This window comes from Poromitra crassiceps, assembly GCF_964638095.1.
Source record: "Poromitra crassiceps genome assembly, contig: HAP1_SCAFFOLD_550, whole genome shotgun sequence".
Classification (NCBI taxonomy): domain Eukaryota; kingdom Metazoa; phylum Chordata; class Actinopteri; order Beryciformes; family Melamphaidae; genus Poromitra; species Poromitra crassiceps.
In genome coordinates this window covers 3766-75854 of record NW_028151858.1, presented here as the reverse complement: position 1 = coordinate 75854, position 72089 = coordinate 3766, and the positions used below count along the sequence as shown (strand labels likewise).

The following is a 72089-nucleotide window of genomic DNA, read 5'->3' as shown; positions in this document are numbered from 1 at the left end:
CAAGGAGATTGATTTTATTTCACCAGAGCCGAAGGCAGCAACACAAAAGACTGATGGAATGGAAATAACAGAAGAGAGGGTAAGCCCCACTAAACTGCTATCCAGTATAGACCTCATTCGATAACCCCGGACGGCGCCATATTGATGACAAACCGCAGCTGTAACGTAGTCTGGCCGAGCGTATAGCAACAGTTATGGCTTCGTCAAAGAGAAGTGATGAAAAAATAAGTTTGGTCGAAGGTGCGGACCCCTATAAAAAACTGACTTAGAGTAAATATATACTCGCCAGGTAAATATATATTGCCAGGTATAACGTACCGGACATTGTGAATACAGACAGCATTGGCATAGGCTACACATCTCAGGAGCTGAAGGCTTTCAAATCCCTTGAGTCCTAGCGTTATAACTATTTCATCTGTGGCAATTGGTCTGACATTTTTACTTTTGTGCCACCAACAACATCATCATCATCATCATCAAACATTGTCATGACAGCAAAGGTAAATAACCTAAACGTTAGTTTGATCTGACGCTTGCTTGCATGAGCCCAATGTTTGCTACTAACGTTAGCCTCTAGTCTCTTTCCCTTCACGTTTGTGGACAGTAGCTAGTAGCTAACACCTGGGCTTTTATTGCTGCTATTACTACAACTACAGCCGTGTATTATTACACAGCACACTATTCCCTGTCGTGAAATAGCTCCTGACGCAGTAAAAACGGCATTAAATAGGCTAGTGACATAAGCTATGACAGCTGTCAAGCGCTGGAACCTCAACAAAGGCACATGTCCGTCATGCTCCCTGCCATTTTCGTTTTAAAGTATCCGTAGTGAAAAGCACCTTTGTGCAATGGCAAACCCCGCCCCTTAGCGCCACCATCAAATCAACAAGCTCATAAAATATATTTGGGTCGCACGTAAATTGACAGGGTCGGTTGGAAACCGGAACCGAACTTTTTTTTTTTAGGCCTGCACATCTGCCTACCATTTTTTTGTGTTTTATTGTTTTCTATATTCTCAAATACATACTGCAGCATGCGCTAGGACGCGTCATCAGTGATGTTATCTGGGGTCGTAAGGTGTTTCAGGTCTCTCAACATCATACACCCTCGCCCAGTAGACCCAGTCGAGGCCAATTAAGACCCCGACTCGCGTCCCAGAAGCCGCTCACGGATCAGCCTTCCTACTCTGTCTGCAACGTTGCCCGCGGGAGGGCTAAGCGAGAACGCCCAATCCGCTGCAATAGAGCTAGTGCTACGCCGCAGTATTGGCCCTTCGGTGCATGGAGGATCTAGGCTCTGTGGGTTACTCCCGGCCGTGCTCCTCCTTCGTCTCACCAGACCCTCCCGTGGCAAAGGCATCCAGAGGCAGAGAGGATGCCTTCAAGAAGGCCTGTGCGCTGCACGTCATTTGCCTGCGTCGAGCACCTTGCTCTAGCCTGAAGGACCCCAGGCCGCGCCGATCTTTGCGCAGATTTTCAGGAGGCTAATCCGTAGCGTTTGTGGATTTCTCCCTCACGAGAGAGCCAAGATGGGGTGCTAATCCCATCCCGTACCGATTGCCGTCTCTCCGACCGTCAACTGTCTCTCCAGCTCGTCACCAAACTATAATTGGTTGTCACCTAGTCTTTCCTAAGTGTCACTGGCCAGAGGCACGCCAGGATTCTATATTCTCAAATACATACTGCAGCATGCGCTAGGACGCGTCATCAGTGATGTACATACACATATGATGACTTACCTTATATATATATAGGCTGTGCAAAGACTGCTTCTAAACAGTTGTTTCACGCAAGCAGTATCATTTTAACAGCGCCGGTGTTCCGGCTAAATTACTGGCTTGACTAGACGGACAAAAATATCTTCAGATCTGCAATCGGAGGTCGGATACGGGTAGGAGAGCTTTTTGATCAACCTTGTCCACCTATTGAGGATTCTAACGCTGTGTGGCGCCGCTTTACTGTACGAGAATATCTCGGAGTACAGTATAAAGTGGCGTCACGTTATGGGGCTACCCTCAACCCAGAACAGGATAGGCCCCGGGTCTGCCTCCTGCTGTATAGCTTTAAATACCTCTAATAAGAAAGAAAAATCAGTGTTTACACAAGTTCCAAGTTTATTTGTATTTGTATATATAATTTTTAACTACAGTGTCCACATTTTTCTACTTTGTATTTTCATTCATCTATACCCTTATATATTTCGTTCAACAACCATCAAGCACAATTTTCTCTTTGCACCTTTAAAGTTTATACTCTTATGTACAGCTGTTTACACACTTTAGAGATCTTCTATTGTATGCCCATGCTTAAGTTAACTATGCTTACATATATTATCTGATTGCAATGTTAGATAGCTGTTTACACAGCTCCTTAGTATTTAATTGTAGGCATACCCTTAAGCTAACTTATGTTATATTTGAGTGCAATGTTACACTTCTTTATTCTCCTATAGCCTATCTTTAAGTGTACGCACATTTTTTGCTTTTGTTTTCATTTTACACTTGCTTTGGCAATGTATACCTATGTTTCTCATGCAAATAAAGCCCCTTTGAATTGAATTAGAGAGAGAGAGAGAGAGAGAGAGAGAGAGAGAGAGAGAGAGAGAGAGAGAGAGAGAGAGCTGCCATCAGCTGAGGGACAGCCAGTGGACAGGAGAGCCATCCACATCTGGCTGAAACACAGAACACCTAACACACTGTATTATTTGCACTAGCATCCAGTTTATTGGTTTGCGTGTTTACATTTAAAATTGTAAGTTTTTAAGTTTTTAAGTTTTAAATTTGTCATTCCAAATACGTTTTTTGGTCAACACTAATACTTTATTTTATTTTATCTTATTCTATTATATTTTATTCTTTTTTGCTTTGATTGGTTTTTCGCTCTCTTCTGAAGATTTCAAAATAACAACGGTTATTTACAGATTCTGTGAATTTTTGTTAATACAATAATATGCTCTCTTTGCACTATCACCATTTAACTGCCCATCTATTACTGTTCTGTTATTATTCTGAATAGATTCCGGTCAACAATAGTCTTCTATTATATTCTATCTTATCACATTCCATTTACGGTAATTTTCTTTTCTCTTCCTCTTTGAATATCTTAAGATTTTGTGATTTATGATACTGAGTAACAAAACGCCTTGTTTTCTGTTTTTGATTATTTGTAATTGCTAAGTGTTGTTAATGTATGCTTTGGAAATGTAAGATGCACCTTATCATGCCAATAAAGCAATAATAAATTGAATTGAAGAGAGAGAGAGAGAACATGACTGATAACAAAAAACTCACATATCTGCTGGGTGAAATACAACGATGTGCAAACACAGCGGCAAGGTTTGTGAGCTGTTGTGACAAGAAAAGGACAAATGAGACACAACCACCCCAAAGCTCAGGGTCAGCCCTCTGCACACCCTGTACATAGACAGGCTGTACATAACTCTTAACATATTGTACATAGACAGGCTGTACATACCTCTGCACATACTGCACATAGTCATGCTGTACATATCTACATACTGTACAGTAATCTTTAACTCATCTGTCTATAACCTACTTTTAAACTTTTGTTACCTATAGGCTAACATTAATAGTTGTGCTACACTTTTGTTTACAATTGTGTTATTATTATTATATTGTTAAGTTTCATATTATTATTGTGCATTTTTGTTTCACACCTGCTTTGGCTATGTGTCCCATGCCAATAAAGCATTTTTGAATTGAATTGAGAGAGAGAGAGAGAGAGAGAGAGAGAGAGAGAGAGAGAGAGAGAGAGAGAGAGAGAGAGAGAGAGAGAGAGAGAGAGAGAGTTGTGCACACGTTACCAGATTCGTCTATTGCCTCTCTCACACTAGGCTAGTGAATAAACAAAGGAGATCATCATATCGTTCTCAGTGATTCTAGCAGATCATTCCACTAGTCTATATATCTAATTCTGATTCAGCCTTACTTGCGTTTCCAAAGTTGTCCTTGCTTGTGCGCATGTAGGTTAGTTGTAGACTGGATCGGAGCACAAATAAACCTTGATCAGAGGTCTAGTCCTCCTGTCTATTGTCCGGGAAGCGATATTTGTTTCCAATGATGGCAAAGGCATGATGACCCGCCCCTCTCTGCCTCTGATTAGCGGACACTAGCTGACTGCACTCGGCCAAGCGGATGTGATTGGATGAACGTTTGACGCTAGGCCAATCAAAGGCAGAGAGGGGCGGGTCATGCCTTCGCCATCATGGGGAAAAATTATCGTGTATCTTCTTCTTCTTCTGCTTCTTCTTCCGTTTGGTTTTACGGCGATTGGCATCCAAGATGTTGCATTACCGCCCCCTTCTGGACTAATCCATCCAATGTTTCCCTACTCGATTTCAGTCTTCTTAATTATTAGTCCAGTTTCTCTCAAAAACGGACCAGTATAGTTTCTTTCCATCCACTGCTCCCACACATCCCATTATATCCTTCACACTGGCCTCTATTCAAGGGCAGCTTTGATTCTGGCATTGGTAGGGACATACAGGGCCGCCACACCCTATAAGCAGAGTACGCAGACTGCGTAGGGCATCATGTGCTCTTAACATTCATTGCCAACACTTTTTTCCAATCAGTAGGTAGCTTCTGCCAAGGGTTTTTTTGAGGATTCTGGCTCATCTTTCAAGAGCCGAGGATTATTTTCTGCTAGGATTTTGTGAACACAAAATATCTCAAAAGAACGAATAGAATGTGTGCTTTCTCTGTCTAAAATAGTTAGTTTGTAGAGTTAGTAGTTATGTAGGCATTAGCAGTTGAATACAGTATGGTTTCAGAGATTTTCAGAGAGTTTTGAGATAAATTGATTTTTAGAACCACCTCATGTGCCTGTGATTATGGGTGCCCTTGGGCAAGTGTGTATACTGTATTGTGTTTGTGTGTGTGTGTGTGTGTGTGTGTGTGTGTGTGTGTGTGTGTGTGTGTGTGTGTGTGTGCGTGCGTGCGTGATTCGATAGAACAGGCAGAACAGTCACTTAACCATTTATTTTTGGCATCAGTGAGACATCAGACATCTAAACAATATAGTTCTGAACATATAATCATTCCTCCATAACAGCACCCCACCCCCCTCTCCTTCAAACTCCTCCCTCCGTAGGTGTGTCTCTGGTGGCTTTGCAGTGTTTGTCACAGGCGAGTTTCTGCTGCCTGTCTGTCTGTGCTGCCTGGCTGCTGGCGGCCGCTCGTCGGGCGAGTCTGGATTAGACTGTAAAATCGGGCTCGTTCGTTTCTGGATTTTCGGTTGTGAGCTTTGATGAAGCTGCGTGCGATTCTGGGCTTTCTGCTGGTGTTTCAAAGTGTGTTGCACCCAGAATCTATTTTTGGAATCGCCGTTGTGCGCCAGCGCGAAAGCGTTTTCGCCAAACCATTTTCATGAGAATGGCTTCCTCACGCTTTTTCCTGGTGTTTTTTGCTCGGCTTCCTCTAGTCTGGAGAGCACTGTCGCCACTTAGTGGGTCGTTAAATAGGTTATACACATTCAATAGCTCCCATATATTTATAGGAGATGTAAAAGGGTTTGATCCACGTCCCACCGTCAAAAAAAATTTAAATAATTTTTTTTGACGAGATAACTCGTCCACAGCAGTCAACCGTTGGATTTTTTTTGACGAGATAACTCGTCGACGGCAGTGAACGTGTTAAGGGCCTGCAAAACATTGAATTGAACTGAATTATGATCCCAGTAAATATAGTAAATATACTATATGAATAAGTATTCGGTTTTAAGATTGCAGTTGTGTATTTTGCGGGGGGGGGGGGGGGCACCACAAAACAATTACGCTTAGGGCACCCAAATGGCCAGCAGCGGCCCTGGGGACATATCCCGGGGAGGCTTGGCAGGGCCGGCGCGTGTGCCGTGGAAAAATGTGGGACATTTGAAGCCAGATTGAGATAAATAAATCATTTTAAATTAACAGTTGTGATGTCAATATTCACTCTAAACACCAATATCTTTCTCATCTTTTTGCAATTCCAGCATGGTCCACACAGGGGGTTAGAATTTGTAGAAGCAATAAAATCATTGTCAAGTCTTCTTGGAGCGTGATCTGATGTTAATAAGTGTCAGTAGTGTCACATTAATATGAACTAGGCTATTCTGAGGCAGATTAACATGTACTGTACAGTACATAGGCTTGACTCCAGCCTATAAACTACCTCCAACCGCTAGAGGTAGTTTATATTAAGGAGTATATATAACTGATAACAGTGGGGGGTCGCCCTCTGGCCTGATCCACTATGCGGTGAAGATGCCCACACAGAGATCAGATGTGTGTCTGCTGGATACGGCTGAACTTGACTGTTATGTGGAGGCTTAAGCTACAGTACCTGAAATGTGTGAGTGTCTGAAATGTGTGCTGAGCTAATGAAAACATGAATCTTACATGCAGCGTTAAAAATGTATAGTAAACGTTAGCCTTGAATGAATTATGTCGGTTGTTCCTCCTCCTGTGCTTGAATGTCTGTTTAAAACATAATGGTAAATACATATTAAAACTTGATATTCAGTCTGTTTATTTGACTATCATCAAATAAAATACAGCCATTTATCCTTGTGGACAATTCAGAATATTAACAATTCCTAGACAAAGATTTCCTTTTTCTTTCTTTCTTTCTTTCTAATGACCTCTCTTTGTTATCCTTTGACTAGTGTTTAGTTGGGAATTAACAGGGCGAGTGTGCAGGTTGGTATGTAAATGATTACTAGTGAAAACACACACACGTGCATGTATGCACACGCACACCCTCCACAGACGGTTGTTGTCACCCAGGAGGTGAGGAGGAAGGAGAGTGATTGCTGCAGCCTTTTCTCCTGACAGGGGGGTTAGCGGGAGTCACCTGGCAACCATCACCTCCGGTCTTTCACCCCCGGTGGGATTGGGTGGGTGAGGTGTCTGAATGACAGCCAAGCTCTCTGTCATGTCTATGTCTGTAATCAACCAATCAGCTGGAGGCTAAAACAGAGCCGGTCAACCACAGGAGAGCACTAATTGTTCTGTCTCTATTCACTAAAAACTCTCTTCTTTCTAATTGAGACTTGCCAACGCTACATGCATACAAGCTGTATGTAGAAAGAGAAACACAATGAAGATATCCAGCTGAAGAACTATATGACATGGTTTCCTGTAGTAGTGAGGTGGCATTGCATATAGGATAGAATAAAGGTGATGTACAGATGCACTGACTTGATCTTTTCTTAACTGGAGGTTGGGAAACAGAAAAACCTTGTTTATTTTATTGATACATTGATTTAATTAATACAATAAGCAATAAAGTTTAATAGTGAAACTTGATTTTCAATTAAATGTTGGATGAAGACATTATTCAAATATGCTGCCACAGATCATTCATGTAGGCTATAGGCAATGCTTGTTGTGACTTAAGTTACTTTAGTTAATGCCAGGCTAGAAGTAATACACTGAAGAGATTGGGTTTAAATTCATTGTGCCTTTAATATGAACTCGCCTTTGTTGATGTCACTGTTCTTGTTTAATTCATGTTAGTAACCTTTTTTTGTGACAACATTTTTAGAGTTTTTTTTAACATAAACATTTACAAATGAAATGATACATACAAATACTAAAGAGAGACAAAACAAGAACAAAAAAAGGACAGGACCAAGACAAGACACCCTACCCTCCCCCCTTGCCATATCAACAAAAACATTTCTCATCTACAGCCACAGGGTATCATTATTCACACATATATTATAACTCATATCATCGTAACATATCTCCATCATGAAACAGTCTTAAGCCACATCAGAAAAAGTAGAGAAAGTAAACCACATCCATAGTTGCCAACCCCACAGATCTCATGTTAGTAAACCTTAGGGACAATATATCTTCCATATATGTCAATGCAAAATATGACGCTCTGTATGGTGGGTCAGAAAAGATAATGGTGATATTATCTGCATGTTATTCTGCTGTAGTAATCACAAATCACACAGTTTCACAAGCTCTCCATTTACTTTGTGATGACATTCTTACATTGTTGTTTACATTCTAGCAAAGCAATGTCAGAAACAAACATAATTATGCATAATCAGACTGTCACTGAACTTGAATTCATTGATTACATGTTTGGTTGGACAGAGAGAAGTGTGTTCCACCTGCAGACAGTGGAGGGCGCTCTTCAGGTTAGATGCAGCGGTGTCTCTTCAGACTAGATGACCAAGTGAACATTTTCTTACAGCAGTCACACCAGTAGCCCGTTCCAGTGTGAATGCGTTTGTGTCTTGTTAGGTCACCTATCTGACTGAAACTGCTCCCACATTGGTCACAGTGGTAGGGCTTCTCTCCAGTGTGAATGTGTTTGTGTCTTTTTAGGCTACCTAACTCACTGAAACTGCTTCCACATTGGTCACAGTGGTAGGGCTTATCTCCAGTGTGAATGTGTTTGTGTCTTTTTAGGGTACCTAAATCACTGAACCTGCTTCCACATTGGTCACAGTGGTAGGGCTTATCTCCAGTGTGAATGCGTTTGTGTCTTTTTAGGCTACCTAACTCACTGAAACTGCTTCCACATTGGTCACAGTGGTAGGGCTTATCTCCAGTGTGAATGTGTTTGTGTCTTTTTAGGGTACCTAACTCACTGAAACTGCTTCCACATTGGTCACAGTGGTAGGGCTTCTCTCCAGTGTGAATGCGTTTGTGTGTTTTTAGGTTACCTAACTCACTGAAACTGCTTCCACATTGGTCACAGTGGTACGGCTTCTCTCCAGTGTGAATGCGTTTGTGTGTTTTTAGGTTACCTAACCGACTGAAACGGCTTCCACATTGGTCACAGTGGTAGAGCTTATCTTCAGTGTGAATGCGTTTGTGTCTTTTTAGGTTACCTAACCGACTGAAACTGCTTCCACATTGGTCACAGTGGTAGGGCTTCTCTCCAGTGTGAATGCGTTTGGGTCTCTGTTTCTATAAAGACACAAAGAAAGAATTAGGGGCAGGGGCACTCTGTGTGTGTGTGTGTGTGTGTGTGTGTGTGTGTGTGTGTGTGTGTGTGTGTGTGTGTGTGTGTGTGTGTGTGTGTGTGTGTGTGTGTGTGTGTGTGTGTTTGCGTGCGTGCGTGCGTGCTGCAACATCAGTGGTACAACAGTGATATTTTTCTCACCTGTTCTGAAGAATTCATTTGGACAATGCTCCTCCCCACCTATCCACCGACACCAGATGTCTGTCCTCCCACCAAGCAGCTCTGTAGATACAACAGGCGTTGAATTAAATCAGTCATATACAATTTAATTACAAATTGGAGTCTCAAACTCTTTGGGAAATTGTTCAAAAAGGGAAATACTGCCCTCTCACAGACCTCTCCATATCCATTGACAATACCACTGTGCTTCCCTCCCAAACAGCTAAGAACCTTGGGGTGATCTTTGACAACCAGCTGTCTTGCTCGGCCTACATTGCTGCGACAGCACGCTCCTGTAGGGCCTTGTACAACATCCACAAAATCCATCCTATCTCACCAGGGAAGCGACACAACTCCTGGTCCAGTCACTAATCATCTCCTGCCTGGACTACGGCAATGTGCTCCTGGCCGACCTACCTGCCTCTGACATCCGACCGCTTCAGCTCATTCAGAACGCTGCAGCCCATCTGGTATTCAACCAACCAAAATTCTCTCATGTCACTCCCCTCTTCCGGGACCTTCACTGGCTTCCCATCTTGGCACGCATCAAATTCAAGACACTGGTTCTGGCCTACAGGACAGTACACCAGACAGCCCCTCTGTACCTACAATCTATGGTCAGGCTCCAAACCTCTCACCGTTCCCTCCGCTCCTCCACCAGTGCAGGACGCCTCACCCCTCCTTCACTACGGGGGCTCAAAAGTCACTCATCCCTTTTGCGACTCTTCTCGTCCCTGGCACCTCAATGTTGGAACAAGCTCCCACCTTCGGTCAGGATGGCCGAATCACTGCCGATCTTTCGTCAAAGACTAAAAACACACCTTTTAGTTTTCAGGCTCCATCTGGGCCCTTCTTGAACTAACATGTTTCTCTCTCTCTCAAAAAAATAAAAAATACCACTATAGGACGAATCAGCGTGACGTCACTGCCACCCAAAAATCTGTAACCCTGCAGCAGTTAACTATGTGAGTTGTGCCAAACAAACGTTAATATCTCAAAAGGTATACACCACATCGCTTAAATTTTGACATTCTGAGTGAGAGCAGAATTAGCTGCTCAAGAGTTTGATGTATAATATATGCATGTCGTTGTGTGAACCGTCACAGTTTTTAAATTGTAAACAGGGTCAGCCGGCTAGAGTCAGACGCTCAAACTCAGGCTCCATAGGGTTCCATTGCCGTTGCCACCCAGTGACGCGGTTTGTTTACCAAAATGCTGCTTCCTTCAGAAGTTGTCATAGATTGTGTTTCATAGTTGATTTCTCTATTTGTATACCAATGATTGTCGTAGTCGCTATGCCGACAGATTTATTATCAAGTATGCTGACGATTCTATTATCGTCAGCCTGCTCGACGATGATGAAGTTGGCCATGGCCAAGTCATTGATGACTTTGTATCCTGGTGTGAAGATGCCTTTCTGCAACGCAATGTTTCAAAAACGAAAGAGATTTGCATTGATTTCAGATGCTCCCCCCGTTCCCCAGGGTAGTATTGTTAATGGTCAGACAGTTGACCTGGTCACTGAATACAAATATCTGGGTACTATAATTGATAGCAGGTTGAAGTTCGATCTGAACACAGAGTCGCTGTGCAAAAAGGATCAGCAGCGCCTTTTTTGTCTCCGGAAACTTGCTAAATTCCAGGTAGACAAGACCTTGATGAAACTGTTCTACAGCGCTTTTATTGAAATCTGGTATCACCTTCTCTATTGCCTGCTGGTACGGCAACCTCGACACCAGGAATAAGAACTCCCTATGGAGAATTGTGAAAACGGCTTAAAAAATAGTCGGAATCCATTTTAGGAGCCTAGACCACATTTTCAACCTGCAGGTGCTGAAAAAAGCAAGGGCTATCTGCTCAGACAATGCCCATCCGCTGAGCTCTGAATATGAGCTGCTTCCATCTGGCCTTCGTCTTCGTGCTCCCTTGGCTAAGAAAAATAGATATAGGGAAATTCCTTTGTTCCTGCTTCAATTCGAGCTTTAAATGCTACTTAAAGGGATAGTTCGGTTTGTTTGAAGTGGGGTCCTATCAGCTAGTGAGATACACTAACTTAATTAGGTACAGTGTTCAGGAGTGAGTGCGCATTGTGGAACGAGACCGCGCACTCAGCGCAGCAGCCAAACCAGCCTTTTCTCTGTAAGTACGGGGGGTCAACAACTAAAACGTAATTTAGCCACCTAAAACACCTAAAACAACGCCCACCTAAACAAATCGACATCCGTGTACATGCACGCTCTATTTTGACAATTTTCAGCGCTTTACTTTTCCGCGAAACAGCAGTTTCATTCGGCACTGCTTTTTCTCCCAACCGTACAACTACTGTATTCCTCCGCTAAAAGCCAGCACAGAGCACAGAGCCGCGGTTTACAAAACAGGAAGGCTTAGAAGAGAGATAAAACACTGACTTACTTTAGAGACAACAAGTCACCTGGCCTCTCTGGTCTGGGACGTTTTCCACAATTTATCCTGGGAATGGTGAAAAAGGTCTGCAGCCAGGGCACCCAGGCATTTAGACAGGAGGCGCATCTCTCTGCCTGTTCACTTCACTCTCTGCAAAAGTTCCTCTTCTGTATTCTCTCTGGTTCATAATTGTATCCTCTTGTCACCAAGGTGAATGGCATATCATCCTCGCTATCAAAATCACTCATATTTTCGTCCGTGTATTCTATTTGTTGTGTCTTCAAACCGGGAGAAATAAAATAGCCTACCCCCAAATAACTGCGGAGTAATCCAGTGCTGCGGCTGTGTGCAGGCTTTTAGCGGAGGAATACGGTAGTTGTACGGTTGGGAGAAAAAGCAGTGCAGAATGAAACTGCTGTTTTGCGGAAAAGTAAAGCACTGAAAATTGTCAAAATAGAGCGTGCATGTACACGGATATCGATTCGTTTAGGTGGGCGTTGTTTTAGGTGGCTAAATTACGTTTGAGTTGTTGACCCCCAGGACTTAGAGAGAAAAAGCTGGTGATGCTGCTGCTCTGGGTGCCGGATCTCGTTCGACGCTGCGCCCCGCTTCAAGAACACTGTACCTAATTAAGTTAGTGTATCTGACTAGCTGATAGGACCCCACTTCAAACAAACCGAACTATCCCTTTAAGAGAATATAATGTAACATCTATGCTGCCTTTGTTGGTTGTTGAATACATTTTATATGGGCATTGATTATATAGGCGGGTTTTGATGTTTTTACTTATTTTACGTTCTCTTATACAATAGTAATATTGTAGCATTTTTCTTTCTGTAATATGTAGCGCTGTGTGGCTAAGTGTCCTTCTTGGACTGCCTTGCTTGCACTTATCGGCCATGGCCTCTAATGCACTTTAAACTACACTGGCACTTTGAACTGCTACTTTGTACTACCTCGTGGTATATTTGTGTCTCCATTTTTGTTTTTATGGTCTATTTGTGTCTGCACTTTGATTTCATGTTTTTATCTTTGTGTGATTGCCCAAAGTGCCCTTCTGGGACATATGAATAAACTTGAACTTGAACTTGAATTGTTGACAAAAATGTGTTACTGTAAGTCGCTTTGGATAAAAGCATCTGCCAAATGACGTAATGTAATGTTTCGATGTTTAGTTTAGTGTGTGTGTGTTTGTAAGAGAGAGAGAGAGAGAACAAAGGGTTTTCTTGAGTTCGATGGACACAAGAGAATTTTGGATCGCGTCTAATAACGGAGATCGAGAGAGAGAGAGAGAGAGGGTGTGCTAGGGTTGCCAACCATCCCTTAAAATATGGAATCGTCCAGTATTTGTAAACAAAAAGACGTGTTTCATATTGAACTGATACGGCACACGATTTGTCCCGTATTCGAGAGACACTGTGTAGGGTTGTCACAATACCAAAATTTTGACTTCGATACTGATACCAAGTTTAGTATCACGATACTCGATACTGATACGATACTCGATACAGATACGATACTCGATACCTAATGGATAAGAAACCGAATGTCCACAAGGTTGATCACATTCACAAATTCAAGGTTTAGTAACACCCTTAACAGTCACTGTGGGATTGAAGGACACCTTTTGAAATGTGCCTCTCTGGTGTTAGAAGACCACCATATGAACTGAATGTTTCTGTATTAGAAGAATAACTAACTAACTGAATGTTTTCGTGTTAGAAGAATAACGGCATATTAACTGAATGTCTCTCTGTGTTAGAACAACGCCATAATGTAAGGCCAGTGGTTCCCAAATGGTGTGCCTAGGCACACTGGTGTGCCTTGGGATAAGTCCAGGTGTGCCTTGGGATTTTGCATTATTGCAATTGCAAATATAGCATAAAAGTTTAAACTATACAAAAAGTGGGTGTGTTGCTGCTTTGATGTAGTAATTTTGCAAAGTTTCAAATTAATTCCTAGAGTAATATATTTTGTCAAATTTTATTTGACATTAGTAATAGTAAATAAAAAACATTTAGAGTGATAAGAGTAAAAGAGGCTATTTTGCACCGATAGACTTAGGCTATATAGGTGTGCCTTGAGATTTTGTTGTGCCATTGGTGTGCCTTGGGCACAAAAAGTTTGGAAACCCCTGATGTAGGCTATCTCTATGCATCTCTTAATACAATATTTCTCTTTACAAATTATATAGCCATGTATATTGCACTCTTCACAACATCCTGTGATATCAGTCAATGTTTGAGACAGGTCCTTTGCCTGTCTCATTGAAAATAGAAACACAATAGAAAAATATGAACTGCAGCACGGACACAGCACACTGTAGGCTATGTAAGATGGCTCAGACTGAAAAGTTATTAGTGTGTCTGTCCAGTAACACACGATAACATAGTGGGTAACCCAGGTTATTTCTTTTGTTGCGACACATTACAGATGTCACTCGAAGGCCACATGCGCGTGGTTTACCGACGGCTCCTGAACGCGTCATGTGCAGGACTGGAGAGGATGCAGCTGCGAGTGTTTGTCTGCTCTCAACTCCGTGAATCTCGCTTTAATCTTCATAACAGCGGCTCATTACCCGCTGTACACAACGTGCACTAGTTCTGCACAAGCCCTCGCGGGTCTCTCCTCCTTTTACCGACTCTCTCACTAATCTCACCGCTGTTTACATGCTTTTCAGATCGGCTAACACACTAACGCTAGTTATACTTAGCTTAGCTGTTAGCTACTTTAGCTTAGCTCTCTCCCTCTCGGTAAGATTCATGTTCGTTACGCGCGGCATAACAACATTTGTGTATATTTGCTGGAGGGGAAGAAGTGTCCCGCTAGTGTTGATGTCCAATGTGATGGCAGAGACACTGGGAAATGTGTGTTTATTTGTTGCGTCGCGTGTAACGTTAATTAGACGAGGAATCCTGCAACGATATTCACAGCAACGACCAGTTAAAGTGATGGTACCGAACTTTGGGAACTTCCAATACCGAACCGTTTAAATCAAAAGTATCGAAATTTCGGTATACCGTGCAACCCGTACAAAGCGATTTGAGTGAGTAAACTCCACAGAGGAGTCTTGTCCGCTGGCAATGGCACCGCTGCCTCTCCCCCTATGTAGCCGGTGACACCGGACCGGTGTCATGTTACAGCAGCCTAGCGAGAGGCTGTGGACAGTGCGCAGGACACAGGGAGCACTCAAAACAAGTTCCTCACTCACCAGGCATCACAATGTCATTGTTTTTTCACATTGTCAATATTTAGATGTGATAATAAAGGCTTCGAGAGCCTGGTTTAGGTACCTTGAAAGTGCTTGAATTACGGTACTCTTAAAAGCTGTACAAACCCTGCTTACAACAGTAGGCTATTGCAGATGTAAGACTTGTTACAGTAATCAGAGATATCCTCAGTATAATAATCCATACTTTTCAATAGCCTAATTGTCCTTTGATTCAGAAGATTTCATCTGAAATCTAAAATGTTTTGCACTAATGATGTAAACTCTTGCAGGTATGTCTATTCAAAAGAATAGCTATGTAAAATTGCTGTTTGCACTGTTGAAAGAAATGTCTTGAATGAGTAGACTACATAATGTGAAGATAAATTAGGCTATCTCAAAATGTCATTTGCACTAGTGTTTACTGCGCTATCCATAGCGCAAAAAAAATGCAAAAACTGATGAAAACCAGGTCTGTGTGTTTGCTTGTATTAATGGGTAGCCTAAATGGTTGAAGCCAAAGCCATTAGTTAGCAACCCCCCCTCCGGACCGCCCCCATTCCTTATTTCCATTTCAAGAAGTTGGCAACCCTAGGCGGTTGGCATCCTCAAATGTTGCATTACCATCACCTGAATTGTATCAGCTTCACAGTGCTAACTATTTACAGTGTCCACTTTCTCAGCTATTCAGGGGGAAACACTGACATAGCCTACTTCTATGTTTTATTTTTGCTATACGTTTAAATGTAAAGATAGGCCTATGCGTGCAATAATGTATTGATAGTCAGCTTACTCTGTAACCGCCATAAAACACAGAAGAAGAAGCGGAGAAAAAGTTAAGTGTTGTGGGGTTGCAGCTGTTGAAAACCATCTATATCAGGGGCGTTTCTAGGTCCTCAAGACTTTGGGGGCTTAAGGCCTAAACATGGTCGTCCGTCAGAGCCTCGCCCCGCCCTCCCCGTGTGACGGCGGGTGGAGCGCCGTCCTACGGGGAGGGGCCGCCGTCGGCTGACGGGGGCTGCTCGAAAATGTGACTTCACGGCGACGATACGTGCGTGACGACAGCTGCAGGAGAGTTGTGATTGGCCGTTGCCTTGGCTCTTCGTCGTAAAGTCGCCTTTCAAAGCATGATGTTAGATTATAACGAACTAGTGGTGTGGCTTAGCCTTCCCAAATGTTGAGGGTCGTTTTTTAGAATTTAATACATAGAATTGGGAACGTTACATTAAATTTCATTCAGACTGCCTGGCACACAATCTCCGCCATTTTCACACGGAGCTTCCACAGGAGGAGGGGGGTGGGAGGAGGGAGGGTGTAGTGGTGTCCGAGCATGTAGGGCTCGCTGGCGCCGCCAGACGGCGAGACGGCTCCAATTCGAGGCGGACGGACGACCATGTTTAGGCCTTTAGCCCGGTAAGCCAACAGGGAGGGGGGGGGGGGGGGCACGGGGGAGGCAGCTCACCTCCCCCCGCCCGCAAATTTATTTTGGTTTTTCCAATCCTTAAATACCCATGTTGTGAGTCATTTGAGATGAATACAGAAGAACAAGATTAGTGGGTCTCAAAGTGAGGTCCAGGGACCACCAGAGGTCCTTGATAGGGTTCTGGCGGGAGTCCACTTAGCAAATTCATGAATTGATAAATGTCAGCATTAGCCTCTTTCACTTACAAGAAGTTCTCACCACCTCCCCTCCTCATCCTTTGGTCTGGTCTCCTCAACTCTGCTCTCCTCTCCTCTGCTGTGGTCTGGTGTCCTCTGCTCCACTCCCCTCAGGCTGAGATGAGGAAAAAAAAAAAACAGAAAATATCAGTTATTGTCATAGTGTGTCATTACATCAGCTGCTAGTACTTCCACACAGCGGCAGCGCAGCATCACCATGAAATAAACCAACTCAGTGGTGAAACAGGGGGTGTAGCGAAGTTCTTACTGTAGCGAACCCTAGCCAGACAATGGTGAAGCGTACTGATGTTCAAGAAGCCTTTTATTTATGTTCGGCCTTTTCCTTATTTTGAACACAAATGTCCTCTCCTTCCTTCTCCTTTCCCCATGAAACACCATAAGAACTACAGGATAGATAATATAAAATGAGCTCTTACAACAAACAAAACCGTAACTGTATACTATTAACCATACAAGCTACAAAGCTAGCATCAGCATGAAGCCACAGCCATCCACTCCAATGTCTATAGAAGCTAACGTTAGCATGACCGTCACAATAACAATAGCCTTCACTTCACAGTTACATTTAACAAAACCACACATCACTGCTTCATTAAACCATTACAACAAACAATACCTTGTTCCCAATTCCAGCTATAGGTGCTTTTGATTAGATAAAGAACCGTAGGTTGAAGAGCGACATGTTTTGCTCTTAGCTTTTTCATGTCAATTCACTTCCGGCCGGTGCGCACACCTCACGTCAAGTAGCGTAGATACAACATCACTACGTCCGCTCATCGTTTCAAAATAAAAGTACCATATGATACAAAAACGGCGCCATCAGAATTTAGGTTTACAGGAAGCGTGTACCTTAATAAAATACATTCACAGGACTGCCTTCCAGACACCTGGGACGTGGGTGTTTCCCAGTGGAAAAGTCCCACCCCCCACCTTCAAAGCATTCCAGAGCACAAAGGCAAAACGCAACCAAGAAACATGGCGGACTGCGACAAACTTTTTTTTGTTTGGCAAATAGCAAGACAGCTTAACAACGAGTAGAGCACCATCCTTACATATTTAAATGAAAATGAGGAGCAGCAATGACACATAATGTAACAGACTCTAAGGCACTTAATACTTTGGACTACATACTCCATGTTGCGGCCATTGTTGTGTGACGTCAGACAACTGGTTCCCAGCCTAGTGGGGGTAGATTTTTTTCTCCCAGTTTTCAAGTGGGAGCTCCCACTTTGAGTGCCGTTCCAGCGCACTTTTCCTAATAGGAGGCCAGAAAATCTGAAGGTCCCAGTTGTCTGGAAGGCAGCATTAGGGGGGGTTCGTTGCTACACTCTGACTGAGGGTTACATGCTGCCACTCCGACGTGCTGCCACTCCGACGTTCTGCCACTCCGAAATATCGGCACTCAGAAAGGGATCATGTCTATGTTCCCCGGGTTCTATATTCCCCGTTTTCCCACGCCAAACCTAACCTCCCCCCATGCCTAAACCTAACCTCCCCCAGACCCTAACCCAAAACCTAACCTCTCCCACCCCCACGCCTAAACCTAAGGTCGGCATTGCGGCTTCTAAGGTGAACGACCGCCAGTCCGAATAATGGAAGTTAACGTTCGGAGTGGCAGGGCTTCGGAAAGGCAGACAGTTACCCTGACGGTGTTGGTTTCTTCCATGATGCGTCATCATGGGAAAAACCAACTCGACGGGGGAAAGAGGGGGGTTTCGCTGCAAGCACTGAGAGGCTGTTGCAGGGAGGCAGTCAAACAGAAATGAATTGGGACATTTCGTAACCTCCGGGGCGCGATATTTTTTGGGGGATGATGGCGAAGGCTAGTGTCCTCTAGTAAGAGAGTGGCGTCAGCGGAGGACCAAAATGCAAGACTCATTAGCCAATGAACAGCCAGGAATGGGTCTCGCGCTACTTTTGCATGCTAAAATAAAGCTGATAATGTACAATTTGATTCAAGGGGGGAAAAACCCTTTCAGAGTACAACACAAACTGTCTATTTTGCTGCAACTGGACAGTGCTGCTTCTTTTACTCAAGAGTTCCACTTTCTACTTCCTGGAAAAAAACTGGTCCATTGGAGTGAATGGAGATGTCGGAACTCTTCTATTATATGTCTCTGGCGAAGGCTATGCGAAGGCATAACCCGCCCCTCTCTGCCTCTGATTGGCCTATCATCAAACTTCCATCCAAACACATTCGCTTGGCTATCCTATCCTGCATTAGGCTACATCTCTTTATACACTGTGGTCAGACCGTCAGAATCAGACAGACAGCAGTTACGCTTGCTAGTTCCCTGTAAATTACCCTGTTTTATATCACTCTTGATCAATTCTCTGTCTATAGGCTACATACGTGCACTGCCAAGAGTAGCGGCAGCGTCATAAATAGACTATATTAAAAACATAAACACACTGGCATGTTTCATGCAGGCTAGCGACGGTTTTAACTTGACAACAAAAACAGTCTAAATTGAACCCCCGCTCACTTCCTGTTGCAGTGTTTGCCATGGACTGCAAGCCATGGACATAAAAGGAAAAAAAACATTCAAGTGCAGGACTGACCATTCCGTGAAAACCGTCTATACGGCGAAAACAAAAGTAACGATGTCGAGTGAATATTTCTGCAGTTTGCCGAATGCTGAGAAAAAGGAAGTGCTGTGGGGTTGCGCTCTGGTGAAAACCGTCTATAGACCAAATCAGCGGGATGTTTACATTTACTTCCGGGTACCCCTGAGGTCCACACATTATAATGGCGGTGGACGGCACAAACTGACGTGTTGAAGACAAAAACAGACAAAGAAGACAAAAATGGTTCGTCCGTGTTGTGTTGTTGTTTAATATCATTCATAACAACACTTTCACTAACGTTAGTGGAGACCAGACTAGCTAATTTACCTGTTGGACCAGACTAGAGTAGACTTGAAGCTAAATTAAATTGACGTGGCGTCAGTAGCTCTGTCTGTACCAGGCTCTTTCTCGCCGAGAAGAGCCTGGTGACGCGAGGTTACTCTAGCCCTTTTCCCACATGCGCTTTGTACCGCAAAATGACCGGAACGTGGTCTAATGCCTGCAAGTGGGAAAGGCGCTGTGCCGGTATAAGCGCGACCCCGTCGTCCCCGACATTTCACCAGTTTCGAGCAAGTCAGAAGAGCGGTATGCTCTTAAGGGGACGCAAGTGGAAACGGGTCCAGTCATTTTCCGCGACAGCGGTCCTTCAATCATGGGCGAAGTGTAGCCTACACACGTTGCTTAATGTTCCAGCGGGCATAATCTAATCATTCGCGCACATTAAAGCAAACTGGCGAAATGATCTTGTGATAGCCTTATAAGAGCAGTATGTCAGCTTGCTGATTTCCGAAGGCAACCCCGGACACATCAAACGAAGCCAGTCTGTAAAAAGTGCTTCACGCGACGCAGGTGAACGGATAAACATCGAACCAGCAACTGTCTGTAACGTAAAAAAACAGCGAGTTTGACAGACAAAAAAACGTTATTAGCTAGCTAACACTACATAAAACAAACACAGAAGAAAGGCTAGATACGTCGGACAAGCTTGTTTCCCAACCGTTTAACCATTTAAATTGAAAGTAGTCGGCCGAAAACAACGAGAGGGTTTGACAGCATTTATTTGACAACACGCACATTTAAACCTGCCGCCTTCCCCAAGTGGTACCCGGAAGTAAATTTGTTTACATGGTGACATCACGGTGATTTGGTCTATAGCCAAGCGAATGTGTACTACTCGATATCTAATTCTGTAAGATGATTCAGCCTTACTTGCGTTTCCAAAGTTGTCCTTGCTTGTGCGCATGTAGGTTAGTTGTAGACTGGATCGGAGCACAAATAAACCTTGATCAGAGGCCTGTCCTCCTGAGCCCTGTACTACGAAACTAGTTTAACAGATCCGCGATAAGTCCCTTTGATCTGGTTTGACTGAACAGGATCAAAGCTATCTAGTTAACTGATACTACGACGCTGGTTTTTTACTAGGTAAGTGGACCTGGGATCTGCCTGTGCACGCGCACGTTTTTCGCTCGTGCACAGGCGCGCGTCCACGCGAAAGAGGTGCGCTGGCCAATCACATTATGAACAGCTGAGTTGATCCACGCCCACACCCATTTCCACACCCATTTCCTCGTTCCATGAAAGCGCAGTGCATGATCAGAGTTTTAGCGGATATTTAATGTATCCGCGATTTAATGTCAGAATGAAAATCCGCGTTGGATAGTCTGCTGAAGGGCTGTCTAAAGCAGCAGCTTGTATTCACATCAGTCATTTGATTTAGGCTACTTTGATCAGCGATTTCTGTCTGATACAGCTGCATACATTGATACAGCAGTCTCAGTCTATACATTTCCACAATCTGTAAGCCTATTTAGACCATAGATTTAGAAACGCATGCTCAATGAATAATGATCTCTATCACTCATGTGTGTGGTTGCACTGATCGAATAATTCATATATAAAATAGCCTAGTATAAAGCCTAATAGCCTACTATAAAAGAGAAAACTGCTGAACTGAATTGAGACGATGCGGGCATATTATCATTGATAAAAACTAGCCTATTTTTGCTCATATATTGGCATACAGCCTACAGGACACAGTTCCAGCTGAAAGATGCAAGAATAGCCTGCATATTTAGTATTGGGGCTATCCATATTTATCCCATATCTATATTATATGTATAGGCTTTTCTGGCATGTAGGAGAATATCACCCTCACTCCATTTGAGGGTCCATTCATGATATGCGCCGCGGTGATTAATAGTGATCATATTTCTCCACGCATCGTTGAGCTGTTAAGACATAAAGTGGTAAGTAGGCTTAATTTAATTATGTAGCCTACAGAGCCACAAATGTTTTTCTTGTTATATTCTCAGTTGACTGCAATCTATTTTTCATATGGCGATCTTATATGAACGGTGAGTGACTCCAGAGAGCCGATTATATGGGTCTGTCATGGATTTTGATCTTATCCTCTGAAGCTAACCTGGTCGCGACCAGGTTAGCTTTGCAGCGTCAGTTGCCATGGTGATTGAAAGTTAACTTGCTTTGTAGTACGGCTAAACCAGGTTTAAACTCAAACTTACTCGGATAAGGCATTAAACTAGCTTCGTAGTACAGGCTACTGGTCTATTGTCCGGGAAGCGATATTTGTTTCCAGTGATATCGAAGGCGTGATCCGCCCCTCTCTGCCTCTGATTGGCTGACTGCACTCGGCCAAGCGGATGTGATTGGATGAACGCTTGACGCTAGGCCAACCAGAGGCAGAGAGGGGCGGGTCATGCCTTCGCCATCATGGGGAAAAATTATCGTGTATCTTCTTCTGTTGTTTTACGGCGGTTGGCATCCAAGATGTTGCATTACCGCCTCCTTCTGGGCTAATCCATCCAATGTTTCCCTACTCCATTACAGTCTTGTTAATTATTAGTCCAGTTTCTCTCAAAAACGGACCAGTATAGTTTCTTTCCCTCCACTGCTCCCACACATCCCATTATATCCTTCACACTGGCCTCTATTCAAGGGCGTAGCTTTGATTATGGCATTGGTAGTGTAACTGGCCCTTGGCTTGTGTAAACAGGAGGCAGAGAGTCTCAAACTGATGCTCCACGGTTTATTGGATCTTACTTCACACCGTAGTAGACACCGTGAAAACTATAAAACATACAATACAAAAATCAACATATAGTTCCCACATCGAATTAAACTGTACAATAATTTATTAAGCTAGTTAAAATCACTATCAAAATACACAATTTATTTAGCTAAAATTTGACTACTAAAACACAAATGTATTAAGGGCACAAGTAGGCCTAGTTTACATGCTGACAAACTAAATTCAATACATTGTCTACAAAACTAGGCCAACATACTTTACATTAAATTCATACACAAGAATGACAAATCAATACATCTCAATGAATCTTTGCCAAACCACTTGACCAAAACAAATGAAGTACATTCACACTTACAAATTGTGGCCTGCTGATATCAAACAAATTGATTGAGCATACCTCATTCCGCTCACCAAGGGTGTTAATCGAGGGTTTGCAGATGCATCTTGGACATCATATTGGCACACTGACAAATCAAACAGTAAATGTCACCATCAAACTTGAAACAAACAACTCAACTGCAATCAAAACTTCAAATTAGCTATAGCCTACTACATACCTCCAAGGATTTACATTTTGTTTCTTTCTGGTCTTCCTTCTAGTATGTTTCAGTCTCTCAAACTCATGTGCTCTCTAGCTTTTGCCATCACCACACTAATGAGGCCACCCAAAACAGGTGGTGATGTAGGCCTATAGAAAACAGGGTTTCCCAGTCACCTGACATGACATAAAGGGGCAATACTATACCCCTTGTTGGCCATTTTGTGGAGTTTTACAGGTAAATATGTTAACAAAATAACTCTTTATAATGTGAAAGTACAAATTACAAAAAGGGAACCAAAATCAAACAATAGGAGTTTAGCAGGCAGTTACACTCCCCCCAAATCCCAATATGAACAACCTCAGCTAATTAGTCATATGGGATTTCCAGACATGTCTGACCGCTTTAAGGTTTAATCAATCTGAGGGGACAGTGTGCTGTGTTGTAGCGTGTTGTATGGCTACTGTCGGAAACCTCAATCCTGTCTTATCTCCTGATCTAGAAAAACAAATACATAACACAGATGATATAAATACGCCTAGAAATAGAAGTGGACAAACTTTTAATAGAAATCAGTTAACTATTGTGGAGAAAATAGACGGTGTATCTAAATATCAAAAACCTCAACGACAACACTCTCCTTGGCAGTCCACTAGGTGAGGGATGGAGAAGGCCTTTCCCTCTGCCACTCTATTCACCTTTCTGAAATCAGAAGACCTCCACAGATTGTGAGTCAGTTTACTGACTCCAATAAGCCAGATCCAGTCCAGCACTTCTTGCCTCCATGGTTTCTTACGTGGAGGGAAGCAGTGCAGGTTCTCTTTCTCAAACTCTGTAAAGGTCTTGTTGGGCAGTCTAGTGCTTTCTGTCTTGGGAGGAAAATGTGCCACTTCTGACTCTTTACTTTCCTGAGGTAACACACTCACTGCACAAACCACTGCCTCAGACTTTGAGACTAAGCCTAGAGCACCTGCGTTGAAAACACACTGCACTGCTTTCTGCTCCTTCTCTAGGTTGAGCTCCACAGCCCCCACTGCAGTTTCAGACTGCTGATCATCTACCTTGTCTGTAGTGCTAGACTTTCCTCTTAACTTAAAACTGTCAGAATGACTCCGAGTCTCTAGCTGAAGTTCTTCAGCCTGTTCATCTAGTAGTTTAGGTGGACCAAGCTCCTTGTGTCCAACCACATACTCAACCGAACTGAAATCTACAGCCTCTGTCACCACAGGTAAGGGTTGAAAAGAGACACCTGCAAAGGCCCTTCCTGACTCACCTACGGACTTAGGCTTCACAACCCGGACCAGAGTGCAGCCCATCTCCTGAATGGCCTCAGACTCTTGCTGTCATACTGCTTCACCTACCTGACTGGACACTGTTGACTGAGTGATGACAGCTTCGGCCTGCCCACTAGAGGGCTCTTCTATCTTCTCAGCCTGTCTTTCCTCAACTTGGTCACTGCAGTCCTTGTGGACAATTTCCTTTCGTTTAGTCACAAGGGCTACAGCCTCCTCGGTCAGGGCTGTACATGCCTCCATTTTCGCCACGATATCCGGAGTGCCAGCCTGGTTCCGTAAAATGGACTCGTACTCAAGATCTACTATGTCATGTGTGGTGCAAATGTCATGTTCGATTTTAACAAGATCGTCTGGAGAACAGTAGGCTCTCAACTTTGTCCTGCTCTCTCTTGCTGCCTGTTTCCAGGAGTCATACGCCTTATAAAATGCTAGTTTGTGCCTTTTGGCCTTCTGATACTCCATCTCTCGACCCTTCTCCGTCAATGTTCTTGGCTTGTACCTTTGTGTGTCGAGGGGTTTGCTTGTTCCCTCTGCATATAGTGACATTTTGTTTGGTTGACTGGTTTGACTATTCGACAATGACCTTTGACCATAATGTGTAGTATGTCTGGCGTAAACGAACCTCTATGAGTAGAGACTTTAACCTTATACGATGCGATAGCCTACTACTCTAGCCAGACACTAACAAAACACATTTAAACCCAAATAATCTTTAGCACAAACCAGGCTCGATATGAATGTCATAAACATGGGTGTTACAGAAGCTTGAACTGAACCATTTCAACCAAGACCTCTTGACAGGTTCCAGTATTCACCATTTATGAAAACATTAACATAATATTCACGATACCATAGGACCTTGTTACCAATAATTGCTTTGAACTTTCCATTTTAGTAAACGCCATGATGCTTAAAATCCAAAGCACTGAAACCAGAAACATTCAAACCACAAAGTGTGTGTGCATAGATCTCTTGATATCTTTTGTTGAGTCTCTTCATCTGTGGGGCATGAAATTCAGTTCTTGCCTGACATTTGAGTGTAGGTAGGTTGGCTTCGGCTTCGTTGATAGGGATGATGACAGGCCGGGTGGATGTCTGATGTGTTGAGTTCTCTCCCAGGGTGAGTTTTCACTGTAACTGGCCCTTGGCTTGTGTAAACAGGAGGCAGAGAGTCTCAAACTGATGCTCCACGGTTTATTGGATCTTACTTCACACCGTAGTAGACACCGTGAAAACTATAAAACATACAATACAAAAATCAACATATAGTTCCCACATCGAATTAAACTGTACAATAATTTATTAAGCTAGTTAAAATCACTATCAAAATACACAATTTATTTAGCTAAAATTTGACTACTAAAACACAAATGTATTAAGGGCACAAGTAGGCCTAGTTTACATGCTGACAAACTAAATTCAATACATTGTCTACAAAACTAGGCCAACATACTTTACATTAAATTCATACACAAGAATGACAAATCAATACATCTCAATGAATCTTTGCCAAACCACTTGACCAAAACAAATGAAGTACATTCACACTTACAAATTGTGGCCTGCTGATATCAAACAAATTGATTGAGCATACCTCATTCCGCTCACCAAGGGTGTTAATCGAGGGTTTGCAGATGCATCTTGGACATCATATTGGCACACTGACAAATCAAACAGTAAATGTCACCATCAAACTTGAAACAAACAACTCAACTGCAATCAAAACTTCAAATTAGCTATAGCCTACTACATACCTCCAAGGATTTACATTTTGTTTCTTTCTGGTCTTCCTTCTAGTATGTTTCAGTCTCTCAAACTCATGTGCTCTCTAGCTTTTGCCATCACCACACTAATGAGGCCACCCAAAACAGGTGGTGATGTAGGCCTATAGAAAACAGGGTTTCCCAGTCACCTGACATGACATAAAGGGGCAATACTATACCCCTTGTTGGCCATTTTGTGGAGTTTTACAGGTAAATATGTTAACAAAATAACTCTTTATAATGTGAAAGTACAAATTACAAAAAGGGAACCAAAATCAAACAATAGGAGTTTAGCAGGCAGTTACAGGTAGGGACATATCCCGGGGAGGGTTGGCAGGGCCGGCGTGTGTGCCGTGGAAAAATGTGGGGCATTTTAAGCCAGATTTAGAGAAATAACTCATTTTAAATTAACAGTTGTGATGTCATTATTCACTCTTAACCACCCACATGTGATCATTTCTCATCTTTTTGCAATTCCAGCATGGGCCACACAGGGGGTTAGAATTTATAGAAGCAAAAAAATCATTGTCAAGTCTTCTTGGATCGTGATCGATATTAATAAGTGTCAGTAGTGTCACATTAATATGAACTAGGCTATTCTGAGGCAGATTAACATGTACTGTACAGTACATAGGCTTGACTCCAGCCTATAAACTACCTCCAACCTCTAGAGGTAGTTTATATAAAGGAGTATATATAACTGATAACAGCGGGGGGTCGCCCTCGGGCCTGATCCACTATGCGGTGAAGATGTCAACACAGAGAGCAGATGTGTGTCTGCTGGATACGGCTGAACTTGACTGTTATGTGGAGGCTTAAGCTACAGTACCTGAAATGTGTGAGTGTCTGAAATGTGTGCTGAGCTAATGAAAACATGAATCTTACATGCAGCGTTTAAAATGTACAGTAAACGTTAGCGTTGAATGAATTATGTCGGTTGTTCCTCCTACTGTGCTTGAATGTCTGTTTAAAACATAATGGTAAATAAATATTAAAACTTAATATTCAGTCTGTTTATTTGACTATCATCAAATTAAATACACCCATTTATCCTTGTGGACAATTCTGAACATTCCTAGGTGGATTATGACATGACGGGCCCCTTGGGCCTGGATGCATAAAGGGCCCCCCTCACAGCACACATATGCAAAAGACCAGACATACACTCACCTGCATCTCAACAGGATTTACAGCACAGACACCTGAACACTCAAAGCCAACAGCACAATAACAAGAAATAAACTCACTTGTATCTAACACAGGATTTACAGCACAGGTAGACTCATTTAAAGCCAAAAGCACAATAACCCTCTAATTGTCCATACACTTACGGAACATTTAGTAAAAAATAAAGGGTTGGGGCCTTAAGGGATCAGTTTGTCCCAGGCCTGGGCAAGAGACGTGGTGGCCCTGTGAAGAGGCTCTGGGTTATGGGCCCCCTGAGCCCGGTAGGCCCGTTCAGTAATACATCCCTGTGAATCTTAACAATTCCTATTCACAAAGATTTTCTTTCTCCTTTCATTCATTCTTGTGTTCGTTCTAATGAGCTCTCTTTGTTATCCTTTGACTAGAGTTTAGTTGGGAATTAACAGGGTGAGTGTGCAGGTTGGCATGTAAGTTATTACTAGTGAAAACACACACACACGTGCATGTATGCACATGCACATCTCCACAGACGGTTGATGTCACCCAGGATGTGACAACATTGGTGCAGCCTTTTCTCCTGACGGGGGTTATCGGGAGTCACCTGGCAACCGTCACCTCCGTGCGGGGACGACGGTCTTTCACCCCCGGTGGGATTGGGTGGGTGAGGTGTCTGAATGACAGCCAAGCTCTCTGTCCAGTCTATGTCTGCAATCAACCAATCAGCTGGAGGCTAAGAAAGAGCCGGTCATCCACAGCAGAGCAGTAATTGCTCTGTCTCTATTCACTAAAAACTCTCTTCTCTCTAATTGAGACTTGCCAACGCTACATGCATACAAGCTGTATGTAGAAAGAGAAACACAATGAAGATATCCAGCTGAATAACTATATGATAGGATACCCTGTAAAAGAAAGTGACCCTGACACGCTCCATAACAAAGCCCTCACCCACAGAGACTGTACAGCAGTGATCCTCACTATGTTTTCCATGAGAGCCGCACTGGCAGGACAAAGTCAATAGGAGAGCCACTTTTACCACAAAACACCAAAAGCCACCCCAACCAAGCACATCTGCCTACCATTTTTTTTGTGTTTTATTGTTTTCCATACACACATACACATATATATATATATATATATATACATTTTATTGCGTTTTATTATTATTGCATTTTATCGATTTATTGCGATTTTTGTTTCTTTTTTTATTTTATTTTTTCAGTTTGTTTGCTTTTTTACACTAGATTAGAACATGGGAAAAGTTGTATCATACACTTCTAGAGACTGTATATTATATCATGAGTAGGGCTGGGCGATATAGTTAAAAAGTATATTGATATAACATCTTTCATATCAGTCTATATCGAATATTCACACATATATTATAACTCATATCATCGTAACATATCTCCATCATGAAACAGTCTTAAGCCACATCAGAAAAAAGTAGAGAAAGTAAACCACATCCAACAGTCGCCAACCCCACAGATCTCATGTTAGTAAACCTTAGGGACAATATATCTTCCATATATGTCAATGCAAAATATGACGCTCTGTATGGTGGCTCAGAAAAAATAATGGTGATATTATCTGCATGTTATTCTGCTGTAGTAATCACAAATCAGACAGTTTCACAAGCTCTCCATTTACTTTGTAATGACATTCTTACATTGTTGTTTACATTCTAGCAATGCAATGTCAGAAACAAACATAATTATGCATAATCAGACTGTCACTGAACTTTGATTCATTGATTACATGTGTGGTTGGACAGAGAGAAGTGTGTTCCGCCTGCAGACAGTGGAGGGCGCTCTTCAGGTTAGATGCAGCGGTGTCTCTTCAGACTAGATGACCAAGTGAACATTTTCTTACAGCAGTCACACCAGTAGCCCGTTCCAGTGTGAATGCGTTTGTGTCTTGTTAGGTGACTTGAGTGACTGAAACTGCTCCCACATTGGTCACAGTGGTAGGGCTTCTCTCCAGTGTGAATGCGTTTGTGTGTTTTTAGGTGACCTAACTGACTGAAACTGCTTCCACATTGGTCACAGTGGTAGGGCTTATCTCCAGTGTGAATGCGTTTGTGTCTTTTTAGGTGACCTAACTCACTGAAACTGCTTCCACATTGGTCACAGTGGTAGGGCTTATCTCCAGTGTGAATGCGTTTGTGTCTTTTTAGGGTACCTAACTGACTGAAACTGTTTCCACATTGGTCACAGTTGTAGGGCTTCTCTCCAGTGTGAATGCGTTGATGTGTTTTTAGGTGACCTAAGTGACTGAAACTGCTTCCACATTGGTCACAGTGGTAGGGCTTATCTCCAGTGTGAATGCGTTTGTGTCTTTTTAGGTTAGCTAACTCACTGAAACTGCTTCCACATTGGTCACAGTGGTAGGGCTTATCTGCAGTGTGAATGCGTTTGTGTCTTTTTAGGTGACCTAACTCACTGAAACTGCTTCCACATTGGTCACAGTGGTAGGGCTTATCTCCAGTGTGAATGCGTTTGTGTCTTTTTAGGGTACCTAACTGACTGAAACTGTTTCCACATTGGTCACAGTGGTAGGGCTTATCTCCAGTGTGAATGCGTTGATGTGTTTTTAGGTGACCTAAGTGACTGAAACTGCTTCCACATTGGTCACAGGGGTAGGGCTTATCTCCAGTGTGAATGTGTTTGTGTGTTTTTAGGTGACCTAACTGACTGAAACTGCTTCCACATTGGTCACAGTGGTAGGGCTTATCTGCAGTGTGAATGCGTTGATGTGTTTTTAGGGTACTTAACTGACTGAAACTGCTTCCACATTGGTCACAGTGGTAGGGCTTATCTCCAGTGTGAATGCGTTTGTGGCTTTTTAGGTGACCTAACTCACTGAAACTGCTTCCACATTGGTCACAGTGGTAGGGCTTATCTCCAGTGTGAATGCGTTTGTGTGTTTTTAGGTTACTTAACCGACTGAAACTGCTTCCACATTGGTCACAGAGGTAGGGCTTATCTCCAGTGTGAATGCGTTTGTGGCTTTTTAGGTGACCTAACTGACTGAAACTGCTTCCACATTGGTCACAGTGGTAGGGCTTCTCTCCAGTGTGAATGCGTTTGGGTCTCTTGTTGGTGTGTCTCTGTTTCTATAAAGACACAAAGAAAGAATTAGGGCAGGGGCACTGTGTGTGTGTGTGTGTGTGTGTGTGTGTTACATCATCAGTGATACAACAGTGATATTTTTCTCACCTCTTCTGAAGAATTCATTTGGACAATGGTCCTCCCCTCCTACGCCAGATGTCTGTCCTCCCACCAAGCAGCTCTGTAGATACAGCAGGGTTAAATTAAATCAGTCATATACAATTTAATTACAAATTTGGGTCTCAAACTCTTTAGGAAATTGTTCAAAATGTAATGGCATTTTGCGTAAAATGTATTGAGATAATCATAGGTTTGAAGGTATACAAATATTACAATCTAAAGGTTGAAGATTTGTGAGTTTTTAAATAGCAGAGGATGATTTCAATTCATAAATTAAGACAGATTCCTATATCAGATGTCTTGGCCATGTGATCTCATCTCATGTCAAGTTTATTTATATAGCCCTAATTCACAAGCATGTCTCAGAGGGCTTCACAGAAAGTATGTCTAGCTAATTCTAGCTGACACAACAGTAACAAGAATATACAGAATAAAGATAACATTTGAACAATTGATAATATAGAAAATATAGGAATGAGGGGAGAGCAGAGGAGAGCGCAGGAGAAGGGAGAATAGCAGGGGGAATGTGAGAGAGTGATGGGGTGGGGAGGGTATAGGAGGTGGGGAAGGAGCAAGAGGAGAGAGCAGGAGAGGGGAAGGGAGGGGAGGTGTGGGGGAGAAGAGAGCAGGGGGAGGGAGGAGGTGGGGAGAGAATGAGCAATATAGACGGAGGAGAGGGGGGAGGTGGGGAGAAAATAGGAATGTGGAGGAGGAGAGAAGGAGAGATGGGGGTGCAGGGGAGGGAGAGCCAGGGTAGAGAAGCAGGGGGAGCGTCCCACATCCCCCCCCCCCCCCCCCCCCCCCCCAGAGAGGACAGAGAGGAGGAGAGAACAGAGAAGGAGAGGTGGGAGGGTGCAGGGGAAGGAGTGCAGGGGGAGAGGAGGAGAGAACAGAGAAGGAGAGGTGGGAGGGTGCAGGGGGAACGCGGGAGGAGGAGGCGGCGGAGGGAACAGACCTCTCCGCCCCCTCCTCCCCCCCCCCCCCCCCCCCGAGAGGACAGAGAGGAGGAGAGAGCAGAGAAGGAGAGGTGGGGGGGGTGCAGGGGAAGGAGTGCAGGGGGAATGTGAGAGAGGGGAGAGGACAGAGAGGAGGAGAGGACAGAGAAGGAGAGGTGGGAGGGTGCAGGGGAGGGAGAGCAGGGGGAACGTGGGAAGAGGCGGCGGGGGAGGGAAGAGCATGGAAAGAGAGGGGGCGGGGGGGGGGGAGTGGGAAATGTGGGAGAGGGGGGAACAGGAGGGGGAAGAAGGGAAAGGAGCGGGGGAAAGAGAAAGAGAGGGGGGGGAAGATCAGACAACTGACTACTCTAAGCATTAACCAGAGCTAACTGGGACATAGTATCTAGCTAATCTACAGCCTAATCTGGCCTATCCTACTCTGCTCTAGTCTGATCTTTGCCTGAACACTATAACAGGTCAGCCTTAGGCTGTAGCTAATCTATCGCCTACCTAAACTGTTCTAAACCAACCGGCAGCCCTCGACCAGTGATGAAGAGCACCGATGCCCCCCCCCCCCCCCCCCCACATAAGGCGTGGGAGAGGCCGGGCCGGGACACAGCGGCGTCCCCACACCCCCAGTGAACGCAAGAAAACCTTTCCACCATATGGATTGCCCCAGTGACTTGGCTTGGCTGAGGAGGAACCTTGTGAGGTCGTTGTGCTACAGGGGCCCAGCAATGGTCGCCTGGGTAAACCCACCCCCCACGCGACCCGCTCCCAGACCCGCCCCCAGCTAATGACTCATGGCTTTTCTTATCACTGCTACGCCGATGACACTCAGCTTTACCTTTCCTTCCCCCCCTCAGACACCCAAATCGAGGCCCACATCTCTGCATGCCTCAAACGATGACTGGATGTCTGCCCACCACCTCAAGCTCAACCTTGGTAAGACAGAGTTAAGGGCTCATTATACTCGAGCAAGGCTCCGCGAGCCGGAGCTCTGCTCTCATGCTCTCAACACAACACATTTACTTGGTGAAATGACTAAAAACGAACAGTTGCAAATCAAAGTTTAGCCTACCACATGGGTCAAGAAATGTGGTGAAAACACAGCTCAGTGTTCAGGGCTCAGTGGCTCAAATGCGTCCATGTTTGGAGAGAAGCTGTGCAGAGGGCACGCTGTGAGAAAAATCTTCATGTACGCGGTGGGCGGCCTACGGAGGTCGCGCCCAACACATTGACGTCATTTGACGCTCGCGCCCCTCGCTCCTCCCCCGCGCCCTTCGCGGCACAGCGAGTATAAAACAAGCTTTACTCTTCCTCCCAGAGAAAGACTGCCCTCTCACAGACCTCTCCATCTCCATTGACAATACCACTGTGCTTCCCTCCCAAACAGCTAAGAACCTTGGGGTGATCCTTGACAACCAGCTGTCTTGCTTGGCCTACATTGCTGCGACAGCACGCTCCTGTAGGGCCTTGTACAACATCCGCAAACAGGGAAGCGACACCACAACAGGTCCAGTCACTTATCATCTCCCGCCTGGACTACTGCAACGTGCTTCTGGCCGGCCTACCTGCCTCTGACATCCGACCGCTTTAGCTCATTTTGAACGCTGGAGCCTGTCTGGTTTTCAACCAACCTAAATTCTGTCATGTCACTCCCCTCTTCCGGGACCTTCACTGGCTTCCCATCTCAGCACGCATCAAATTCAAGACACTGGATCTGGCCTACAGGGCAGTACACCAGACAGCCCCTCTGTACCTACAATCTATGGTCAGGCTCCAAACCTCTCACTGCTCCCTCCGCTCCTCCACCAGTGCGGGACGCCTCGCCCCTCCTTCGCTACGGGGGCTCAAAAGTCGCTCATCCTTTTCGCGACTCTTCTCGTCCCTCGCACCTCAATGTTGGAACGAGCTCCCACCTTCGGTCAGGACGGCCGAATCACTGCCGACCTTTCGTCAAAGGCTAAAAACACACCTCTTCAGGCTCCATCTGGGCCCTTCTTGAACTAACATGTTTCTCTCTCTCTCAAAAAAAACACTATAGGACGAATCAGCATGATGTCACTGCCGACCTTTCGTCAAAGGCTAAAAACACACCTTTTAGTTTCAGGCTCCATCTGGGCCCTTCTTGAACTAACATGTTTCTCTCCCTCTCTCTCAAACAACATACCACTATAGGACGAATCAGCGTGATGTCACTGCCACCCAAAAATGCGTAACCCTGCGGCAGTTAACTATATGACTAAACAAACGTTAATATCTCAAAAGGTATACACCACATTGCTTATATTTTGACATTCTGAGTGAGAGCAGAATTAGCTCAAGAGTTTGATGTATAATTCATCCCCCATGGGGGATGAAATTGGGATGGAATGGGATGAAATTCATCCCCCATGGGGATGAATTTCCCCATGGGGATAAATAAAGGATAACTTAACTTATAATATATGCATGTCGTCTTAAGGTTGTGTGAACTGTCACAGTTTTTAAATTGTAAACAGGGTCAGCCGGCTAGAGTCAGATGCTCAAACTCAGGCTCCATAGGGTTCCATTGCCGTTGCCACCCACTGACGCGGTTTGTTTACCAAAATGCTGCTCGGCTGATCCCTCGTATTCCTTCAGAAGTTGTCATAGATTGTGTTGCATATTTGATTTCTCTATTGTTGACAAAAATGTGTTACTGTAAGTCGCTTTGGATAAAAGCGTCTGCCAAATGATGTAGCTAATATAATGTATAGGCTAGAGATGTTTAGTTGTGTGCATGTGTGCGCCTGTGTGTGTAGTAGGTGTGTGTGTGTGTGTGAGAGAGAGGGAGAGAGGGTTGTGCACACTTAGCAGATTCGACAGCCTATTGCCTCTCTCACACTCTTTATTAACCACTAGGCTACATAAACAAAGGAGATCATCATATCATTCTAAGAAGTGATTCTAGAAGATCATGGAATTCCATATGATCAGTCTGCACTAGTCTATATCTAATTCTGCAAGATGATTCAGCCTTACTTGCGTTTCCAAAGTTGTCCTTGCTTGTGCGTGTAACCCACACGTGCTGGAGCCTCTCTACACACCCTGGGACTCTGCGTTGTGTTTGATGGTGTGTGTGATCATGGGGTGTTGTGTGGAGAGAAGGAGCACAGGACACAGGCGTTCTGGATTGTGGTTGAGACCAATGTAGCAGTTTAATGGCTCTCTGCTGCTGCTTCACCACCTTACAAGGAGGACATGTAAACTCAACTCAAACATGTTGCAGTACAAACAATAGTGCAACATGTATAACACTGAATATAACAATTACTGCACATTTCAATTAAATAAGGCACTCTTAACATGTTTCAGTGTAGAAATAAATTAAATGACAAAACCAGACATCAGCCTAACTAAATAAAAACGTCCTCTTTACACTGCACTGAATGGGGGAGCTAGTGCACAGCTTACTCTCTGGCTCTTTCTATGTTCGTCTCAGGACTTCACTGTAGTAAGAGCCCTCCCATCGAGCATAGCATTTTCCTTAGACAATCTGTGTTGGGCATCAAACTCACCTTATTTCTGCACTTTGAAGTCACAGGTAGGGTCGGGTGGGGCAAACTAATTATATCGGAAGCCTAGTTGCGGAAAAAAGTGAGCTGTTCTTTTTTTAAGACAAATTAGTTTGCCCCACCCGACCCTACCTGTGACTTCAAAGTGCAGAAATAAGGTGAGTTTAATGCCGAACACAGATTGTCTAAGGAACATGCTATGCTCGATGGGAGGGCTCTTACAGTGAAGTCCTGAGATGAACAAAGAGCCTGAGGGTAAGTGCACAGCAAGCTAGTCAATATCGCGGCCAGTATTTACACAATAAACGCAAGTGTCTGCCGAAATCTGCCGCCAAAATGTAAACAAACATCTCAACTCACACATAAGTAACACAAATTAAATGGATGGGTGGTTTTAGTGAGGATATTTTAAGATAATTCAGGACGACATAAGCACTGCTTACCTTACAAGGAGGACATGTTCTTCTTCTTCTTTGGGTTTCCGGCAGACTAGGCACGGGTTGGTGCATTGCTGCCTCACACTGTTAGACTACGTCACTGCCCATTGACCTATATCCTCCGATACAGGTCTGTAGCTACAAGGAAGCGAACTACTTCCCTAACACTATTTATTTGTGCCACCCCATCACCCAACAGTGTTTTAAGGGAAAAGCTTTTAACTCCCAATTTGCCCAGCTCAATAAATAATTCCCTCCTTTCCTCTGCATAGTGTGAACATTGCATCAGTACATGCTGCACAGTTTCTAGTACTCCACAATGCTCACACTTGCCATCTTTATGTTTCCCCATGATCATCAGCCCACTTGCCAGCCCACAATGCCCTAATCTAAGCCTGGTCAGTTTGATGTCATCTGACCTAGGCATGCTCAGCCTGCTACCAGCTCTCACAGAATGTTGGATACTGAATAGTTTCCTCCCTTTATGGTCACCCTCCCACTCCTGCTGCCACTGCCGACTAATCCTCTCGCTAATAATGCTCCGACACTCCATCTTGCCAAGTGCCACCTGCACATCTACACTACCTCTACCCAAACTGGCCTTAGCCAGCTTATCCGCCTCCTCATTTCCCTCAACTCCTGCATGCGCTGGCACCCACAGAAAACCCACTCTACACCCCTGCCTCTCTAGTTCAGTCAGTTTCATCAATAACTCCCCAACTATATCTACTCTAGCTCTACCCCCCTCCCCTCCCCCCAAAGCCATCAAGGCAGAAAGAGAATCGGAGCATACAACAGCCTGACTGAATCCCCCCTCTTCCACCCACCACAATGCCCACAGTAAAGCAATCAATTCTGCTGAGAATATTGAGATATCAAGGAGGACATGTAAACTCTGAAAAAGACGTCACTTCCGCACGGAATGAACTTCAAAACTACGATGTCCCGTGAAGGACAAAAAGCGCTACTTGCGGAATTCTCCGTGGAATAACAACGTAATGACGACACCCTGGTGTCTAATTCAGGCTACTGCCTTACATGCGCAATGCGCATGTAGTTTAATTGTAGACTGGATCGGAGCAGAAAATAAACCTTGATCAGAGGCCTGTCCTCCTGTTCAGGGAAGCGATATTTGTTTCCAATGATGGCGAAGGCATGACCCGCCCCTCTCTGCCTCTGATTGGCTGACTGCACTCGGCCAAGCGGATGTGATTCGATGAACGTTTGACGCTAGTCCAATCAGAGGCAGAGAGGGGCGGGTCATGCCTTCGCCATCATGGGGACAAATTATCGTGTATCTTCTTCTTCTGCTTCTGCTTCTGTTTGGTTTTACGGCGGTTGGCATCCAAGATGTTGCATTACCGCCTCCTTCTGGACTAATCCATCCAATGTTTCCCTACTCCATTACAGTCTTGTTAATTATTAGTCCAGTTTCTCTCAAAAACGGACCAGTATAGACCAAATCAGCGGGATGTTTACATTTACTTCCGGGTACCCCTGAGGTCCACACATTATAATGGCGGTGGACGGCACAAACTGACATGTTGAAGACAAAAACAGACAAAGAAGACAAAAATGGTTCGTCCGTGTTGTGTTGTTGTTTAATATCATTCATAACAACACTTTCACTAACGTTAGTGGAGACCAGACTAGCTAATTTACCTGTTGGACCAGACTAGAGTAGACTTGAAGCTATAAATTAAATTGACCTGGCGTCAGTAGCTCTGTCTGTACCAGGCTCTTTCTCGCCGAGAAGAGCCTGGTGACGCGAGGTTACTCTGTCTGTAACGTAAAAAAACAGCGAGTTTGACAGACAAACAAACTTTATTAGCTAGCTAACACTACATAAAACAAACACAGAAGAAAGGCTAGATACGTCGGACAAGCATGTTTACCAACCGTTTAACCATTTAAATTGAAAGTAGTCGGCCGAAAACAACGAGAGGGTTTGACAGCATTTATATGACAACACGCACATTTAAACCTGCCGCCTTTCCCAAGTGGTACCCGGAAGTAAATTTGTTTACATGGTGACGTCACGGTGATTTGGTCTATAGTTTCTTTCCATCCACTGCTCCCACACATCCCATTATATCCTTCACACTGGCCTCTATTCAAGGGTAGCTTTGATTCTGTCATTGTAGGGACATATCCCGGGGAGGGTTGCGGTTGGCAGGGCCAGCGCGTGTGCTGTGGAAAAATGTGGGATATTTGAAGCCAGATTTAGAGAAATAACTAATTTTAAATTAACAGTTGTGAGGTCATTATTCACTCTTAACCACCAATATCTGATCATTTCTCATCTTTTTGCAATTCCAGCATGGGCCACACAGGGGGTTAGAATTTGTAGAAGCAATAAAATCATTGTCAAGTCTTCTTGGAGCGTGATCTGATATTAATAAGTGTCAGTGTCAATTTTCTAAAATCCTGGAGAAGATATTTTCAACCAGATTGGACAGTTTTGTTGATAAGTATGATATACTAACTGATAGTCAATATGGTTTTAGACCAAATCGATCTACATCTTTGGCACTAATTGACCTTGTGGAAGAACTAACAAGCAGCATTGACGATAAGAAGTTCGCTGTGGGTGTATTCATTGACCTTAAAAAGGCCTTTGACACAATTAATCATGACATTTTGCTTCAGAAATTGGAAAGGTATGGGATCAGGGGAATGGGGCTCAATTGGATAAAAAGCTATTTAGAACATAGGCAACAGTTTGTGCAGATGGGAGAGAAAAGGTCAACGCTGTCAAACATAATCTGCGGTGTACCACAAGGTTCAATTTTGGGTCCAAAATTATTTATATTATATATAAACGACATTATTAATACCTCTAATATATTTAAATTTGTAATATTTGCTGATGACACAAATGTTTTTTGTGAAGGAGAGAACCTTCAACAGCTGTTGAAGATTGTCTCTGATGAGCTAACCAAGTTGAGAATGTGGTTTGATTCTAATAAGTTATCACTCAACATAAAGAAAACCAAATTTATGGTTTTTGGGAAACGTAAGATTCCAGAACATTTAGCTATAGAAGTACTGTGTGATAACACCAAGTTAGATAGAGTTTATGAAAACTCCTTCTTGGGAGTATTAATTGACCACAATCTCAACTGGAAACCACAAGTCAAACACATCTGTTCTAAACTGGCAAAGACCGTTGGTATACTATGCAAAGTCAGACACATACTGAACCAGAAAACAATGTACACACTCTATTGCTCGCTTTTCCTTCCCTATTTGTCCTATTGTGCTGAGGTGTGGGGCAATACCTACAAAACCACCCTAAAGACAATATGCACCATGCAAAAAAAGGCAATAAGAATAGTTAACAATGTTGGCTATTATGAGCACACCAATGATTTATTTTTTAATTTACAAACATTAAAATTTATGGATTTAGTAGATTTCAAGACCGCACTAATCATTTACAAAGCTAAAAACAAATGACTCCCTAACAATATACAAAAATGGTTCAAAGAAAGAGAAAGTGGTTATAATTTAAGAAGGAGAGGGAATCTCTTGCAATCCAAGGTGCGCACCACACTCAAAAGCATGTGCATATCTGTCAACGGGGTGAGGCTGTGGAACAACTTACCTGAAGTGATCAAAGAAAGTTTACACATCGCTCAATTCAAAAAGCAGTTTAAAATGTTTACCCTAGAGAACTATAAAATATAAGAGGTCGTGCTGATTTTTTTTTGTCTGTCTCATATATCCAGACATATATTTTGCTTCTTTTTCCCAGTATTTTCTTGTACTTATTTCTAGAATATATGTATATATATATATATATATATATATATATATATATATGTTTTTTTTTCCTTTCTTTTCTTTCCAGAATTACTTCTTCTGATAAACCAAGTTTATTATTTAGAGAAATGACTGTACTTTTGATAAACAAACAGTAACCGTGTCAAAAAAAAAAAAAAAAAAAGATTTATAAAAGGGGTAGGAAACTACAAGCAATAGCTTCTTCCTTCTCCTTTTTTGAACATGCATGTAATTTATTTTCTTGGTATAACATGTGAAACCCTGTGGAAAATGCTTGATTGTTTGATCTCATGTTCAAAAATAAAAATCTCATTCATTCATTCATTCAGTAGTGTCACATTAATATGAACTAGGCTATTCTGAGGCAGAGTAACATGTACTGCACAGTACATAGGCTTGACTCCAGCCTATAAACTACCTCCAACCGCTAGAGGTAGTTTATATAAAGGATAACTGATAACAGCGGGAGGTCGCCCTCAGGCCTGATCCACTATGCGGTGAAGATGCCCACACAGAGATCAGATGTGTGTCTGCTGGATACGGCTGAACTTGACTGTTATGTGGAGGCTTAAGCTACAGTACCTGAAATGTGTGAGTGTCTGAAATGTGTGCTGAGCTAATGAAAACATGAATCTTACATGCAGCGTTTAAAATGTACAGTAAAGGTTAGCCTTGAATGAATTATGTTGGTTGTTCCTCCTCCTGTGCTTGAATGTCTGTTTAAAACATAATGGCAAATAAATATTAAAACATGATATTCAGTCTGTTTATTTGACTATCATCAAATTAAATACACCCATTTATCCTTGTGGACAATTCAGAATATTAACAATTCCTATATTCACAAAGATTTCCTTTTTCTTTCTTTCTAATGACCTCTCTTTGTTATCCTTTGACTAGTGTTTAGTTGGGAATTAACAGGGCGAGTGTGCAGGTTGGTATGTAAATGATTACTAGTGAAAACACACACACACGTGCATGTATGCACACGCACACCCTCCACAGACGGTTGTTGTCACCCAGGAGGTGAGGAGGAAGGAGAGTGATTGCTGCAGCCTTTTCTCCTGACAGGGGGGTTAGCGGGAGTCACCTGGCAACCATCACCTATGTGCGGGTCTTTCACCCCCGGTGGGATTGGGTGGGTGAGGTGTCTGAATGATAGCCAAGCTCTCTGTCCAGTCTATGTCTGCAATCAACCAATCAGCTGGAGGCTAAGACTGAGCCGGTCAACCACAGCAGAGCACTAATTGTTCTGTCTCTATTCACTAAAAACTCTCTTCTCTCTAATTGAGACTTGCCAACGCTACATGCATACAAGCTGTATGTAGAAAGAGAAACACAATTAAGATATCCAGCTGAAGAACTATATGACATGGTTTCCTGTAGTAGTGAGGTGGCATTGCATATAGGATAGAATAAAGGTGATGTACAGATGCACTGACTTGATCTTTTCTTAACTGGAGGTTGGGAAACAGAAAAACCTTGTTTATTTTATTGATATATTGATTTAATTAATACAATAAGCAATAAAGTTTAATAGTGAAACTTGATTTTCAATTAAACGTCAGATGAAGACATTATTCAAATATGCTGCCTCAGATCATTCATGTAGGCTATAGGCAATGCTTGTTGTGACTTAAGTTACTTTAGTTAATGCCAGGCTAGAAGTAATACACTGAAGAGATTGGGTTTAAATTCATTGTGCCTTTACTATGAACTCGCCTTTGTTGATGTCACTGTTCTTGTTCATTCATGTTAGTAAACCTTTTTTTGTGACCACATTTTTATAGTTTTTTTAAACAAACATTTACAAATGATACAAACAAATACTAAAGAGAGACAAAACAAGAACAAAAAAAGGACAGGACCAAGACAAGACACCCTACCCTCCCCCCTTGCCATATCAACAAAAACATTTCTCATCTACAGCCATAGGGTATCATTATTCACACATATATTATAACTCATATCATCGTAACATATCTCCATCATGAAACAGTCTTAAGCCACATCAGAAAAAGTAGAGAAAGTAAACCACATCCAACAGTCGCCAACCCCACAGATCTCATGTTAATAAACCTTAGGGACAATATATCTTCCATATATGTCAATGCAAAATAGGACGCTCTGTATGGTGGATCAGAAAAAATAATGGTGATATTATCTGCATGTTATTCTGCTGTAGTAATCACAAATCAGACAGTTTCACAAGCTCTCCATTTACTTTGTAATGACATTCTTACATTGTTGTTTACATTCTAGCAATGCAATGTCAGAAACAAACATAATTATGCATAATTAGACTGTCACTGAACTTTAATTCATTGATTACGTGTTTGTTTGGACAGAGAGAAGTGTGTTTTCCGCCTGCGGACAGTGGAGGGCGCTCTTCAGGTTAGATGCAGCGGTGTCTCTTCAGACTAGATGACCAAGTGAACATTTTCTTACAGCAATCACACCAGTAGCCTGTTCCAGTGTGAATGTGTTTGTGTCTTGTTAGGTGACTAGAGTGTTTGAAACTGCTCCCACATTGGTCACAGTGGTAGGGCTTCTCTCCAGTGTGACTGCGTTTGTGTGTTTTTAGCTGAAACTGAAAACTGAAACTGCTTCCACATTGGTCACAGTGGTGGGGCTTATCTCCAGTGTGAATGTGTTTGTGTCTTTTTAGGGTACCTAACCGACTGAAACTGTTTCCACATTGGTCACAGTGGTAGGGCTTATCTCCAGTGTGAATGCGTTTGTGTCTTTTTAGTTGACCTAACTGATTGAAACTGCTTCCACATTGGTCACAGTGGTAGGGCTTATCTCCAGTGTGAATGCGTTTGTGGCTTTTTAGGTGAGCTAACTGACTGAAACTGCTTCCACATTGGTCACAGTGGTAGGGCTTATCTCCAGTGTGAATGCGTTTGTGTGTTTTTAGGCTAAATAACCGACTGAAACTGCTTCCACATTGGTCACAGAGGTAGGGCTTATCTCCAGTGTGAATGCGTTTGTGTCTTTTTAGGTGACCTACCTCACTGAAACTGCTTCCACACTGGTCACAGTGGTAGGGCTTCTCTCCAGTGTGAATGCGTTTGTGTCTTATTAGGGCACTTCGGTCACTGAAACTACTCCCACATTGGTCACAGTGGTAGGGCTTCTCTCCAGTGTGAATGCGTTGATGTGTTTTTAGGTGACTTAACCGACTGAAACTGCTTCCACATTGGTCACAGTGGTAGGGCTTCTCTCCAGTGTGAATGAGTTTGTGTCTTATTAAGTCACCTGACTGACTGAAACTGCTTCCACATTGGTCACAGTGGTAGGGCTTCTCTCCAGTGTGAATGCGTTTGGGTCTCTTGTTGGTGTCTCTCTGTTTCTATAAAGACACAAAGAAAGAATTAGGGCAGGGGCACTGTGTGTGTGTGTGTGTGTGTGTGTGTGTTACAACATCAGTGATACAACAGTGATATTTTTCTCACCTCTTCTGAAGAATTCATTTGGACAATGCTCCTCCCCTCCTACGCCAGATGTATGTCCTCCCACCAAGCAGCTCTGTAGATACAGCAGGGTTAAATTAAATCAGTCATATACAATTTAAGACAGAGTTAAGGGCTCATTATACTCGAGCAAGGCTCCGCGAGCCGGAGCTCTGCTCTCATGCTCTCAACACAACACATTTACTTGGTGAAATTACTAAAAACGAACAGTTGCAAATCAAAGTTTAGCCTACCACATGGGTCAAGAAATGTGGTGAAAACACAGCTCAGTGTTCAGGGCTCAGTGGCTCAAATGCGTCCATGTTTGGAGAGAAGCTGTGCAGAGGGCGCGCTGTGAGAAAAATCTTCATGTACGCGGTGGGCGGCCTACGGAGGTCGCGCCCAACACATTGACGTAATTTGACGCTCGCGCCCCTCGCTCCTCCCCCGCGCCCTTCGCGGCACAGCGAGTATAAAACAAGCTTTACTCTTCCTCCCAGAGAAAATTTAAGTGTATGTTTAATAAGGTACATGCTATTTGCACATGTATGTATAAAACGTCGAATTTGGAATGTCTGAACACGTCTAACGTATGCACATGACATGTGCACCTATGTGCAATGAATATGCCACTGTCGTATAAGCCACCGACTTGTCTTATTGCTTATAAGATGCCTATTTCTTATTGCCTTATTGCTGTCTTATTGCTTATTGATGCCTATTTCTTATTGCCTATTACTTATTGCTGTTGCCTATTTGTACTATGTCGTAAACGGAGTCCACTGCACAAGAATTTCACACGTGGTACTTGTACCATGGAGTGACAATAAAAATCTTGAATCTTGAATCTCTTGAAAAGACTGCCCTCTCACAGACCTCTCCATCTCCATTGACAATACCACTGTGCTTCCCTCCCAAACAGCTAAGAACCTTGGGGTGATCCTTGACAACCAGCTGTCTTGCTTGCCCTACATTGCTGCGACAGCACGCTCCTGTAGGGCCTTGTACAACATCCGCAAACAGGGAAGCGACACCACAACTGGTCCAGTCACTTATCTCCCGCCTGGACTGCTGCAACGTGCTTCGGCCGGCCTACCTGCCTCTGACATCCGACCGCTTTAGCTCATTTTGAACGCTGCAGCCCGTCTGGTTTTCAACCAACCTAAATTCTCTCAGGTCACTCCCCTCTTCCGGGACCTTCACTGGCTTCCCATCTCGGCACGCATCAAATTCAAGACACTGGATCTGGCCTACAGGGCAGTACACCAGACAGCCCCTCTGTACCTACAATCTATGGTCAGGCTCCAAACCTCTCACTGCTCCCTCCGCTCCTCCACCAGTGCGGGACGCCTCACCATGCTATGCTCGATGGGAGGGCTCTTACAGTGAAGTCCTGAGATGAACAAAGAGCCTGAGGGTAAGTGCACAGCAAGCTAGTCAATATCGCGGCCAGTATTTACACAATAAACGCAAGTGTCTGCCGAAATCTGCCGCCAAAATGTAAACAAACATCTCAACTCACACATAAGTAACAGAAATTAAATGGATGGGTGGTTTTAGTGAGGATATTTTAAGATAACTCAGGACGACATAAGCACTGCTTACCTTACAAGGAGGACATGTAAACTCTGAAAAATACGTCACTTCCGCACGGAATGAACTTCAAAACTACGATGTCCGTGAAGGACAAAAAGCGCTATTTGCGGAATTCTCCGTGGAATAACAACGTAATGACGACACCCTGGTGTCTAATTCAGGCTACTGCCTTACATGCGCATGTAGTTTAATTGTAGACTGGATCGGAGCAGAAAATAAACCTTGATCAGAGGCCTCTCCTCCTGGTCAGGGAAGCGATATTTGTTTCCAATGATGGCGAAGGCATGACCCGCCCCTCTCTGCCTCTGATTGGCTGACGGCACTCGGCCAAGCGGATGTGATTCGATGAACGTTTGACGCTAGTCCAATCAGAGGCAGAGAGGGGCGGGTCATGCCTTCGCCATCATGGGGACAAATTATCGTGTATCTTCTTCTTCTGCTTCTGCTTCTGTTTGGTTTTACGGCGGTTGGCATCCAAGATGTTGCATTACCGCCTCCTTCTGGACTAATCCATCCAATGTTTCCCTACTCCATTACAGTCTTGTTTATTAGTCCAGTTTCTCTCAAAAACGGACCAGTATAGTTTCTTTCCATCCACTGCTCCCACACATCCCATTATATCCTTCACACTGGCCTCTATTCAAGGGTAGCTTTGATTCTGTCATTGGTAGGGACATATCCCGGGGAGGGTTGCGGTTGGCAGGGCCGGCGCATGTGCTGTGGAAAAATGTGGGATATTTGAAGCCAGATTGAGAGAAATAACCCATTTTAAATTAACAGTTGTGATGTCATTATTCACTCTTAACAACCGATATCTGATCATTTCTCATCTTTTTGCAATTCCAGCATGGGCCACACAGGGGGTTAGAATTTGTAGAAGCAATAAAATCATTGTCAAGTCTTCTTGGAGTGTGATCTGATATTAATAAGTGTCAGTAGTGTCACATTAATATGAACTAGGCTATTCTGAGGCAGAGTAACATGTACTGTACAGTACATAGGCTTGACTCCAGCCTATAACCTCCAACCGCTAGAGGTAGTTTATATAAAGGAGTATATATAACTGATAACAGCGGGAGGTCGCCCTCAGGCCTGATCCACTATGCGGTGAAGATGTCCACACAGAGATCAGATGTGTGTCTGCTGGATACGGCTGAACCTGACTGTTATGTGGAGGCTTAAGCTACAGTACCTGAAATGTGTGAGTGTCTGAAATGTGTGCTGAGCTAATGAAAACATGAATCTTACATGCAGCATTTAAAATGTACAGTAAACGTTAGCCTTGAATGAATTATGTCGGTTGTTCCTCCTCCTGTGCTTGAATGTCTGTTTAAAACATGTCATACTAATGATACATACATATTAAAACTTGATATTTAGTCTGTTCATTTGGCTATCATCAAATGAAATACACCCATTTATCCTTGTGGACAATTCTGAACATAATCTTAACAATTCCTATTCACAAAGATTTTCTTTCTGTCTTTCATTCATTCTTTTGTTCGTTCTAATGAGCTCTCTTTGTTATCCTTTGACTAGTGTTTAGTTGGGAATTAACAGGGTGAGTGTGCAGGTTGGCATGTAAGTTATTACTAGTGAAAACACACACACACACACACACGCACGTGCATGTATGCACACGCACAGACACACCCTCCACAGACGGTTGTTGTCACCCAGGATGTGACAACATTGGTGCAGCCTTTTCTCCTGACAGGGGGGTTATCGGGATTCACCTGGCAACCGTCACCTCCGTGCGGGGACGACCATAGACATATATAAAGGCTAGATGGCTTACCCGCGCTGCCGGTCAATGGAGAGCGACTTCGTCGCATGGTGGCCATCTTGCTACGGCACCACAGCTTTATATATATCTATGGGTTAAAAAAAACGCTAACATTTTATTATTATTTTTGGCTCCAAATTACACCAAACTTAAACTGAAGCATCATCATCATGAGATGAATTCACGCACCTAGTTTCATGCAGTTTCATCCATTTTGCTAGGAGCTATGAGCATCTGTTGTTGGGTTAGTATTATCACATCAGATGATCATAACTCCTAGGGAAATGGATGAAACTGCATGAAACTTTGTGCCTGAATCCCTCTCATGGCATAGATGCTTCGGTTTAATTTTGGTGTAATTTGGAGCCCATCAAAAAAATAGTGTTTTTAGTGTTGTTGTTTTTTGTTGTTGCCATATCTCGGGAACGGAATATGCTTGTAATAAACCAAACCGTTTGTAAATCCGTCAAGATTTCAGCGAGTTATGAGTATTTTTGTCTGTGCACCCTCCAACAGCTACCATAGAACGTACCAGAAAGCCTGCCGTAGCAAGATGGCGGCGCTTCAACGACGCTGGTGACTCCGCCTTAAGCCATCTAGCCTTTATATATGTCTATGGGGACGACGGTCTTTCACCCCCGGTGGGATTGGGTGGGTGAGGTGTCTGAATGACAGCCAAGCTCTCTGTCCAGTCTATGTCTGCAATCAACCAATCAGCTTGAGAGTGAGACAGAGCCAGTCAACCACAGCAGAGCACTAGTTGTTCTGTCTCTATTCACTAAAAACTCTCTTCTCTCTAATTGAGACTTGCCAACGCTACATGCATACAAGCTGTATGTAGAAAGAGAAACACAATGAAGATATCCAGCTGAAGAACTATATGACATGGTTTCCTGTAGTAGTGAGGTGGCATTGCATATAGGATATAATAAAGGTGATGTAGATGCACTGACTTGATCTTTTCTTAACTGGAGGTTGGGAAACAGAAAAACCTTGTTTATTTTATGGATACATTGATTTAATTAAGACAAAAAGCAATAAAGTTTAATAGTGAAACTTGAATTTCAATTAAACGTCAGATGAAGACATTATTCAAATATGCTGCCACAGATCATTCATGTAGGCCAGGGATGTCAGAGATGGCCCGCAGGCAGGTTTCATCCGGCCCGCAAGATGTTTTGGAATATTAAAAAAAAAAAAAAAAAAAATGGAAATTATTATTATTATTAAATTCGCACCCCATTATCATGAACTACGTGTGGCTAATAAGCAAGCTAAGAGTTCATTCATAAGTTAATTAACCTGCACTACAAGGAAGTATGTCAGTAGGTCATCAGGTGTAAACAAAGCCGCCATGATGCCACGCTGGAATTGAATCGCGCATTCGGCTACCTACCAAAAAACAAAGGAATCAACAAGATGCTGTCAAAAAAGAGAAAGGTTGACACGGAATGCAGGCAGTTTCAAGAGAAATGGAAAGAGCAGTATTTCTTTTGTGAAGTAAATGGGTAAATGAGTCGAATTGATTTTAGTAAAAAAAAAAATCTGGCCCCCATTAGGTCTCAGTTGAACAAATCCGGCCCTCTACCTAATATGAGTCTGACACCCCTGATGTAGGCTATAGGCAATGCTTGTTGTGACTTAAGTTACTTTAGTTAATGCCAGGCTAGAAGTAATACACTGAAGAGATTGGGTTTAAATTCATTGTGCCTGTAATATGAACTCGCCTCTGTTGATGTCACTGTTCTTGTTCATTCATGTTAGTAAACTTTTTTTTGTGATGACATTTTTTTTTTTTTAGTTTTTTTTAACATAAACATTTACAAATGATACATACAAATACTAAAGAGAGGCAAAACAAGAACAAAAAAAGGACAGGACCAAGACAAGACACCCTACCCTCCCCCCTTGCCATATCAACAAAACATTTCTCATCTACAGCCATAGGGTATCATTATTCACACATATATTATAACTCATATCATCGTAACATATCTCCATCATGAAACAGTCTTAAGCCACATCGGAAAAAGTAGAGAAAGTAAACCACATCCAACAGTTGCCAACCCCACAGATCTCATGTTAGTAAACCTTAGGGACAATATATCTTCCATATATGTCAATGCAAAATATGACGCTCTGTATGGTGGCTCAGAAAAAATAATGGTGATATTAGCTGCATGTTATTCTGCTGTAGTAATTACAAATCAGACAGTTTCACAAGCTCTGCATTTACTTTGTAATGATATTCTTACATTGTTGTTTACATTCTAGCAATGCAATGTCAAAAACAAACATAATTATGCATAATCAGACTGTCACTGAACTTTGATTCATTGATTACGTGTTTGGTTGGACAGAGAGAAGTTTGTTTCGGCCTGCAGACAGTGGAGGGCACTTTTCAGGTTAGATGCAGCGGTGTTTCTTCAGACTAGATGACCAAGTGAACATTTTCTTACAGCAGTCACACCAGTAGCCCGTTCCAGTGTGAATGCGTTTGTGTGCTGTTAGGTAACTTGGGTCACTGAAACTGCTTCCACATTGGTCACAGTGGTACGGCTTCTCTCCAGTGTGAATGCGTTTGTGTCTTTTTAGGTTACCTAACACACTGAAACTGCTTCCACATTGGTCACAGTGGTAGGGCTTCTCTCCAGTGTGAATGCGTTTGTGTGTTTTTAGGTAACCTAACACACTGAAACTGCTTCCACATTGGTCACAGTGGTAGGGCTTCTCTCCAGTGTGAATGCGTTTGTGTCTTTTTAGGTCACGTAACTCACTGAAACTGCTTCCACATTGGTCACAGTGGTAGGGCTTATCGCCAGTGTGAATGCGTTTGTGTGTTTTTAGGCTACCTAACCGACTGAACCTGCTTCCACATTGGTCACAGTGGTAGGGCTTCTCTCCAGTGTGAATGCGTTTGTGTCTTTTTAGGCTACCTAACTCACCGAAACTGCTTCCACATTGGACACAGTGGTAGGGCTTATCTCCAGTGTGAATGCGTTTGTGTGTTTTTAGGTGACCGAACTGACTGAAACTGCTTCCACATTGGTCACAGTGGTAGGGCTTATCTCCAGTGTGAATGCGTTTGTGTCTTTTTAGGCTACCTAACTCACTGAAACTGCTTCCACATTGGTCACAGTGGTAGGGCTTCTCTCCAGTGTGAATGCGTTGATGTGTTTTTAGGTTACCTAACAGACTGAAACTGCTTCCACATTGGTCACAGTGGTAGGGCTTCTCTCCAGTGTGAGTGCGTTTGGGTCTCTTGTTGGTGTCTCTCTGTTTCTATAAAGACACAAAGAAAGAATTAGGGGGCACTGTGTGTGTGTGTGTGTGTGTGTGTCTGTGTGTGTGTGTGTGTGTGTGTGTGTGTGTGTGTGTGTGTGTGTGTGTGTTACAACATCAGTGATACAACAGTGATATTTTTCTCACCTCTTCTGAAGAATTCATTTGGACAATGCTCCTCCCCTCCTACGCCAGATGTCTGTCCTCCCACCAAGCAGCTCTGTAGATACAGCAGGGGTTAAATTAAATCAGTCATATACAATTTAATTACAAATTGGGGTCTCAAACTCTTTAGGAAATTGTTCAAAATTTAATCGCATTTTGCTTAAAATGTATTGAGATAATCATAGGTTTGAAGGTATACAAATATTACAATCTAAAGGTTGAAGATTTGTGAGTTTTTAAATAGCAGAGGATAATTTCAATTAATAAATTAAGACAGATTCCTATATCAGATCTCTTGGCCATGTGATCTGATCTCATCTCATAGCTTTTCTTATCACTGCTACCAGGGATTCCGTTAGCCGGTAATTGCCGGCTTTTAGCCGGTATTTGTTGCCGTGGGCCGGTAAATTAAAAGGTCGCCGGCTCAAGTAGCCGGTAGGAAATGCCAAATAAATACATTCATTAGCCTATAATAGCCCAATATTGTGTGACCAGTGATGTTGCCATAAGCTACAACTTAAAGGGGGACTAACCCCCCAGATATGTATCAGAACAGTGATTTGAAAATACCTATGGAAAAAACCAAGAAATGACATATGCTCTTGTCTATACTAAACTCTTTGGCTGTGTTCAAGTCAAGATTTTTTTTCGGAAATCGACGCCATTACAGTTTGCCTACCGCCTCAAAAATATTTTTTTTGAGAGGGGCAATATCTTTATAAATATCAACAACTAGCCAACGCTGGTGGCATGTATGGAAAGAGTGTTGCTCAAAATTGTTGATAGTTATATCAATTTGGTAATTCAGTGGCGAACTAGAAATTTAATTATTTTTCTGCATGTATCTCTATGGCAGGTGTCAAACTACGTTACGAGAGCAAAGTGACATGGGCTCGTTACAGCAGCACACCGCACAATAGGAGAAACCCCCCGCTCTGGGGTAACACAATGCGAGATTTCTCCACGTCATTCCCTCGTACAACTAGCGATAAACCGCGCAATGAAATCTGTTTTTAATTTGCGTTTTGGGGCTTTTCGTGATTCTTGTTAAAAGTTGTGCAAAAGTTTTCCTCTCAGCGCAGTTGCAGGCTGCACCTCCTCCCTCCTCCCAGAGTGGCTGGCGAAATAGCCTGGCTCCTGCATGCGCATGGGGCGCTCTGTAACCTCACGGAGCAACAAACAAACACAGACAGAAATAGCTGGTGTGCGATTTTTCTGCTCAATACAGTCTGAGATTGGGTCCAGGATTGAGGGAATCGCGCATCTTTTTGCGAAGGTGCGACTGGACAGGACGCTTTTCACAGACGGGCACAGTAGCTGAGTAGCCTGCTATAGTCGGATCTCTCCTCCTCCTCCTCCGCCCATTCACAGTCTGTCTGCTGTGCGCGCCCCCGCGGGTGCATGAGAGTGCAGACTCTCCCGTTTGACTGGCCGAGAGAAAGTGCTTCCAAGTCGGACTGATAATATAAACAACATAATTAGAGCTTATCCAGGTAAGATATTTATAATGTAATGACACATTCAGCGATAAACTGTCTACAATGAAGACATATGTCAGATATGACAACGTGGTGTTCAGTATTTTAAGAGCACAGGAGCTACTTGCTTGATCAAACGGTCAAAAATCCGCGCAGCAAAACACACACACACACACACACAGACACACCGAGAGGGCCCAGCTGCTGCTGCGCGCGCCGCCGGAGCTTGGGGCTCGTCCATGAGGTTATAGTACGACTCTCTCCCGCCCGCTCCCGCCTGCCTGGGCTGGAGACAGTGCTTCCCACTCGGACTGATAATATAAACATCATCATTCGAGCTTATCCAGGTAAGATATTAATAAAGTAATGACACATTCAGCGGGAAACTAACTATAATTAAGACATGTGCCAACTTTGACGACGTTTGGTTCAGTATTTTAAGAGCAAACTTCAATAGGAATAGGCTTGGAGTTCTGAGGAGCCGAAAGGGTACAGGGGGGGTAGGGGAGTAATTATCTTGAAATCCCATAGTCTTTGGGAACACTGTGACGTCAGTGTGTTCCTAATATCCCATTCATTTGAGAAAAAAAAAAAAGCAGTCTTCGACCCTTAGAGGGCGCTTATGCCAGATATGCTGCTGAAAAATGATACAAATGGTCAAATGGCAACAGTTTGGTGTCAAATGTGGAAATTTTGACCAGAATTCTTCACACATCACCCCCAAAGTCATATATATTGGTTAAAAGGTGAAAAAAAGTGTTTTGGGGGTTAGTTACACTTTAAATACTGACTTAAATATTATATATTTTCGCCCCGCTGTTATGTTGTGTTGGGTGATAAAGAGAAAAAATACAGCAGACGCTCTTTAACTGCCATGCAATTAAGCCGCACACTGCAGCTGTGCAGCATCCCGCAGGCCGCAGCGCCCCTCAGCCGACAGGATTTGGCTTGACACAAGAGACCGAAATGTCAACCTCAGACATCCCTCGGCCAGTTCTTTTTATGCAACGATGGTCCAGAACAAGATCCAACCACCCATGAGAAGCCGCCACAGCGAGGAAAAGTTGGGTTGATAAGAATCGGCTTTGCACATAGCGGAGCGCTGATCATGAAGAAACTGCCGCAGGCGTATTGTGAGAATTCTCGCAGCGACAGAGAGGTCTTCTGCAGGTTGTAAAGCTTATTATTATGTCCGTTAATTTAGCCACTAATGTCAACATCATTTCAGCATAAATAACCTACTAGAACCTCAATTGATTTGCATTGGAGTATTTAATGGGCAGCTTTCATTTATTTGTCTGGACGACTATGGAGCATCATCTCAAAGCTCACAACACGCAACAATGGATTTCGTTGTCAGATGTAGCTAACAGGTAACACAAGCCGAATATTCGTACCTTTGTCCTTCAGTTTAAAGTAAAGCAAATATTCTCATGTTGTGAAGTAGGCTATGCGGCCGTTCTGAAAGCGAGTTGGATGCCCCTGTGTCAACCAGCTGCAGTCGTCATCGTTGTCAATATAGACCGCTTCAGAAAATATAGGCTATAAAGTTTGACTGACTGCACGTCTCATCTCTGGCTTGTTGCAGGTAGGCAACTTCTTAATTTAGATTATCTTTCAAGTTATTTAATTTCACCTTCTTGGATGCAAAGAGACGTTTAATGTAGGCCAGCCAGTGTCTTTCTTTAGGCTTAATTAAACGGGAATATATGACAAACTCAGTTCACAAAGTTTGTGACGAGTTCATTCACTATAATAAAATACATTTGTTGGACGATTGGATAATAGCTTTTGTTTTTTGTGTTTTATTGTTTAATCTTAATGGGTCGGCAAACCCGAACCGAATTAATTAATTAAATAAGGAGCCGTGTGCCTGCAGCTCGCTCCCTTTGCACTCGCAAGCGTAGACCGCACCGCTTAGAAAATGATTTGGAAATCAAAAAATGATTTAAAATTAAGATTTCCTTTGCTAAAAATTATACAATCATATGTTATGTATGATTAGGCTACATCTATATTTTTTCACTAGGCTACATTTTGACTGGGCCGGTAAATATTCTATAAGGCCGGAATTCTGGAATGTCGCCGGCTCAATTGGCCGGCCAGAAAAAAGTGCTAGCGGAATTACTGTGCTACACCGATGACACTCAGCTTTACCTTTCCTTCCCCCCCTCAGACACGCAAATCGAGGCCCACATCTCTGCATGCCTCAAACGATGACTGCAGCTGCTTTCACACATGTCTGGAATTCAGGAGTTACTTTCACACATGTCTGGAATTCAGGAGTTACTTTCACACATGTCTGGAATTCAGGAGTTACTTTCACACATGTCTGGAATTCAGGAGTTATCTAGAGGCCATCCGTATCGCTGTCTATGTGTGAACAGATTTTCGTGGCTCATGCGCGCCCCCGCAAGCCTCCTCCTAGACGGAGGGAAGTGTACCCCCAGCCGTACTCGCAGGAGTGGATTGTCCCCCCCACCCCCTCCAGAGCTCCGTGAAGTAGTCAGCTCAGTGAGTGCATGAGGACAGAGACATCGTGACAGATTATTATTATATGAATAGTTGATGTGAATGAGCGAGCAAAAAACACATCATGCCGTTTGGTTTCCAAATGAAGCTCAAACCTGCTCCGTGTGCGACAGCCAACATGTTGCTGGGGATTGAAAGGCTCATGGCTCTGATCTGATTTCATGTCTGCGTCGCACAGCACACACATTTAATAAGCATTTTTGGACGCGAGGGTCCTCCCGCTTCCCAGTATTGGACATCGCTAGGTAGGGTATCTGGATCTGGTTGCGTCCATGCCTTTGATTTAACGTTTACGCAGCATTTGTGAAGATTCAATGGCAGAACCGCAAATTCCAAGTAGCGTCAAGTCAGGCAGTATAAAACGAAAAGTTCCGGGTATAACCTTCGCAATAATGGCAATTAAATAAAGTAAATGCACGTGTAATGTTTTTTTGTGTGTGTTTCGAAAGATACAGAACTGTTAAACTGGAAGAATATCTGCTCCCTTCGAAAAGTCAATTTTAAACCGTAGTGAGTCGACATTCTGATGTTTTGTTACTAAGTAATACAACATTTATTTTATTTTTAACACATTGAGTGCCAGCCATTTTTTCAATCCTGTAGGTAAGTTGTGCCAGGTTTTTTTTTGAGGATTCTGGCTCATTTTACAAGAGCCGAGGATTATTTTCTGTTAAGAATTCGTGAACACCAATCATCTAAAAATAACTAATAGAATGTGTGCTTTCTCTGTCTAAAAGAGTTAGTTTGCAGAGTTAGTAGTTATGTAGATATTAGCCGTTGAGTACAGCATGGTTTCAGAGATTTTCAGAGAGTTTGGAGATAAATGGATTTTTAGAACCACCTCACGTGCCTGTGATTATGGGTGCCCTTGTCTCCCACTCTGTGCTCTCTCTCTCTCTCTCTCTCTCTCTCTCTCTCTCTCTCTCTCTCTCTCTCTCTCTCTCTCTCTCTCTCTCTCTCTCTCTCTCTCTCTCTCTCTCTCTCTCTCTCTCTCTCTCTCTCTCTCTCTCTCTCAGAGAGAGAGAGAGTCTCCAAACTCCTCCCTCCGTCTGTGCTGCGGAGTGCTCTGCTGCTGGGAGTTGCGCTGAGCAGCGAGTTAGAGCAGCCTCTCTCCCTGGCAGCGAGTGTGGATAGGTCTCACTGTCTCTTGGGTTTGATAGCCCCGATGAAGCCCCGTGCGACTCTAGGCTTTATGCTGCTCACCCAGTCCATTTCTGGAACCCCCCACCGCAGCAGCGCGAAGCGTCCCCGCCTACAGTATGAGAATGAGGCTCGTTCGTTTCTGACTGTAAAATCGCCAAGCCATTTCCGCGGGAGGCGGCTGCTTTTGGTCCACGGGTCCCGTGGCTGTGGCTTTCTCTCTGTCTCTGTCTGGAGAGAACTGTCGCCACTTAGTGGTCGGTAAAATAGATTATACACATTCTCTTGCTCCAATAGTGATATAGAAGACTGTAAAAGGGGTTGATTGATGTCCCACCGTCAAAAAAAAAAAATGTTTATGTAAGACGAGATAGCTCGTCTATGGCACTTAACCGTTGGATTATGTAAGACGAGATATCTCGGCTATGGCACTCAACGTGTTAAGGTAAAAACGTCTAGCTTCCTGTATTCTGTATAATTCTAGTAGGTTTGATGCATTTTAGGACTGAACATAGCAAAGACCTGTTTTGTTTGTAGTGCTTGCGACTCGAGGAAATCGATGCATCTGCATTAATTACTAACGTTATGCGCAAACGATTATATGCCGTGAACGTTAGGCAGTTATCGCCCATTATGTATTTTTAGTTTTCACAACTCTAATCAACGAACTGGCGTGCTCAACCCAACGTTTTAAAGGTTACTGGGTGCCGATCCAAAAATCTCAAAATAATTAAATCAAAAACAGCACTCACAGATGTCTAAAGTTTAAACTTTTAATGCGCACAGCAGCAGTACAACGGACGCGTCTCAGCCTCACAGGCTTTCCTCAGCGTGCGCATTAAAAGTTTAAACTTTAGACATCTGTGAGTGCTGTTTTTGATTTAATTATTTTTTAGTTTTCACAACTCCCCATTGTGTGGTCATGCTCAAATTCCCCCACCCCCGCCCTACTTTACAAACTCTGCGGAGGTGCTACTCATGTGAGAATGCAACATGCCTCATGTGTGAAAGGGTACACTTCACGTATCATCCGGGGCAGGCTCAGTGGGGAGCAACGCTCACCTGATCCGGAGTTTCCTGTGTGAAAATAGCTGATGTCTGCCCACCACCTCAAGCTCAACCTTGGTAAGACAGAGTTAAGGGCTCATTATACTCGAGCAAGGCTCTGCGAGCCGGAGCTCTGCTCTCATGCTCTCAACACAACACATTTACTTGTTGAAATGACTAAAAACAAACAGTTGCTAATCAAAGTTTAGCCTACCACATGGGTCAAGAAATGTGGTGAAAACACAGCTCAGTGTTCAGGGCTCAGTGGCTCGAAAGTGTCCATGTTTGGAGAGAAGCCGTGCGGAGGTCGCGCTGTGAGAAATATCTTCATGTACGCGGTGGGCGGCCTACGGAGGTCGCGCCCAACACATTGACGTCATTTGACGCTCGCGCCCCTCGCTCCTCCCCCGCGCACTTGTTTTATACAACGAGTATAAAACAAGCTTTACTCTTCCTCTCAGAGAAAGACTGCCCTCTCACAGACCTCTCCATCTCCATTGACAATAGCACTGTGCTTCCCTCCCAAAGAGCTAAGAACCTTGGGGTGATCCTTGACAACCAGCTGTCTTGCTCGGCCTACATTGCTGCGACAGCACGCTCCTGTAGGGCCTTGTACAACATCCGCAAACAGGGAAGCAACACCACAACAGGTCCAGTCACTTATCATCTCCCGCCTGGACTACTGCAACATGCTTCTGGCCTACAGGGCAGTACACCAGACAGCTCCTCTGTACCTACAATCTATGGTCAGGCTCCAAACCTCTCACTGCTCCCTCCGCTCCTCCACCAGTGCGGGATGCCTCACGCCTCCTTCGCTACGGGGGCTCAAAAGTCGCTCATCCCTTTCGCGACTCTTCTCGTCCCTCGCACCTCAATGTTGGAACGAGCTCCCACCTTCGGTCAGGATGGCCGAATCACTGCCAATCTTTCGTCAAAGACTAAAAACACACCTTTTCAGGCTCCATCTGGGCCCTTCTTGAACTATCTCTCTCTCTCTCTCTCTCTCTCAAAAATAAAAAAGTAAAAAATACCACTATAGGACGAATCAGCATGACGTCACTGCCACCCAAAAATGCGTAACCCTGTGGCAGTTAACTATATGAGTTGTGCCAAACAAACGTTAACTCGTTGAGTGCCAGCCACTTTTGGAGAACGGACGCTCCCAGTGCCAGAGTTTCAGAGCGTTTTCAGTGATTTCTCGAGGCCCACAGAATATTGTGTGATATTACTATGTAAACACCGAACACGCCCAAAGAACGATGAGACTCTCTTCTATCATCAGCAAAAAAAAGTTTATTGATATCATTTTCCGTTCTTTAGTTATGAGCCGGAGAAGATAGGTTGTTTTGAGCAAAAAGAGACGTTTCAAATTAGAAGCTGAGATAATCAGCCTTTTGTGAAATGAAGCATTTCAAGCACATTCACTGACTCTGAAGCTAATATTTTCTGATGTGACACCTCAAAAATAATTTCCTTCAATAAAACAGTGAAAACAAAGGAATTTTGTTTGGCAAAATAATATTTTTTAGCTGCAACCAGCAGCGCTGGCCCCTGCGTGCGCTGCTGGTTGCAGCTTCTTGCTGGTCTTGATTTACTGCTGGTGGGCATCAGATATTCTAGCATGTGTTGCCAATCCTGTCAAATACAGCGTTCCGCGTGTATTTGTTACCGGCTCCCATCGCTTCCAGTTGAGAATAATAACAACTCCACAACTAATCATGCGGATGGGCTATCGCAGCGGACACGGAGGGGCTCAATTGTGGCAGCAGATTGGCTGCTGGAGGCACAGCTAACGTTATGCTTCACGCATATCGATGCATACCGATGCGATTTCCGTTTCCCCATGACTTCTTCTCTCTTTTTTCCTCGCCTTTCTCTAATCTGGAGAGCACTGTCGCCACCTAATGGGTCCGTAAAATAGCTTTTACACATTCAACATCCACCATACTTTCACAGGAGATGGATCAGGCTTTGATCCACGTCCCACCGTCAAAAAACGCAATTGACGACAATCGTCGTCATTGGCACTCTACGTTAGTATTCGAATTGACGACGATTGTCGTCATTGGCACTCAATGAGTTGATATCTCAAAAGGTATACACCACATCGCTTATATTTTGACATTCTGAGTGAGAGCAGAATTTGCTCGAGTTTGATGTATAATTCATCCCCATGGGGATGAATTTCCCCATGGGGATAAATACAGGATAACTTAACTTATAATACATGCATGTCGTCTTAAGGTTGTGTGAACTGTCACAGTTTTTAAATTGTAAACAGGGTCAGCCGGCTAGAGTCAGATGCTCAAACTCAGGCTCCATTGCACTAAGATATAAATATATACACTCAGATACAACAACATTACACTAAGATATAAATATATACACTCAGGCTCCATTGCCGTTGCCACCCAGTGACGCGGTTTGTTTACCAAAATACTGCTCGGCTGATCCCTCGTATTCCTTCAGAAGTTGTCATAGATTGTGTTGCATAGTTGATTTCTCTATTGTTGACAAAAATGTGTTACTGTAAGTCACTTTGGATAAAAGCGTCTGCCAAATGATGTAGCTAATATAATGTATAGGCTAGAGATGTTTAGTTGTGTGCATGTGTGCGCCTGTGTGTGTAGAAGGTGTGTGTGTGTGTGTGTGTGTGTGTGTGTGTGTGTGTGTGTGTGTGTGAGAGAGAGAGAGGGTTGTGCACACTTACCAGATTTGACAGCCTATTGCCTCTCACACTCTTTATTAACCACTAGGCTACATAAACAAAGGAGATCATCATATCGTTCTAAGAAGTGATTCTAGAAGATCATGGAATTCCATATGATCAGTCTGCACTAGTCTATATCTAATTCTGCAAGATGATTCAGCCTTACTTGCGTTTCCAAAGTTGTCCTTGCTTGTGCGTGTAACCCACACGTGCTGGAGCCTCTCTACACACCCTGGGACTCTGCGTTGTGTTTGATGGAGTGTGTGATCATGGGGTGTTGTGTGGAGAGAAGGAGCACAGGACACAGGCGTTCTGGATTGTGGTTGAGACCAATGTAGCAGTTTAATGGCTCTCTGCTGCTGCTTCACCGCCTTACAAGGAGGTAGGGCTGCACGATATATCGTTTACACATCGACATTGCGATGTGCGCATGCGCGATAGTCACATCGCAGGACGTGCGATGTCAAAAGCAAATTAACTCGTCATGTTGCTTGATAAACTCTCACTTTAGGGGTAGCCTACTGAGTGAAATGCAGGCTCTCTCAAAGGAGAGAGACGCCCCACTACTGTACTCACTCATTTAATGCTTAGCTTCAACACAACAAACATGCACAGAGAGCAAAATTGAATTGTTTTTGCTTATGTTGCGTTGCTGACAGTAGCCTGTCTGTAAACGATGTGATTGCGAGGCGGACTTGTCCACAGCTTGCAGCGCACTAGTATACTGGCTGCTGTAACTCAACATGTCCGTGGAGTGGAGATATTTACTCTTGAAACACCAAAAAGCAAGACCGCAACTTATGACACGAAGGCTAAAGTGATTACTGAGAAGTTGTCCGTGTATCACCGCAGCTCTCTCTCCCCCTCAGTCTGATGATGCATCAGATGATAGCAGTAACGTTACGGTAGAGGTAATCATACATAGCGACTCATTTACACAAAACATGTCGGTGAAAATAAAAAGACAATAGACATAGCTGGGCAATTAAATATATATTTATTACTTTTCACGAATGAATTGTTTGTCACCGGTCGGCTGCATGTGAATCCTCGTCTCTGTACTGCCCTGCGTGCGCTCAAAAACCGGAACTCCCCAAATGCGGAGCGTACCACTTGGTAGTTTCTGGAGGGGGGTCAGACCAAGTGTGTGAAGTAACCAGCGGTGTTTCATTGTTGATTTATTGAAACGTTAGAAGAACGAAAGAAGTTGAAAGCAGTGATTATAATCAATTAAATCTAATGTTTTTCTGCAAATAGCATCATTGGGAGGTAGATTCTGGCACTCAATATTAGGGGTGGGCAATATATCAAATTTATATCCATATTGTATTGTGATTTGAGACTACATGGTCTTAGATGTTGGATGGTAATATGGTGATACAGCATACATGTTGTCTTTCCCTGGTTTTAAAGGCTGCATTACACTAAGTGAAGTATAGGCTAGTGACATTTTAAAGTAGAATGTCATAACTCACTTTTTCATGTATGTAAGTCATGGAAATCCATTGGTCAAAATGTGTATGCACCCTGATAGATGACGCTCTGAGGCCTACCAGTAGGTCACAGCCCAGTGGTTGAGAAACATTAAAATACCTAATTTCCCCTCCAAAATCAGATGGACTCCTCTACAAAATCATCCCAATCATTCTAGAAATATTATTTTCTTTCAAATAGAGCTAATCTGGTGAAAATCTGTATTTTTTCATATCGCAATATATATCGCATGGGCGGGGAATATCGCAATGTCAGTTTTTTCCAATATCGTGCAGCCCTACAAGGAGGACATGTAAACTCTCTTTAGAAAACATGTTGCAGTACAAACAATAGTGCAAAATGTATAACACTGAATATAACAATTACTGCACATTTCAATTAAATAAGGCACTCTTAACATGTTTCAGTCTAGAAATAAATTAAATGACAAAACCAGACAGCAGCCTAACTAAATAAAAACGTCCTCTTTACACTGCACTGAATGGGGGAGCTAGTGCACAGCTAGCCTTGTACCAAGACGCTGATTACATTACACTGCATTACATTGCATCAGCGTAAGTATGCGAGGTGTATATAAGACACCTCCCAACCGCTATAGAGGCGCTGTGGCGCAGTAGACAGCCGGTGCACTCATTCATTGCGGGACAAAGAAGAAGTGAGGAGAAAAAGTCGGACATCTGGGATAAAATGCACGTTTATTGAACAATAAGGAATATACAAAGACCCGGCGACGCTTCCGTAGAGCTTCCTAACATCTGTGGCTTTGAGGGTGAGTACATTACATGTTTGATTTGAACGTTTATGGACACGTAAATCAGGGAAAACCAAAACCGCCGACCGGAAAAGGGGACAAGTGTCCAAGCCGCCGATGCAATGTAATGCAGTGTAATGTAATCAGCGTCTTGGTACAAGGCTAGTGCACAGCAAGCTAGTCAATATCGCGGCCAGTATTTACACAATAAACGCAAGTGTCTGCCGAAATCCGCCGCCAAAATGTAAACAAACATCTCAACTCACACATAAGTAACACAAATTAAATGGACGGGTGGTTTTAGTGAGGATATTTTAAGATAACTCAGGACGACATAAGCACTGCTTACCTTACAAGGAGGACATGTAAACTCTGAAAAAGACGTCACTTCCACACGGAATGAACTTCAAAACTACGATGTCCCGTGAAGGACAAAAAGCGCTACTTGCGGAATTCTCCGTGGAATAACAACGTAACGACGACACCCTGCATGGTGTCTAATTCAGGCTACTGCCTTACATGCGCATGTAGTTTAGTTGTAGACTGGATCGGAGCAGAAAATAAACCTTGATCAGAGGCCTGTCCTCCTGGTCCGGCAAGCGATATTTGTTTCCAATGATGGCGAAGGCATGACCCGCCCCTCTCTGCCTCTGATTGGCTGACTGCACTCGGCCAAGCGGATGTGATTCGATGAACGTTTGACGCTAGTCCAATCAGAGGCAGAGAGGGGCGGGTCATGCCTTCGCCATCATGGGGACAAGTTATCGTGTATCTTCTTCTTCTGCTTCTGCTTCTGTTTGGTTTTACGGCGGTTGCCATCCAAGATGTTGCATTACCGCCTCCTTCTGGACTAATCCATCCAATGTTTCCCTACTCCATTACAGTCTTGTTAATTATTAGTCCAGTTTCTCTCAAAAACGGACCAGTATAGATTCTTTCCATCCACTGCTCCCACACATCCCATTATATCCTTCACACTGGCCTCTATTCAAGGGTAGCTTTGATTCTGTCATTGGTAGGGACATATCCCGGGGAGGGTTGCGGTTGGCAGGGCCGGCGCGTGTGCTGTGGAAAAATGTGGGACATTTGAAGCCAGATTGAGAGAAATAACCCATTTTAAATTAACAGTTGTGATGTCATTATTCACTCTTAACCACCAATATCTGATCATTTCTCATCTTTTTGCAATTCCAGCATGGGCCACACAGGGGGTTAGAATTTGTAGAAGCAATAAAATCATTGTCAAGTCTTCTTGGAGCGTGATCTGATGTTAATAAGTGTCAGTAGTGTCACATTAATATGAACTAGGCTATTCTGAGGCAGAGTAACATGTACTGTACAGTACATAGGCTTGACTCCAGCCTATAAACTACCTCCAACCGCTAGAGGTAGTTTATATAAAGGAGTATATATAACTGATAACAGCGGGGGGTCGCCCTCGGGCCTGATCCACTATGCGGTGAAGATGTCCACACAGAGATCAGATGTGTGTCTGCTGGATACGGCTGAACTTGACTGTTATGTGGAGGCTTAAGCTACAGTACCTGAAATGTGTGAGTGTCTGAAATGTGTGCTGAGCTAATGAAAACATGAATCTGACATGCAGCGTTTAAAATGTACAGTAAACGTTAGCCTTGAATTAATTATGTCAGTTGTTCCTCCTACTGTGCTTGAATGTCTGTTTAAAACATAATGGTAAATAAATATTAAAACTTGATATTCAGTCTGTTTATTTGACTATCATCAAATTAAATACACCCATTTATCCTTGTGGACAATTCAGAATATTAACAATTCCTATATTCACAAAGATTTCCTTTTTCTTTCTTTCTTTCTTTCGAATTACCTCTCTTTGTTATCCTTTGACTAGTGTTTAGTTGGGAATTAACAAGGCGAGTGTGCAGGTTGGTATGTAAATGATTACTAGTGAAAACACACACACACGGGCATGTATGCACACGCACACCCTCCACAGACGGTTGTTGTCACCCAGGAGGTGAGGAGGAAGGAAGTGATTGCTGCAGCCTTTTCTCCTGACAGGGGGGTTAGCGGGAGTCACCTGGCAACCGTCACCTCCGGTCTTTCACCCCCGGTGGGTGAGGTGTCTGAATGACAGCCAAGCTCTCTGTCCAGTCTATGTCTGCAATCAACCAATCAGCTGGAGGCTAAGACAGAGCCGGTCAACCACAGCAGAGCACTAATTGTTCTGTCTCTATTCACTAAAAACTCTCTTCTCTCTAATTGAGACTTGCCAACGCTACATGCATACAAGCTGTATGTAGAAAGAGAAACACAATGAAGATATCCAGCTGAAGAACTATATGACATGGTTTCCTGTAGTAGTGAGGTGGCATTGCATATAGGATATAATAAAGGTGATGTACAGATGCCCTGACTTGATCTTTTCTTAACTGGAGGTTGGGAAACAGAAAAAACCTTCTTCATTTTATTAATACATTGATTTAATTAATACAATAAGCATTAAAGTTTAATAGTGAAACTTGATTTTCAATTACCGTGAATTTTTTCCCGTTTTTTGGCCTTTTTTGGCCCCTGCGGCTTATATAACGGTGCGGCTTATCTATGGATTTTTTCCAAAAAAAAAAAAAAAATCTCTCTTTTTTTAGCACTCTTTCTAACTATAAATCCACTTCTGTTTTAATTTCCTCTCTTGCCCTCTTTTAACAACATAACATAACATAACATAACACAACACAGGTAAGCAGAAAGAAAAAGACGAAGCAATCATCGCCATGAATGAGGAAATGACTCACCTGCTGGAGGCTGGAGATACACGGCTTGGGCTAAACTTTTACTCCGTGAAACACTATCGATTAAGTCCGACATCGCTCAGAGGTTTGAGCAGCTTGAAAACAAGTTTGAAAACGTGCAGAAGTCCATCCACTCACTCACTAAAGAAAATAATGCAACCGTGAAGAGTTTCTAATGCGGAAAAGCGCATCAGCGCACTGGAGGACAAAAACAACACAGTGAGTCCGAAAGTGGATAAAATGCAAAAACATCGAAACGCTGCACACGCAGGTTGATGACTTAATCAGCAGGAGTAAAAGAAATAACATTCGCCTGATCAATGTAAAAGAGGGAGCTGAGATTGGTGACATGGACGCTTTCGTGGCAAAATCCTGTGTTACATCCTGGACCTGAAGGAAGGCGAGAAACCACCAGAGGTGGACAGGGCACACCGGGCGCCTCGGCCACGTCCAGACCCCGGCCTGCCACCGAGGGCCATCTTCATCTGCCTACTCCGCTGGCCCGACCGTCAACTCATCCTCCAGGCTGCGGGGAAGAAGCCCCTCACCTGGGAGGGTACGCGCTTTTTCGTCCGGCAGGACCTCTCCGCGTTGGTGCAACAGAAACGCGCAACATACAACAGCATCATCGAAAAGGTTAAAGTCAATGGATATCGCTTTGGCGTACTGTACCCAGCGAGACTCGTCATAACCATTGATGGACAGCGGCGGAACAAGAGCTCAAAGTGAAACTGCCGAATATCTTTTGAGTTGGACTGGTCAATAGTACTGTGAGTAACTAAAATAAAAAAATAAAAAACGGAATTCTCTCTTCTTTAGCACTCTTTCTAACTATAAATCCACTTCTGTTTTAATTTCCTCTCTTGCCCTCTTTTCACCACACCGCGGACACTGTGTGCACTGTAAAAAAAACAAAAAATACCATTAAAACACCCGCGGCTTATAGTCCGGTGCGGCTTATATAAGAAAAAAATAGTCACCTTTGAAGGTGCGGCTTATAGACCGGTGCGCCTTATAGTCCGGAATTTACGGTAAACGTTAGATGAAGACATTCAAATATGCTGCCACAGATCATTCATGTAGGCTATAGACCAAATCACCGTGACGTCACCATGTAAACAAATTTACTTCCGGGTACCACTTGGGGAAGGCGGCAGGTTTAAATGTGCGTGTTGTCAAATAAATGCTGTCAAACCCTCTCGTTGTTTTCGGCCGACTACTTTCAATTTAAATGGTTAAACGGTTGGTAAACATGCTTGTCCGACGTATCTAGCCTTTCTTCTGTGTTTGTTTTATGTAGTGTTAGCTAGCTAATAACGTTTGTTTGTCTGTCAAACTCGCTGTTTTTTTGCAGACTTACAGACAGAGCTACTGACGCCACGTTAATTTAATTTAGCTTCAAGTCTACTCTGGTCTGGTCCAACAGGTAAATTAGCTAGTCTGGTCTCCACTAACGTTAGTGAAAGTGTTGTTATGAATGATATTAAACAACAACACAACACGGACGAACCATTTTTGTCTTCTTTGTCTGTTTTTGTCTTCAACACGTCAGTTTGTGCCGTTCACCGCCATTATAATATGTGGACCCAGGGGTACCCGGAAGTAAATGAAAACATCCCGCTGATTTGGTCTATAGGCAATGCTTGTTGTGACTTACTAAGTTACTTTAGTTAATGCCAGGCTAGAAGTAATACACTGAAGAGATTGGGTTTAAATTCATTGTGCCTTTAATATGAACTTGCCTCTGTTGATGTCACTGTTCTTGTTCATTCATGTTAGTAAACCTTTTTTTGTGATGACATTTTTAGAGTTTTTTTAAACATAAACATTTACAAATGATACATACAAATATTAAAGAGAGACAAAACAAGAACAAAAAAAGGACAGGACCAAGACAAGACACCCTATACCCTCCCCCCTTGCCATATCAACAAAAACATTTCTCATCTACAGCCATAGGGTATCATTATTCACACATATATTATAACTCATATCATCGTAACATATCTCCATCATGAAACAGTCTTAAGCCACATCAGAAAAAGTAGAGAAAGTAAACCACATCCAACAGTCGCCAACCCCACATGTTAGTAAACCTTAGGGACAATATATCTTCCATATATGTCAATGCAAAATATGACGCTCTGTATGGTGGCTCAGAAAAAAAATTGTGATATTATCTGCATGTTATTCTGCTGTAGTAATCACAAATCAGACAGTTTCACAAGCTTTCCATTTACTTTGTAATGTCACTCTTACATTGTTGTTTACATTCTAGCAATGCAATGTCAGAAACAAACATAATTATAGCTGCTGCGCAGCAATGAGTCGTGGCCGGGCAAGTCTCAAGGCTTTGAGCTATTATGACATCAAAATTGCTCGAGTGACATCAGTGATGGCATCACAATTGCTTGAGTGACTGATGACATCACAAATACAACCTAATTGCCCTAGGTAATTAAGGCAATTAGGCTATACATGGGGGCAGAATTCAACGTTTTGATGCACTGTGGGCTCAATTTTTGACCAATCGAAAATCTGTTTGATACTTTTGTATAGGACAGTCTAACGATGCAGATGCTGAAGTTTGGTGTCGGTTGAAGAAAAAATGTGGGAGGAGTAGGGTTTAATTAGTTTTACAGTTTTGCAGTCTTTAGACTTCATAGTTTGCCATAGGTTGCATTGTACAAAAGTTTCTCCTGATTTGGGCCCACATATCGGTGAAAGTTGCAAAGCTGTAGCACATATGCCTGATTTTTTATGAATTTTCGAAGTTTAAAACTTTAGACGGTCGCTGTAGTGCCGCCGTTAGGACTATTGGTGCAAAATTTGGGTCAAAGACGTTTGGCATGGGACTGGACCTTTGTGCAAAGTTTGGTTAGTTTTCATGCATGGGAAGTCGAACTTCCCGGGAGAAGAATAATAATACAGGCAAATACAATAAGTGGCCGTAAGTGGCACTAATTATGCATAATCAGACTGTCACTGAACTTTAATTCATTGATTACGTGTTTGGTTGGACAGAGAGAAGTTTGTTTCGGCCTGCAGACAGTGGAGGGCGCTCTTCAGGTTTAATGCAGCGGTGTTTCTTCAGACCAGATGACCAAGTGAACATTTTCTCACAGCAGTCACACCAGTAGCCCGTTCCAGTGTGAATGCGTTTGTGTGCTGTTAGGTAACTTGGGTCATTGAAACTGCTTCCACATTGGTCACAGTGGTAGGGCTTATCTCCAGTGTGAATGCGTTTGTGTCTTTTTAGGCCACCTAACACACTGAAACTGTTTCCACATTGGTCACAGTGGTAGGGCTTATCTCCAGTGTGAATGCGTTTGTGTCTTTTTAGGCCACCTAACACACTGAAACTGTTTCCACATTGGTCACAGTGGTAGGGCTTATCTCCAGCGTGAATGCGTTTGTGTCTTTTTAGGCTACCTAACTGACTGAAACTGCTTCCACATTGGTCACAGTGGTAGGGCTTCTCTCCAGTGTGAATGCGTTGATGTGTTTTTAGGTTACATAACTGACTGAAACTGCTTCCACATTGGTCACAGTGGTAGGGCTTCTCTCCAGTGTGAATGAGTTTGTGTCTTCCCAGGGCACTTATGTCACTGAAACTGCTTCCACATTGGTCACAGTGGTAGGGCTTCTCTCCAGTGTGAATGCGTTTGGGTCTCTTGTTGGTGTCTCTCTGTTTCTATAAAGACACAAAGAACGAATTACGACATGGGGGCACTGTGTGTGTGTGTGTGTGTGTGTGTGTGTGTGTGTGTGTGTGTGTGTGTGTGTGTGTGTGTGTGTGTGTGTGTGTTACAACATCCATCATTTATATAAAACAGTGATATTTTTCTCACCTCTTCTGAAGAATTCATTTGGACAATGCTCCTCCCCTCCTACGCCAGATGTCTGTCCTCCCACCAAGCAACTCTGTAGATACAGCAGGGTTAAATTAAATCAGTCATATACAATGTAATTACAAATTGCAGTCTCAAACTCTTTAGGAAATTGTTCGAAATTGAATGGTATGTTGCTTAAAATCTATTGAGATAATCATAGGTTTGAAGGTATACAAATATTACAATCTAAAGGTTGAAGATTTGTGAGTTCTTAAATAGCAGAGGATGATTTCAATGAATACATTAAGACAGATTGTGTGTGTGTGTGTGTGTGTGTGTGTGTGTGTGTGTGTGTGTGTGTGTGTGTGTGTGTGTGTGTGTGTGTGTGTGTGTGTGTGTGTGTGTGTGTGTGTGTGTGTGTGTGTGTGTTTGTGGGGCCTGGATGGAAAAACCTCACTCAAGAGTTTTATGGCTATGGGCGGAAGACCGTGCTGTGCTCCAGGAAAAATATCCCACCCAATTATTTCGTTCCGTTTAGAAAACATGGGCGACACGAGTAGCTAGCGCTAGCAAAAAACAAACACTTTGTTTGGTATGTCCATGCTTCTTATTTTTTCTCTAACGCGTAGCGACTGCCTACTGTCGCATTTTTTATGGGGGAACGAAAACACTGCAGCACAGGCCACTGGAAGACGGGGGTGGGTCTTCTACTGTCTTCCTGCCTCAGTAGCCTCAGGCTGAGAGAGCCTGGTGACGCGAGGTTAGGGTGTGTGTGTGAGAGAGACTAAACATCAGACTAAACATCAGCACCACAGGTAACTTCAACAAAGCTGTGAACGACCTGAGAGACAAGGCAAGAAGGGCTTTTTATGCCATCAGAAGAAACATAAAGTTGGACATCCCATTTCAAATCTGGCTCAAAATATTGGACTCCGTTATAGAACTAATTTCCCTTTATGGTTGCGAGGTCTGGGGTCCACTTGCCGACCACGATTTTACAAAATGGGACAAACACCAAATTGAGACTCTGCATGCAGAATTCTGCAAAACCATTCTCCGTGTACAACGGAAAACCCCAAACAACGCACGCAGAGCATAATTAGGATGATACCCACTAGTTATCAAAATTCAAAAGAGAGCATTTGTAATTTGGGTATATGGGGTATATGCAGCAATCCTAAAGTTAAATTCAAGACTTTTTCAAGACCCTTCCAATACATTTCAAGACCCCATCGCCACTTCGAGCTGTAACCGATTACATCAGCGACACACCTTCAACTAACTGTAGCAGGTGGTACCTGCGGCTTGCCGTACACACCTTGAATGCAGATAGAGAGCTGTATATAGTGGGGGAGGTGTGTCTTGTTTTAGACTCTCTTCCGGGCAGGACAGAGGAAAAGTTTGGTGTGTCCTGTCCTCAACTTCCTCAAGTTAGGCTTGAGTGTCTGCTCATTCGGTAAGCGATTAAGAGTGTGTTACTTTATAAGTAACTTGAAGGGAATCATTGTGTTTTTTTCTGACAGTGTAACTTCTTGTTTTAGACTCTCTTGCGGGTGGGAGGACAGCGGAAAAAGTTTGCCGGGTCCTCAAGTTTGAGTGTTTGAGTGTTGGATCATTTGGTAAGAGATTAATGCTTTTACTCAGTAATCTGAAGGGAATTATTGTTTCTTTCTGATAGTGCAACTTCTGCCTTTTACTGTGTCTTTCAGTGCGATACTGCAGCGTGTTAGTGGCTGGCTTTCAGCTGCCGGGAGTAACGTTAGGCCTGGTGAGGGAAAGCGCATGCTGACGCAGCAGGTATTCATAGTAGTTTATTTTCTCATATTTTTTTATTGTGGTTGCTATATGTTTTAGTCGAAGAATTAAATAAAGCAATTGTTTTAAATCTAGGTACAAATGTTTATTAATTGTGACATTAATTGTGACATTGTTTGTGTGTTGCAGTGATTGCAGGAGGGTCTTATCACTGCTCTTGCTGACCTTAATTTGTTTGTTTATTTGTTTAGTTGGGGATTCATTTAGTCCGCCCCGGGCCTTGTTGCATGACCCATAAGACAAAAAGAGTTGGGAGTTTGTCTTGGAAAGGCGGGCTAATCTTTTTATATTTTGTGTTTTTGTTTGTTTATTTGTTTATTTGTGTGCACATTCTCCCTGATCACTAACGTGGCTCTTGTATCATTATTAGACTGAGAACCTAGGAGTGCCTCACCTGTTTGCTCATACTTATGTGTGATTTGGAGTGTCCACAAAATCAAGTGTGAAATAGGGATGTTCATTTTGAAAATTTTCCATAATCGATAATCGGTGAAAATTAACGTCAATTATCGATTATCGATCATATTAATACTTATATATATATATATATATATATATATATATTTTTTTTTTACAAAATGAATGCCTATGGCAGAAAATACGAAAGACAACGTGTTCTCCTCAATGAACTCTTTATTTCAATGTGTCTCCTCTCCAACACTGCTGTCTTCGGCGCATGCCGGTGTGAATTCCCCATGTTTAAAACAGTTTTGTTGGCACAAAGGCCCGTGCCCAGCCAGAAAACTAGAGACTATATGAAGCTCCACCTCACGTTAGTCGGCTGTGCAATGGAGTGGGGCGAGGAGGAACGAATTCCACCCAAACCTAGTCCAAAAAATAAATAAATAACAAAATCGATCCAAATTCCACAGGATCGATTCCAATTCTTAACGATCAATTATCGATTTTCGACAATTGATGAACATCCCTAGTGTGAAATGTTGTAGTGCTGTGTATTCCAGAGTGTGGATCTTACCACTGTGTGAAACATTGTAGTGTCGCGTGTTCCAGAGTGAATCGTTTCACTGGTAGCTTAAACTTTCTCTGTTCTAGTAGAATATATAAGATTACAGAACGACTCAGGGGGGGCTTGGAGAATTGTGCTCTTAGGTCTAGGGATGGGGCCGATCCGATCCAATATCGGTATCGGGTGACGATACAGACATAATTCACAGATCGGGATCGGATGGGAACTGCAATTTTTTTTTTTTTTTGCAATTCCACCGCGGGTGGCACAGGGGGCGCTGCCCGTAATTTGCCCATCTATAATAGTATCCTTCTTTGCCTTGTATATTTTCTTAATTTTGTCTGCTTTTTGCAAGGTATATAAAAAAAATATATATTAATTGGCCAAATCTTTGCCTATACTGTATATTCAAGAAAAATATTGGTATCGGAATAATATCGGTATCGGCAGATATCCAAATTCAGGTATCGGAATCGGATCGGAAGTGAAAAATGTGGATCGGTGCATCCCTACTTCCATCCCTACTCCCATCCACCATACTGTAGCGATCCGGGGTTTTGGCTAGGAACTGATGTGTGGGGTTGTTCCTCAGGAACGAGGTGTTAGTGGGACTTCCTGTCTGAGGTGCATGCCAGTCAAGATATGTGAGGAAGCGGGGTGGACGTGTGTGAAGCTAGGCGTGTAGCAATGAGTGTGGAGCTGTGAATAAAAGCCTGTACCAACAATAAGTCTCCTGGTTCCTGGACGAATACGTGATTCGTTACATTGGTGTCAGAAGTAAAGCGTGAAGTATAAGCCTCCGCGTCGGCCAAGAGGGGAAAGAGCAAGGAGGAACGGAGAAGGTTGGAATCGACGGCTTGAAGGCTCGAGCGTCCTAGCGGTAGCGGGTTAGCTGTCGGTGTGCTAGCTGCTACGAGCACCACGTGGGATGGTGTGCGACGGAGAATGCCCGTCGGTGAACGGGGGGAAAGAGGAGCTGACTCCGGGGTTCAGCTCGGTGCTTGCGGGCATGGAAGCCCGTTTGTTGAAAGAAGTCAGACGGCTGTTGGAAGCGACGCCTGCCTGGGCAGTGGAGCTGATGCGGATGCTGCGGGAGGTCACGCAGCGTGTGGACTTGTTGAGGACGGAGGTAACGCAGCGTGGGGAACGGCGGACGGAGGAGCCGCAAAGAAAGTGTTGGACTTGTGGAGAACATGGTCACCTGGCGAGGTGGTGTCGCAGCGGTCCCGGGGGGCAGACCAGGTACGCGGAGCAACGGTAGTGGGGGTGCCCGGGTGTCTGCTGGTCGTGTGGAGCCTTCGGGCATCTGGCCAGGGAGTGTCGAGACGCTGTCGAGGAACAGAGGACAGCACGAGAGGAGAGACGTGCAGGCGGCTGGCAGGTGAGACTCTGCTGGTCGTGCGGGAGGCCGGGACATTTGGCCAGAGACTGCACTGAGAGTGTAGAGGACGGAGGAGGGACACAGATTGGGGAGAATGTGAGCAGCCGGAAGGAAGAGAGAGACATCATCATCAGCGACGATACAGTCAGGAGAGCGAGGATCGTGTGGCCAGGTGAGCGAGAGGGGTTAATGCCGGAGGAGCCGGCCCAGCCTAGCTGCTCTGCACCCCCCACGGTTGCTGTGCGGAAAGCCGTGGTGGAGATCGCTATCGGTTGTGTTCCACCCACTGCCCTGAACACGCCGCCCCCCTGGGGGAGGGGGACGGGAGGACGAGCGAGTGCAAGAGGTGGAGGAAGACGAGGAGTACTGTTTAGATGTGGACCCGACAGACGAGGACATGACCATCGGGGATGTCGACGTGGATGAGTGGATACGCAGACAGGCGGAGGACGCGGATATCGGTCTGGTGCTCGCATGGGGGGCGGTGGGATGCCGGCCTCGCCTGGAGGAGATTAGCATGTGTTCAAGTACCACGAACGGACTGTGGGAGTTGTTTCCGGACCTGAGTGTGTGGGAGTCGGGGATTCTGGGGTTGGATGGGCGCGGGAAGAGTGGCAGCGTCGTGGTTGTGCCCAGCTGCCTGCGGGTGTTGGCGCTACGGGGGGCGCACAGGGGCCACAGCGGTCAGGGGCATCGCGGGCCTGAAGAGACACTCAGCCGCCTTTGTCGAAATTTCTACTGGGTGCAGATGGAGGGAGACGTAGAGGACTACTGCCTTCGCTGTGTTGATTGTAATGTGCTTCAGGTGGGACAGAAGCTTTAAAAGGCGGGATGGAAATGGTGGTGGTTGAAATGAAGGTAAAAAGAGAAAAGGAATAATGTAAGGCAGGTAAGGTGGGAAGCATGGACAACTATAGGCCCATTGCACTTGCTAGCATCATTTCTAAGGTTTTAGAGAGAATTTTATTAGATCGTTTAAGCTCTTTTATTATCACTACTGACAATCAGTTTGGCTTTAAAGCTAAGCATGGTACTGACCTTTGTATCTATGCATTGAAAGAAGTGATTGGTATGTATAAAGGTAAGAATTCATCAGTTTTAGTTGGATTTATTGATGCGTCAAAAGCATTTGATAGAGTCAACCATCAGAAACTGTTTTCAAAGTT

At 43.6% G+C, this 72089-nt stretch overlaps 1 protein-coding gene and 2 long non-coding RNA genes across 5 annotated transcripts; all 3 read right to left on the bottom strand.

Annotated features, from left to right (window-relative positions):
* Positions 1-8614: 8614 nt before the first annotated feature.
* Positions 8615-17161, bottom strand: LOC310771348. Its single transcript, XR_014552416.1, has 4 exons — positions 17053-17161; positions 16425-16530; positions 9128-9208; positions 8615-8931 (listed from the first exon to the last, which is right to left on the bottom strand). It is a non-coding gene; the product is annotated as an uncharacterized lncRNA (long non-coding RNA).
* A 12609-nt stretch (positions 17162-29770) lies between these two features.
* Positions 29771-34175, bottom strand: LOC310771347. Its single transcript, XR_014552415.1, has 3 exons — positions 33965-34175; positions 30012-30084; positions 29771-29908 (listed from the first exon to the last, which is right to left on the bottom strand). It is a non-coding gene; the product is annotated as an uncharacterized lncRNA (long non-coding RNA).
* Positions 34176-40414: 6239 nt separating this feature from the next.
* On the bottom strand, positions 40415-60642 carry LOC310771346 (uncharacterized protein). 3 transcript variants are annotated; one of them, XM_083663979.1, is made up of 4 exons: positions 60506-60642; positions 58078-58270; positions 48987-49059; positions 40415-42075 (listed from the first exon to the last, which is right to left on the bottom strand). In XM_083663979.1, exons 3-4 carry the CDS (start codon positions 49002-49004, stop codon positions 41116-41118), a joined length of 978 nt encoding a protein of 325 aa, XP_083520105.1. In that variant the 5' UTR covers positions 49005-49059; positions 58078-58270; positions 60506-60642; the 3' UTR covers positions 40415-41115. The 3 variants fall into 3 exon arrangements, 2 of the variants coding, with proteins under 2 accessions (XP_083520105.1, XP_083520106.1); XR_014552414.1 differs by lacking the exons at positions 40415-42075; positions 60506-60642 and adding an exon at positions 48702-48839 and having other exon boundaries at positions 58078-58268; XM_083663980.1 differs by lacking the exons at positions 48987-49059; positions 58078-58270; positions 60506-60642 and adding an exon at positions 42179-42246.
* Between the last annotated feature and the right edge of the window lie 11447 nt (positions 60643-72089).